The following is a 63,924-nucleotide window of genomic DNA, read 5'->3' as shown; positions in this document are numbered from 1 at the left end:
TCGTAGGACTATTTTCCTTCAGAAATCCTTCTACTTTTTGACGAATAAAAAATTGTCGAAGGAAATAAGAAAGTAATTTCCTACAGAAAAAGGGAAGAGAAAAGAGATGCGTATTTACTTCGAAAATCCTTCGGAAAACAAATTCGAAGGGAAAAGTGAAGGAAAATCGATATAATATTGAAAGTAAAACAGGGGATGGAATTGGGAAGGAAATTTTGCTCTCATTTTCCTACGAGAATCGCTAGGAAGGAAAAGTTGAAAGTATACGGAAGGAATATAGAAGGATTATAGGCCGAAGGAATATAAAAGGGAATATTCCTTCGGGTTTCCTACCAAACTTATTATTTGAAAGAAAATTCGTATAATAGTTGTTTAGATAGACAAGCCAAAACAAAACCAATTAAGTGGGCAATCAATCGGAAAGATTCGAAATTGTTTTTCTATATAAGACAGCCATTGCCTATCTTAAATCCCAGACAACAAAAACATTTATAGCTCTGGAATTTGTACTACAACTGCATAGGGAATTGTACTACAACTGCATAGGGAATTGATACCCTGGGTGAAAATCTTGTTATGAATGGGACCACTAATTGTAGTTTATTTATTATTATTATTATTTATTACTTTATTATTTAAAAAAAATGGGTCGGGTCGTTTCAGTTTGGTATCAGAGCCCTTACGGTTCTAGGTTTGGGTTCACTAGGCTTTGTGCTGTAGATGTTTGGGATTTGCATGCTTTGATTGATTAAGTGAGTTAGTCAATCGTGTGTGGCATGGAGTCCTAGAACATCCTCTTCGAGCATACTGTGTGATTCCATGGTGATTTTATGTTTCTGTGTATGTTTAAATTGTTTGTTTAGTCTTCTGTTCATGGTAGTGCAAATGGCTAGAGATGATGCTGTTGATGGTCGTGGACGCGGTCGTGGTCGTGGACGCGGTCGTGGTCGTGGACGCGGCAGAGGTCCATCAGTTAGTGATACTGTGGACCAGAGTGTGACAGCTGAGGGTGTTGGAGAGTCGCAAGGTGTCCAGGAGGATTCCATCAGTGTGGCTAGAAGGGGAGGTATTGGTGCTCGAGAGGCCGGTGATGCTAGGGTCCCGAGAGTGGGAGTTCCAGCGGGTGGAGTCCCTGGAGTTTACTTTGCGGCTTTATTAGCACATGTGTTGGAGCGGTTACTAGTAGTGATACCGGCTCAGGCTCAGGTAGTGCCGCCAGTGGTGGCGGAGGAGCGGCAGCTAGTGGCTGCGGATGTGGGAGGGCATAGTCGTTATTTATCTATGATCAAGGAGATGCATGGCATCGATACTGCGCGGTTTTCATGTGGTACAGATCCTACTGCTGCAGATGCGTGGAGGACGAGTGTGGAACGTAACTTCCAGACTCTGAGATGTCCTGAGGAGTTTTGGGTGGACATAGGGGAGATGACTTGGGCTGACTTCATGGAGGAGTTCAACCACAAGTACTTTCCGAGAGAGGCATTGGATCGGTTGGAGGTGCAATTCCTTTAGTTATCTCAGGGGACAGGGTCAGTACGGAAGCTGAACTTGGAGTTCAGTAGACTTCTATCTTATGGGGGTCGTGCTTTGGAGTCTGAGGAGACCCAGATCAAGAGTTTTATAAGGGCTCTTCGTGATGACTTGAGGGTCCATTTTATAGGACGGAATTATGCTTCGCGTGTAGAGCTGGTTGAGACTGCAGCAGAGATTGAGGAGGATATCAGGGCACAGGCAGTGAGGGTTAGTCCAGCGGTGCAGCCTAGGAAGGCTCATCATCAGGGAGGTTCTAGCAAGGGCGGCAAGCCTGCACAGGGAACTAAGAGGAGGTGGGAGGCTATGCAGCGACCAATTGGTTCTAGGTGCTTTGGGTGTGGGAGCATGGATCACAAGGTAGATAGCTGTCCTAAGAGGAGTGCTCTGACGGCAGCGGTTCGTGTATGCTATTATTGTAGGGAGCCCGGGCACATCAAGCCCAGGTGTCCTTAGTTTTAGCAGATGGTGGTTGCAGCATTGCAGCATGTGGTGCAGCCTGGAGTGCAGCAGGTGGCACGGATTGAGCAGGTGCCATGGGTGTACACGACGGTCGTGCCTGGTGGAACCAGTGCTGGAGCGATCACAGGTATAATTTCTAGTACTTAAACTTGGTGAATTTCAGTAGTTTCAGATTTATGTTTTCCTGTGATAAAGTGTTAGGTTCTCAACACATGAGGTTTGTGTAGGGACCTTGTTGGTGGGGCGGGTTTAAGTCCTACGTTATGTTTGATTCTGGAGCTTCTCATAGCTTCATTACTCCGGAATGTGCAGAGAGTGCAGATATCAGAGGATATCCCGGGGAGCGTACAGGAGTTGTCAGAGTTGCGGGAGATAAGTTTCTGAGGTTTATTGGACGAGCTAGAGGAGTGGATATTCATCACAGGAGCGACGTGGCCAGCGGATTTGCTTATCAGTCCAGTGGAGTTGTATGATGTTATTCTCAGGATGAATTGGCTGCATCGGCATATGGTACATTTGGATTGCCATCAGGGTAGAGTGGAGTTTGAGTGTCCAGGAGGAAAGTTGGTTTTTCAGGGTATTAGACCGACTTCGGGGAGTCTCGTGATCTCGGCCATTCAGGCTGGGAAGATGATTGAGAAGGACCGTGAGGCTTATTTGGTTATTATATCAATGCTAGAATCAGCGGGAAAGTCTTTGGTTAGCGGTATTCAGGTTGTTGAGGAGTTTGAGGATGTGTTTCAGTCATTGCAGGGATTACCACCATCTCGGTCGGATCCTTTTACTATATGAACTGGAACCGGGGACAACGCCGCTATCCAAGGCTCCTTACAATATGGCTTTAGCAGAGATGGGAGAGCTGAAGAAGCAGTTAGAGGATTTGTTGAGTAAGGGATTCATCCGTCCTAGTGTATCACCGTGGGGAGCGCTGGTGTTATTTGTGAAGAAAAAGGATGAGAATTTTTGGTTGTGTATTGATTATCGGGGTTTGAACGTGGTCACTGTGAAGAACAAGTACCCTCTTCTCAGGATCGATGAGTTGTTGGATCAGTTGAGGGGTGCTACTTGGTTTCCCAAGGTAGATCTGGCGTCGGGTTATCATCAGATACCGATAGATGAAGCAGATGTGAGGAAGACTGTTTTCAGGACGAGGTATGGGCATTATGAGTTTGTAGTGATGCCTTTTGGGTTGACTAACGCGCCAGCAGCGTTTATGAGATTGATGAACAACGTGTTTCAGGGGTTTCTGGACGTGTCTGTCATCATTTTCATCGACGATATCCTGGTATTCTCTAAGAGTCCTGGGTTTGGAGGCGGTTGATAGAGCAGATCTTCTGAGTAGGGTGCGGTTGGCTCAGGGGAAGGATTTGGGGCTGGTGAATGCCTCAAAGGATGTGGATTCAGAGTATCAGGTCTCAGATAATGGTATTATCTTGGTGCGCGGTCGGATTTGTGTGCCTAAGGATGAGGAGTTGAGGCAGGAGATCCTGAGAGAAGCTCATGCAAGCAGGTTTTCTATTCATCCAGGAGCGACTAATATGTACCGTGATCTCAAGAGGTATTATCACTTGGTCGGGATGAAGAAGGATGTAGCTAGTTGGGTCGTGAGGTTTGATGTGTGTCAGCTAGTGAACGCTGAGCATCAGGTTCCAGGCGGGTTACTAAAGAGTCTACCCATTCCTGAGTGGAAGTGGGATATGATCACGATGGACTTTGTGGTAGGATTGCCAATGTCTCGGACTTTTGATGCTATTTGGGTCATTGTGGACCGGTTGACTAAGTCAGCACATTTTCTGGCCATTAAGAAGACTGATGGAGCAGCGGTCTTGGCTAAGAAGTATGTGAAGGAGATAGTCAAGTTGCATGGGGTGCCAGCGAGTATTGTGTCTGATAGGGACTCTAAGTTCACTTCGGTGTTCTGGAAGGCATTTCAGGCAGAGATGGGCACTAAGGTGCATATGAGTACAGCTTATCATCCCCAGACCGATGGACAGTTAGAGAGGACGATCTAGACGCTGGAGGATTTGCTGAGGATGTGTGTGTTGGATTGGAGTGGCCATTGGGCAGATCACCTGAACCTGGTAGAGTTTGCTTACAATAACAGTTATCACGCGAGCATTAAGATGGTTCCTTATGAGGCTTTGTATCGGAGACCATGCCGTACTTCGTTATGCTGGACTCAGGTGGGGGAGAGGAGCATGTTCGGGGTAGATTTTGTTCAGGAAATCTCAGAGAAGATTCGGGTGCTCAAGCTGAACATGAAGGAAGCTCAGGATCGGTAGAGGAGTTATGTTAATAAGAGGAGGAGAGATCTTGAGTTTCAGGTAGGAGACAGAGTGTACCTCAAGATAGCCATGTTGCGGGGTCCGAACAGGTCATTGACAGAGACTAAGTTGAGTCCAAGGTTTATGGGTCCGTTCAGAATGATTGAGCGGGTGGGACCGGTAGCATATAGGCTGGAGTTGCCTGAGGTTATGCGTGCGTTCCACAAGGTTTTCCGTGTGTGTATGTTGCAGAAGTGTCTCCGTGAGGGTGATCGGGTGTTGGCTTAGATTCCTGAAGATCTTCAGCCTAACATGACTTTGGAGGTGAGACCAGTGAGGGTTCTTGGAAGGAGGATCAATAGACTTCGGAAGAAGAAGATTCCTTTGATGAGAGTCATTTGGGACTATGATGGTGTTGAGGAGCAGACTTGGGAGCCTAAGCCAAAGATGAAGGCAAGGTTTAAGAAGTGGTATGAGAAGCAAGCCGCGACTTGAGCTTGTCTAGCCTGGTCTCATCTGTAATCTGGGGCTGGAGCGGGAATGGAGTATTCTAGCCCATCTCTATTGTTTACTTAGTCGCTTAGGGGTGGTTGGTTGTGAGACTAAGTAACAAGATGAGGTGGTGTTCGGGGTACAAAATTTCCGTGAGGCGGGGGTTTTTGAGGGAAAGTTTCCTGAAATAGAAGTTTCGAAAAGTGGAAAGTTCTAAAAATTGAAAGTTTTTATTTGAGTTAGAATTGTCCATTTTTAGTGGTTGTGAGTCTTGGGGGGGGGGGGGGTTGTGTGGCCTTAGTGGCGGACTTATGAGTCATTGTGCCCGTGTGTGGCGGGCTGTTTAGCCAATTGTGTGGCCTATGTGGCGGGCTGTTTAGCCAATTGTGTGGCCTTTGTGGCGGGCTGTTTAGCCAATGTGCCTGTTTAGGCGGTCCTTCGGACGTGTGGCCTGTTGAGGCGATCCTTCGGGATGTGTGGTCTTCGTGATGGTCCTTCGGAACAAGTGGTCTTCGTGACGGTCCTTTGGGACGAGTGGTCTTTTTGATGGTCCTTCGGGACAAGTGGTCTTTGTGACCGTCCTGTTGAGGACATTTGTTTAGCCTTTGTGGTAGTCTTGTTGAGGACATTTGTTTGGCCTTGTTGGCGGTCATGTTTAGGACATTTGTTTGGCCTTGGTGGCGGTCCTGTTTAGAACATTTGTTTGGCCTTCGTGGTGGCCCTTGTGGCATGTATATGATCCATGTGAAGAAAAGAGGTATTCTAGTGAGGGGATATGTGGTTAGTAGGACATTGTGATGTTTTACGCGAGCCACGGGAAGGAAACCTGGATAGGGATAGGACTCACACGTGTTCAGAATTGTTTGCTCGCGACTCTTGGGGGACTTTGGTTCTCCTAGTACTGCCATATTCTGAGACTTTGTGGCTTGGAAGTATGGTTGGTATATCGACTTCGGATGACGATCCGGGGGCGCGCAATAGGGTGGCAACCCAAAAGACGAATATTGGACTTCCTTATATATTATGGCATGCGGGCTTAGGCCCGACGAGGAGCCAACATTATGGCATGCAGCCTTAGGCCTGATGAGGATCCAATAAAAACTCAAGGTTAAGGTCTATGAGTAAAGGAATGTCCAAAAGTCGAGAGCAAATAACGCCTGGAACGTGAGTCTATCGCCTAGAGTTGACCTTCCGTAGATCAGTCGGAGGATTGCAGGACGTGGAGACGATTGCACGGGTGTCCTTGGCTGATGGTTGTTCGATATTCAAGGAAAATTCTATGATGGTGGGGGAGAATTGTAACACCCGTGACCGAAACTCAGCGTTTTGGGGGTGGGTGTTGATCGACACCAAGGTGGTGTCAGTCGACACCATCATTTGTCTAGTCGAACCAGATTGTTATAATTGTCGTTTTTTTGGTCAGTTTGGTTTAAGGAAAACCATTGGACCGGACTATTAAGTGAGAAAAACGACATAGGTCGTGTTTTATTGTTGTCTCGCCGCTGAAACAGAAATAAAAGAAGAGAAAAGTTTGTTCTTGAGTTTTTGGGAGATTTCAAGGCTTTCTGGGTGAGATCTTGCTGTGGGAGTGAGGATCCAAGGCTAGGAACGTGTGAAAAGCTTGCTGGGAGTGTGGGATTCATCATTGTTTGTCAGAATCTTCCTGCAGAGAGGTGAATGCATGACCATGGCTTATCTAAGCCTGAGATTTCCTTTGTCTTGCTTGTTTGGTGTTGTTTGTGGTGTTTTGTTGCTTGGTTGGGTTGCTATAGGGTTCCTACGGATTCATATGGCTATGGGATCGAGTATTGGACGGTTTGGAGAAGTTTGGGAGCGAGATTCGACTCTCAGCTTTGGGCGGAACACGATGGCAGAGGTAGTGTCGATCGACACCAGTGAGTAGTATCGGTCGACACTGTAGGGTAGTATCGGTCGACACTGTGGGGTAGTGTTTGTTGCTTCCTGGTTTGTTTGCTTTGTTTGTTGATTGTTTTAGACATTGGTATCTCAGCTGCTTGTGTGTATAGCCCAGTAGATGGGAGGATTGCCTCACTGAGTGTTTTTAAAATACTCATGCATCTCAATTTGTGTTTGTGGTGCAAGTAAAGACAAAGTGTGATCGTGGAATCAAGGCAATGAAGAGGAGGATGTTCTAGGGACTTGATTGGTTGTTGTCTGGTATTGCTAGGTTGCTAGAGTTGGGTCATTAGAAACATTGCTAGGTTGCTGGTTCTATGTTTCCTGTTGGTTAAATTTTGGATATTGTTTATGTTATAATTATTGGTTTATTATTGGATATTTATTGGATATTGGTATTGGTTATTTCCGCTGTTGATTGTGATTGTGGTTAGGTGGCTAGTGGATATGAGACCACTAGTTGTAATTTATTTATTATTATTATTATTATTATTATTTAGTATTTTATTATTTTTTAAAAGTATGGGTCGGGTCATGATAAACAGGTTTTCACTAGGGTATTAATTCCCTATGCAGTTGTAGTACAAAGGGTTATCAATCCAAATGGTTGTTTATGCGAGCAGGAAGGATGCAATCAGAACAAAGCAAGTCAAGCCACGCAATTAAGGGTTTTGATCTAACAATCCTAAAATAAATAAAAGAAAATAATATAAACAAGAAACCATACGACCTAAGCACTCGATGCAAGCATTCGAGTACAGGATCGGGTGGGGTGATCGAGTAAGCAAATGAAATATGAACAACTCGAGGGGTTACTCGATGCAGGTTATCGTGTACCTGATCGGGTAAGAGATCGAGTAATGAACGAAAATGCAAGCAATTAAAATACGAAAGCTTCTAAGGATGGGGTAATCGAATCCTAAGCATTTCTGACCAGTACAGATGTCTTACATGCCTCAAGCAAATATTTCCTAGACAATGAATCTCTAAAATCTTTTTAAAACACTCTCGTGATAGAAACAATCAACCTTGAATCACTCCCCTACCCAACTCTCATTAGAGTAACATGACCAAGCATGCATTAAGATCCGATTCATTATTGTCAGTAAACTTCTTACTCATCTAATCTCTTAGGCTAAGTGAGTAAACCTCTAGCATTGGTAGATTCAAGCATCTCATCTACACCTCTCGGTGGTAAAACACCTTAGATCTAATCTCACCCTCTCGGTTTGTTGACAGCATTAAGAACACCAATCTAGAAGGAAATCTATTAAACATATACAATCAACTAAGACATCCTAACCAATCAAGAACACAAAATCATCTATCCCATCTCTAGAAACTTTACTACACTACTCGGACATCATAACAAGAAACATAACTGCAAATATGAACGAAAATTGCATTATAATAAACGGTAGAGTAGAGTAGAAAAAATACAAGATAGAAATCTAAAGAAATGATAAAAAGTTATGGAATAAAATCTAAAACAAAAGGGAAAAGTGTTTGAGTCGCTCAGTTCTCTCACAGAAGCTCTCGCTCTCTGGTTTGAGGGTCTGCGGCGTGCTCGTTTGCGAGGAAGGAGAGGAGGGGTTTATATATGGAAACCCCTTTGACCTAGCTTCCCAGACCTGTCTGATGGTCTACTTGATGGGGTACACGAGGATGAAGTCGGGTTACTCCTCGGGTAGATCTTCGGGTTGTTCTTCCGGCTCTTGGATCCTCCTCAATCGTGTTGGGGTTCGGACTTGTTCTTCCAGCTTGATGGCTCCTTCAGGTACATGCTCGGGTTTGTCCTTGGTTTCCCCCATTTTAGGCTCTTAAGCACCTGTTTTCATCCAAAACATGCAAATGCAAAAATGCAACACCCTAAATGGCCTAAAAGTGAATTCCTACAATTAATGACCTAAAAATACTAAGTTAAGGGTATGAACAATGCAAAATATGGACAAAAAAAATGCTTAAAATATGTAAATTAGAGAGTTATCAGGTCGTTTCAATAAGCTTTGTCGGAGCTGTGAAAATCTAAAATCGTGAATTTGATTCTAAAAATAATAATTTTTGCTTCTTAAACTAAATAATAATTTTAATATTCACAAATGCTACTCTTGGAATAATTGAGGGTGTGTGCTAGGTTTGAAAGAAAAACATAGATTAGCGTTATTCAAGAGAATTTCTCTATTATAAAATCATTTGAAAATATATGCTAAATAACATAATTACAAATTATCTCAAAAGAAAAAAAAAATAAGTAGGGCTAAAACTTCATAAATATTAAATATATATAACTGTGATTTTAGAAAACACAACCATCAAAATTAAAACTTATAATAAAAAATAATAAGATAAAAAGTCTCAACGCTAGTTAAAAAATTCTAAATGAAAAGTCATAATGAATCGAGACAACTCTACTTATAACTTGTATATATTATAAGTATAAGATATTGTATGAAAAAATTATTGTAAAGAGTAATAATTATCATAACAGTTATTGATATTTATATTACTAATAAAAAATTATTATGACGAAGTGATCGTAAGTGAGAATATCAAACAAACGATTATAATAAGTAAATGCAATTTTTTGATAACATAATTTTTAAAATAAAATAAATTTCTTCTTGAGTGAAAATTTATCAACTATAATAAAATTACACAACTTCTAAAAATAAAAGATGAAATAGTTAAATTTTTAAAAACACATATTTTACGAAAATGTATGATAAATAAACGCAACTGTAAGTTACGTAATTAAAGTTGTTTAAATTTCTATATTAATATAATAATTTCTAAAATCTTTAGTTGGATTATAGAATAATAATGAATATCAAATATTATAATTTAGATTATTTTTGATTCAGCATGAGACGAAAAATTTGTGTCAGCGAACAATGATTCATTGATTTGTTAGTTATCTTAAAAAAGACATATATATATATATATATATATAATTCAAAAGACATAAACATTTAGATAAACATAACTATTGGAAAGAAAAGTTGTAAATAAGATATGATGAAAAGGCATAACTCTACAATGAAAAAAGCAACTGCATGATTTTCTTTTATGGTAAAAGACACAACTTTATAATGAACAGACGCAACCGTATAATTAAAAACAAAAAAAAAAACTATTTAACAAAAATGTACGACAAAAAATTGCAACTGTTACTAGCATTTATTTAGATTGTTATTCTTATATAGATTTTGATTGTAAAAGACACAACTTTACAATAAACAGACGTAACCGTATAATTTTGTTTTCCGAAATACATATATTATATAGATATTTTATGGTAAAATACACAACTCTATAATGAACAGACGTAACTGTTTTGATTTTTTAAAAATAAATATAAAAGATATTCAACGAAATGGTCCTCCTTTTATATTGAAATGACAAATCAGAATTATTGCTTTTCTTCTAACCGTTAAAATTTTATCTGGAAAAGAATAACAATTAAAATGATTCATGTCACGTCTACTACAATTAAAGCGTCCAACACAAATGAAAAATATACAAGATAACCATATAGTTTGAGGATATCTTTTCAGATCTGGACTTTGTAGTAATGTTAATGCAGCATCCAAATTCTGATGTATGCAACCCATATAAACTGCTTTTATATAGAAAACATCTTTATTACCATATATCAAAAGTTAAATCCAAAAACCACTATATACTACTTGAAAAAAAACTCTAGCTATTTTCATAAAATAGTATATATAAAATTAACTAAAAATTGTAAATTAGATTCATCATTCTAAAAATCTTTTGTTAAATCAAGAATTAGAGGAATTTTTTTATTTTTAAAAAAATGAATGCTAATGAATAGTTTAGAAAACTGTAAAACTGTTGAGTTTGAAATTTTATATTATTTTGTGTCATGATAAAAAACACGAATATTTGAAAACACAAAATTGTTCGTGTACGTCGTCGGTTTGCAATTTTCTTTGGACTTATAATCATTGGTGTAACAAATCTCCGGCTCACCGGATTCTTGACACGCGGTACTACAAGCTACTAGCTTATCTCCCGAGAACGTCTTAAGATCCTCTGGACAAGTCTTGTTTAGGTCATCAACCACACAACTGGCGGGGATACATTTGCTAGTTTTTTTGCGACGGGACCACCACGATCGGAAGATTATAACCGTATTAAACACTTATGGTGTAGCTGTCGAAACCGGCTGTGTTATCGAATCTGAAGTAGGCGTAAGTCACCGGAGACCAACCGTAATCATCAAGAGAACATTCAACCGTAAACAAATGTGAAGCAATGAAGGAAATTAATAGATTCCTCTCACTCATTTGGCCAACTACACTCTGATGATCTATATTGTGTTTATGTTTTGTAGAGAGTATATGGTTACGTTCGTTTAGTGTTAGTTATTTATTCAGATTGCTATTATATATTGATTTGCTAATTTCTCACAAGAGCTTCCAAGTTTCAATGTCACTGAAATAAAGATAACAAGTTTCAGTTTTAACAAATAGCTTTTTCGTTCCTCAAAACATAGAATTCGGTAGTCATCATCGTGTTGTGCTCCTTTTGCCTCTGGTTCCTTCTCCTTTCTCCAACTGGTCAAGAATACGACATTTCATATTATACGCTCAAACATATATGTTTACAGAATATACACTTTCTAGTCTCCAACTTTGGAAAAATAAGCAAAATAAACTCAAACTTTCTATTGACTTAGCCAAATTATAGTATATATGTGTGTGCAGAGGAAGCTGATGAAGACCTAACTCAAGACATTGACCAAACTGTGGATCCAATTTGCCAAAGTTAAGGATTGACATTTTGTTTTTTTTTTTTTTTTTAATTACGTACGCAGATACTACATTATATATGTTTTTAAAAAAAATTATAATTTGCAAATTGATGTTGAATTCCAAAAAAAATCAAAAGGACTGGAACATACCTTGGATACAAGTCAAATCAAACCGAGACAACAAGACAACGAAAGAGCTTACATGATATGGGGACACTGTGCACAACGTCAACCCACTCAACAATTCCCCAAACCTCACCTCCATCACGCTTTTCCAACCCAATTTCCGCACACCAAATCTTCTTCCTGTAATTGGGATTGGAGTTCGTACATTCTTCCCAAAGAAGCAAGAGATTCCCACCAAAGCTAACTACTTTAGCATTACCACGACTCCTCTTGTACTTGTCTTTTAATGATTCTAACCCTTTCACTTCTTTCCACTCATCAGACTTAATGTCATACCACCAGCACCCGTTGTTGCCTTGTAATTGTAGACCATAGGAGTAGGATATATTCTCTATCACACATTTTGACATCGGAAACGTTGCAATCACGCCTTTACCACATTCCCATTTACCTTGCTTTGTGTCATAAGCATACATCGTATTGTCTCTATTATCAAAGTAAATCTTTCCGTCGATCTCTGTGATTCTATAAATGTAACTCTTGCGTACCTCAGTACCCGGATCGGGGAGGCATGCCCAAGTCTGAGTCTTTGTATCAAATACTTCCACCCATGATTCATTCTCTAATACTTGGCGACCTCCCATTACATAGATTTTTTTATCGTGGACACATGTCCTCGGAAACATCCGGGGTACGATCATGTTAGGGGCATCACGCCAAGTGTTACTGCGACAATCGAGGACCCGCACAGCTGAGGACGGTGACCATTGTCCTCCGACAACATAAATCTCTGAACCAACAACTATCGAGGGTGGTAGCGACTGAATATATGGAGACGGAATCGAAACAAACGAGACTCCGACTGTCTTCTTCTTCTTCCTCCTCTTCTTAGTCAAGGAGTCGGGTAGGGTTCGATTAGGGTTAATCCAAAGTCTAAACCATTCTGTAGAGAAACAACCATGATCTAATGCACAGACATAGAGACACTTCTCGGTGCTTCCGAGTTGAGATCGAGCTGCGTAGAGCTCGGTCGAAGAGAGAATTGAACGGAAGCTCTTGGAAACGAGCGAGAGTGTCGGGTAGTACGACCTCGAGATCCTTGCTAAGCAATTCACAACGATTTCATCTGGGAGTGAAGATAAAGACGGAGATGACGAAGACGATGGTGGTGAAGAAGAAGAAGAAGAAGGAGACAAATTCTTAGTCTTCTTCGTCCTCTTCCTCTTCTCCGGTTGTTCGACTTGAATGTTCATAGCTAGCCACAGTAATGATTTTGTGAAAACTGCGATCAGACTAGCGAAACTAAATAAATAAATAGGTTTTGGTTTATTTAATAGCAAAACAGCCCCTTAATTATAATTAGTTTCTAAATTACCCCAAAATATTTAGGAGAGAACTCCAAGTTGCCCTCTACGTTTGTTTTCGATCACAGTAATCCGGTTATGGACTATTGCAGTAAGCCAGTGAAGACAAATGTTTGGTTCGAAGAAGGTTTTGTTCAGACTTCTAACAAACATTATTTTCACTTGGTAAAAGACCTCCATTGTTCTAACTTTCTGAAGACATAACTCCTCACGCGTCAAAGATTATTTAATCTTTGATGAGATATATATTTTTTTTTCATTTGGAGAATCTGTGTCGATCATGTGGAGAAGTGTAATCGATTTTTGGTCTATGAGGTACGATCCCGAAAGGGTTAATCGACGGGTAGCTTCCATGTTCACCGTGCTACTCATTCCAGGGATCTGGAAGATGTCATTCGTGTACTTGAACAGATTCATGAGTTTTTTGTTGCATTTATTGAAGTCGACCGCATCAACCGGCATCAACGTTTCAACATTACGGATTCGTTTGAATAGTTGTGTGTAGGGATGTTAAAATCGGGTAAAACCTAAGTGGGTACCCGAAACCTGTATAAATTGTAGAGTTTTCGGACCTGTTTTTTAGTCAGAAAAAAAAATGGGTAAAAAACGGGCGGGTACCCAAATATAATGGTCTTTCATGGGTTTACCCTATAAGGTTATGGGTACCCATCGGGTTTTTTTTTCTTAAATCTTTTTTAACAAAACTACACCGTATCTCACATAACCATACTCTGCTTCTACTCGATCAGAGAGAGTCTCTCTGAGAGACAAAGACCGTGTTCTCTTCTCGTCGGCGGTCCAACAAAGAGGCGATCAGAGCTTCAGGTCCTCTCTGTCTATGATCAGAGTCAGAGATTCACAATAACCCTCTCTCGTGACCCTCTCATCACCTCCGCATCAAGCCCCTTTCCAGCGTTAAGCTCTGTTTCAACTTGGGTTCTTAGTTCTCATCACCTCCGCGGCTCCGCATCAGGTCCCTTTCCGGCATTAAGGAAGCAGGTACGACTCTGGGTTGGTTTTAAATTACAGCCTTTGATTTTGGGTGGAATCAAGTTTCAATTTTGGCTGGTGCAAAGAGTTAAAAACGAAGATAAAGAGTTACTGAAAATTTTTCCCTGTGTTCGTTAAAAATTTGATTTTTTGATTTCTGTGAGTTTCAATTTTGGCTGGTTCAAAGAGTTAACGAATTGCTGATGATTGTTGTCTTTACACAAAATGGTAATGTCGTTTTTGTTGGTTTTGTTCTGCGAATATACGAGTTTGGTGTTCATGTTTTGGATTGTTTGTTTTGTTGTCTTTCGCATTTTTATATATGATAATGTTATCACCTTGGTCATGTTACATGAACCGCTCTGTTTTTTTACTTCCATTAGTATATTCGCAGACGTTGCTTCTTATCTATTCGCAGAAGTTGCTTCTTATGCTTCTTATCTCCCGTTTTTGTTCTGCTGATTATCTATTCGCTTAAAGTTTGAATAGTGTTTCTATCTTTAACAAAGCTCTTAAACTAGCTCCCTGTGTAGTAGAAGCAATTAGATTGTTTATAGAATGAGAAAAACTTGAAATGCTGAGCATGTTTTTCTTTTCTTTTCTTTATAGATGGATTCACAATCATTAGAGACAATGGCAGCTTTAAATGCTGAGCATGAATATCATGCCATGAATGAAGATGGTCAAGAGGCTGAAACTCAAGGAGGAGCACATAGTGAAACGCAGCCTACTCAAGAGACTAATACTGACCAAACGGTATTTAACTCTAATAAACGCTTAAAGTCTGATTGTTGGAAAGAGTTTATACCAGTAGCAGGACTAGAAACAGATGGTAAACATAGAGGTCGTTGCATTCACTGTAATAAGAAGATGATTGTAGAAACTAGTCAAGGAACATCATCTGTTAAGCGTCATTTAGCTATTTGTCCAAAGAGACCTCCAGAGCTGAGTGGAGCAAGTGAGTATGATCAGAAAGTAGATCGTGAAATGGTTACTGAAATTATTGTGTACCATGATATGCCTTTCCGTTATGTTGAATATGACAACTTGTGTGTTTATTTTTCTTGTTTTGAAAGCAGGGAGCTTGAATCAATTACCTCGTCAAATCTTATAAGGGTGACAATCAATCTGATATTTATTTATTTGTTTATTTATTTTGTATGAATTTTAAATTATATTCACCAAAAAAAAGACTGGTCCAAATAGGTCTACAGCTTAAAGAAACATTGAGCAAAAATAACCAAACAGTTGAAACAATCTGATATCTGTTTCAGTCAAAGTGTTACCACAGATGTACCCATGTTTTCCAAGAATCTCCTCGCATCTGTCTAATGCTTCATACACTTGCTCAACTGCCTACATATAGGAAACATAAAGTTTACATTCTCATGTGATCAATTAACATATACAGTAATATCTATTCATGACTTCCGCAGTTACCTCCTCCTCATAGGTCCCTGTTTCTTCGCAAACCCGCATCGATAGACACCGTTATTTATCCCATTGTAGATCCATTCATTAGTTTCATCGATTTTTGCTTGGAGATGAGAAGGGTAAAGGTCAAGATCAGGATTTCCCCCAATATGATTGAGCTCAGTGTTGAACATCCGGATACTTTCTGCACTCTCGTTGTTTACAACAGTTTTGAGCTTCTTATCCCACAGAACCTGACATAAAAAAAACCTCAACTCACTCCATCTAGTATCTGATAAAATTTTCTTTATATTAATTGTAGACTAGGGCCTAAGAGATGATGCAAATATGCAATCCAAGTTGATGCTGATATTTAATCACCCAAATAAAAGCTTTGTCGGCTACATTTTATAATATGAAGACTAGATAAAAAAATATAGGATATTTTCTTCCACTACAAACGTATCAGCTCATGAGGTGGCTGGGTATATTCAAAAACGATGATATGAATTTGAGAGTCATTATATAAAATTAGGACTCAGGCCGCCCGCAAAATCGCAAGCTTATGATTTTGAAAAGAAAAATTATTTAACCAAAAGATACGATGAAAAATCGCAACTATTACTAGTATTTATTTAAACTGTTATTATTATATACACTAGGTATTAAGTCCCCGCGATATCGCGGGGAAACTCATTTTAATAAAATATTTATTATAAAATTTCTTTAATATATATATTTTTAAATTATGGTATAATAAATTCCAAAAATACAACTCTTAAAAATATTTTGAGAAATATTTTTAAAAAATAAATTTAGTTTAACGTGTAATTAACGAAATTTTTATGTTGACGTATCGTTCTCAGTGAACTTTTAAGTCCATTTAATTAGTGGGTTATCTTTTGGCTAGAATATTTATAGATTTTATCATTGATGTAATTTACACATATTTCACTCAATTATTTTGAGAAAAATTACAATTAAAATATGCAGATAGGGGATACAAATCTTTACAATTAAATAAATAATGATTAGTGCTATAAATATATAATAGGTAGTTGCATATTTAAAATAATTTTTAATGTAATGAAATCTCCATATTTTATTTAATTCTGTTTTTTACTTTAATATTACATAATTATTCGTTGCCTACAATTATACATTTGAAGATAAGTAGATTCTTATATGTATTCCCACATAGTTATATAGTTAAACATATTTATATCTATAAATGCTTATATGTTTACGTATGACATCACCATATATAGTGTTAATTTGAAAGAAATGTAAAATTATTTATTTGGTAATTTTGAACTCTAATGTTTTTTTTCAGATTTATTAGATTTATCAGTTTAAATATCTTTCTTTTTTGTTTTAATTGTTAAAAACATTGTATGAAAACACTATAAATTTCCAAAATAATCTTTTAAAAAGTTGAAAAGACAATAAAAATTAATTGAGACCACTCATAAAATGACATCATTTTAATTCATTCAAATTAAATATTTGAATTCAATTAAATTAATTATTTAAAATGTTTCACAGAACTCAAATATGTTTTTATAAATGAATATGTTTACATATTTATATTTCCGAAATCAATAAATCAAAATTTATCAAATTAATAACCTTATTTCTTTTAGACATAAGCCTTGTTCGTTTGTGAGTCTCAGCGACACCTTATGACGACTGTAATTATAGTGCAATTTTCTCTTTTAATCATTTCCATCAATATCTTCTGTGAATTAGTGCACCGTGTTTCTGTCACTGGTTTTTTCGGTGATGTATTTAAGCGACACAAGTGTCGATTTTCTTCATCACTCTCACTATATTTAGTCGCTGGTTTTTAAAATTATTAAAGAATCAGTGTTAAGAATAAGAAGATTACCAATCAATCTCAAATTTAAATATAAATAAACAAAAATTATCACACATTTCACTTATAACTCAATTATAATATACATTAATAAAAATGAATATAGATACATCTATATTCATAGACGTGGAATTGTAGATGAATATATAATACAAACAACTATCGTTTTGTAGACATAACATATGATATATAAAAAAGTCTAAAGTCATTAAATATTTTGACAATTCTAATAGATTATATAGCTAGTTAATCCAATATTAAATGTACTTACTACGTATTTTTCTTCGTACAAGATGTTGGTTATTTATCTAGTTTTTTGTAAAGGTAAAAACAATTATGAGTGAAAAAAATATAAAGAGATTTATAATCTAAATGACTTCATTCAAAATTTAAAACTTTATTTTTAAGAAAAATCCATAAACCTTTAGTTAAATCAATAATCCTTACAAAAAAAATTCATTCTTATAATAATATATATTTAGTAATTTTAAAAAATACTTGCAAATGGTTGATTATTAAAAATTTGGAACAATTGAAATATTAATATAAATAGATGAAATAAATGAAAACAATGTTTTCTAAGTAACTTACACATAAATAGGATTGCACTTACATGATTAGTAAATGAAAACAGAGTTTATTCGAGTTATGTGATCTTAAATATTAAATTTACCAAATTTTTCAATGCTTCAATTAAACGGTTAGGATAATTTCTTTTAATATGTTTTAATAAATAAAGATAATTTATGAAGAATTATACTTAGTTAAAGATGTGAACATTTGAATAGACACAACTGTTCGAAAAAGTTACAAATGTTCGTAAGACACACAACTTTATAGTAAATATACATTTACAATTTTTCAAAAAGACGCAACAATATAATTCTTTTGTCAAAAAAATAAATTTTTTTTTTATGAAAGTCATAATGAAAAGACGCAATTGTTCTTCGCATTTATTCAGTTTGCTATTATCATATGTTAAAAAGAAAGTTTAAAAATTTCCCAAAAGAAGAACAAATATATATAATCCTAAAGACGTGTACATTTGAACTAAAAGGAAAGTTTGAAATTGTTATAGAAGAAAAAAAATTTATATAGATTACTAAAGATAAGAATATATGAATAGACAGAATTGCTAAAGATGTAAAAATTTAAATAGATACAATTGTTCGTAAAAAACACAACTGTTTGTAAAAGATACAACTCTACATTCAACAGATGCAACTTTCTAAAGAGACGCGACCATATAAACTTTTTGTCAACAAAAAAATAATAATAATTTTTTTTAATAAAAAGTCATGATGAAAAGACGCAACTGTTCTTCGCATTTATTTATATTGCTAATATTATATACACAAGTCATAGCTGTTTGTAAGAGACACATCTCTACATTCAATAGATGCAACTTTCTAAAGAAACGCAACCATATAATTTTTTTGTCAAAAAAATAATTAAATAATAATTTTTTAATGAAAAGTCACGATGAAAAGATGCAAATGATTTTTTTAATGAAAATTCACAATTTTTTGAATAAAAAGTCACGATGAAAAGACGCAATTGTTCTTTGCATTTATTCATATTGCTAATATTATGTACAAAAATCTTAAATGTTTGTAAAAGACACAACTCTACATTCAACAGATGCAACTTTCTAAAGAGACGCAACCATATAATTTTTTTGTCAAAAGAATAATTAAATAATATTTTTTAATAAAAAGTCACCATGAAAAGATGCAACTGAATTTTTTTTAATGAAAAGTCATAATTTTTTAATAAAAGGTCACGATGAAAAGACGCAATTGTTCTTCCCATTTATTAATATTGCTAATATTATATACAAAAGTCTTTGCATTTATTCATATTGCTAATATTATATACAAAAGTCACAACTGTTTGTAAGAGACACAACTCTACATTCAACAGATGCAACTTTCTAAAGAGACGCAACCATATAACTTTTTTGACAAAAGAATAATTAAATAATAATTTTTTAACGAAAAGTCACGATGAAAAGATGCAAATGAATTTTTTTAATGAAAAATTAGGATGAAAAGATGCGACTATTCTTCGCATTTATTCAGATTGTTATTATTATATAGATTTTTTATTGTAAAAGACACAACTCTGCAATAAACAGACGCAATTGTATGATTTTTTTTAAAATAAATATATTATATAGATATTTATGGTAAAAGACACAACTCTACAATGAACAGACGCAACTTATGTTTTTTTAAAAAGAAATATAAAAATTTATTTAATGAAAATATCCTTTTATATTGAAGTGACAAATCAAAATTATCTCTTTTCTTCTAAAAGTTGAAATTTAGAGTCATCATTCCAAAAATCTTTTGTTAAATCAAGAATTGGAGGATTTACTTTTAAAATAATGAATGCTAGAGAATAATTTAGAAAGCTGTAAAAACCGTCGATATTAAATTTTATATTATTTTATGTTATGGCAAAAAAATGAAAACAGTTCAAGCCGACAAATATATATAGATTTTAAAAGATACAAATATTCGAAAAACACAACTCTACAATGAGCACTTGCAACTTTTCAAAAAAAAAAAACGTTACAATGAACAATCGCAACTTTTCGTAAAACATAAAATTAAAATTTTCTGCAAATTTTTTTAGAAAATTATCCAAAAGACACAATTGAAAAAATACAACTTTTGGTGGTATTTATTCATATTGCTATTATATATAGATTAGTATACAAATTAAACACAAAGAAGTAGTACGTTAAGTAAGGTCGTTATTGAGTCACCTCATACGATCGGATGGTTTCATATTCAAAATTACGATTGTTGTATGTGACGATTAGCAACTTACTTATTGTACATTTATCTAAACATATACATTCTAAATATTACTTATTGTACATTTATCTAAACATATACATTCTAGGACATACAAACTATTTGGTTAATCTACTAAACCAGCAATATTCCATAGATGTTTTTATAGAATAAATATATTTGAAGAACATCTATCTTGAACCACAAGTGCCGGCTCAATTGCTTGAAGTAGTACTTACGCACGAATGAATGATGAAGCAACAGCAATATTTAATTATAAAAATTGAGTTCATCAAGAATCCAACAAGAAGATCCCAACATTTTTACAACATTCTTGTTGCCTTTGGTTTACGAGGATCATGAAATACCTTGTTTCTCTTTCACAAAATCTTAAACAGCTTCTTTGGAAACTCCTGGAGTATATTGGCCAGTCGAAGGAGGTTTCCTCTCTAACAAGCTTAGTGTCGAAGACTGCTGACTATCTTCAGCATTTTCCCAATCCGTTACAACTTGTAAACTCAACGGAGCCTTAGGTGGAACCTGTAGAGCATCTAGACTCCCCTCTAACATTTGAACAACTTTTCTCATTGGAGGACGATCATATGGAGTATTCTGTATACACCACAAACCCACTAATGTCATTTTCTTAACTATCTTCTCATCTTCTTCTTCGATTACATGATCTTCTAAAATTCTCATGGTTTCTTTCCTCTCAAGATCGTCATAGACCCAATCTGGAAAGTACACTGAACTTTTATTGGACGTAGAAGTTTCAACTCCTTCTCTTTTTGTTGCCCCGATCATCTCAAGAACCACCATTCCATAACTATACACATCCGACTTATGTGAAACTCCTCCATAGTTTTTGGAAAACATTTCAGGAGCAATATACCCTACGGTCCCTCTTGCATCTAACATGGATATGATACTTTCTTTCCGTTTGCCGAGCTTCGCAAGTCCGAAATCCGAAATCTTTGGACAAAAGTCTTCGTCTATGAGTATATTCTGAGGCTTTATATCAAAATGCACAATCTTGGATACACAACTATTGTGCAAGTACTCTAACCCGCGAGCAACACCTACCGCAATGTTGTATAAAGCTTTCCAGTCTTTCTTCGTTGACATATTCTCGGAAATAAACTTGTCAAGCGATCCATTCGGCATGAACTCATAAATTATAGCTCTGTTGTTCCCTTCATAGCAAAATCCAAAGAGAGAAACGATATTAACATGAGATGCTCTACTCATGCTAACTAGTTCATTGATGAACTCTTCTCCATTACCCTGTGATGACTCTTTCAAGATCTTCAGTGCAATATCTCGACCGCTCTTATCGGGTAATTTTCCTTTATAGACAATGCCAAATCCTCCTTTCCCTAGAACATGAGCAAACGAGTTTGTCATCTTCTTGACTTGTTCAAAACTATATCTCTTCAACATCACAACCGCGTCAATGTTCTCGTCACTTAATTCATTCTTTCTTTTCGCATTCTTTGCTCTCACAACTACCACAATCACAACAATAATGATCAACACAGCTAAAGCTGCTGCGACTCCTGGAAGATAAAACAAGCAAAACTTAGGTGTTATATGTACATGATAGGGTAACAGAGATATGATTGCATTGAATTAGGTGGTACCAAGTATGGTATTTAACATCCCTTGAGAATTATCTGCCAATGTATCAAAAAAAAATTATGATTAGCATTAGTTAAACAAAACCAAAATAAACATCTCATACATTATTATAGGAGGAATAAAAAATAAAAATAAACTTACGTTTTGGTTCCGCTGGTAATGGAGCCATCGAGCTTCTGGTAACATAATTACATGTATTAGCTTATTAAATTGCATCCAAAACAACCAAAAATATAAAGTACTATTTTCTAAATGTAGATCATAAAATTTAGATTTATCATTCTATTAAATCCTGGAATCTTGTTTTGGAACAAATATCCTAGAATTTTTTTTGCCTAAAAAAAAATACTATAATTTTGTTTTGGCTCCAAAACAATAGTTCGTGGTTTGGGCCGGCAATCACATAGTCTTATTTAGACTTTAGACACCAAAACCGCATAATTCTATACTGGTGTCAAAATCACAATATCATGTTTCATTCAATGCCAAAACCGAGGGATCCAATTTGCAGCAAAACCGTGAAATTCCACTTTGATGCCAAAACTCCATAATCTTGTTCGCATCAAACCACCAGATACCAATTGATATCGAAACAGGGGAATTTCACAGAGTTATATAACTGAATTTTGGCGTTAAAATTGCATAATCGAAATTAGACGCCAAAACATGAGTTTTTGAGTTTAATTTTTTTTATAACTCAGTAGTTAAAGGTAAGTGAAGCTAGTAATCAATATTTATATTCTAAGAATAAAGAATTTGAGCCTAGTGGTGTTGTATTTGCTTTGTAGTTTTGAGTTACAAGCTTTATATGTTAAAATCTTTATCTCAACGTTGAACCAAAATCATGACAACTACCATTTAGATTATTTGTAAACGACACTAATACAACTGTAAAAGTGGCATTGGTGGCATTGGTGTCATTGCTTTTTTAAAAGTAGCATTTAGTATTCTATAAAGATACATATGTGTGTGTCATCGGACTATCTAGTTTCTATAATATATTTTTAGAATTTATGTTAAACTTAATTTGAACAAAGAAAGATAAACTATAGTCTTGTTTACATATTTACACTAATAAATTAATTTTAAAAGTATTAAATTCTATTGGAAAGAAAAATAAACTTTCTACGAGTGTTGTGAAAGTTCCGTTGAATTTGAACATTTCTATAATCAATGCGGACCCAGGAAAAAAAGTTTCGCAGGTCATAAAAAAAAAATTAAAAGCTTTTTAGATAGAAAAAAGAGACAATTGGTGTAGTAAGTAGGAGTCAAACCGAGGTTTGGGGATCAACTTATTAAAAAAAGACCAACTATGCTATAGAAAATTTACAACTTTACATGTAAAACAGTTCTATTTCAACATTTACCCGGTCAGTTGACCCACCTAAACTCTACGTGGATCCGCCACTGATAATCATAATAACAATACGAAGGAGATCAGATATCGAGCCCAATATCCAGATTTTTACGAATATATATATCAAATTTGTTGTAGAGTAAAAACTAATCTGGAAAATGTAGAGTGAATCACAAAATACCACAAAATTATCAGGATAATCCAGTTTACGTAGTCCATCCTTATTATTTTTGGGTTGGTGGTTTTCCAAAATTGTCTTTACGTAAACTACAAACGTTATTTTGATTTTTTTGGTCTTCCAACTAACGCACGCACTAATTGCCATATGTGGGGGCGTTTCGATAAGATATTTTATCAGACCAGCGTTTCGATAAGATATATTATCACTAGTCCTAGTTGACTTTATATTATAACCGATAGAAAAAAAAAAAGAAAGAATAATCATATATAGTAAATAGACAAATTGAAATTGTAATAGTTTATTTGCGAAACTATATCTATAGATTGCTTTCATCTGTAAAGTAATCTCAATTCTCAAGTGGGTAGAGTTGCCACGCAAATCTTAATTAAAGTCTTAAACATACTGGTTGATTTATACGATAACACGTCAGTGTACATAATATAATGGTTTTTTTCCTTAAAACAAACGAGGAAAATGGACTACATTATTTGCGTAAATATCATCATCCTTAATTTTCCTACAAATGACTATCTACCTAACCCTATCTACATATTATAATATGTAATCGTATGTGGTGTGATGTTTGAGTTAATTAATAAACCTAAGCAACAGATAACTAATTAGAATTTGATCGGAGTCTAGCAGGGCATGTGAATTTACCTGGTGGTGTTGGGAATGGAGGAGGGACAAAACGTAATCACGTAGTCAGTTGAATTTGTGCATGTGAAGGTGCTGTTATTGTCGTTGAAGGCGTAGCTATAGGCGAATGGGCAAGCGCGGTCGAAGTTCTCCACGTACTGTGTAGGCTTGCAAGTTTGTTTTGAGTTGAAGTAACGAGTGCAACAGTTCTCCTGGGAGTTGTCTTCTCGGCATGCGCTATTGCATGCGACTATATCTCGCCCGACAAATTTCTTAAGATCATTTGGACATGTCTTGCTCAAGTCAACCATGCAACCTGAGCTGATACATGTCGGGATTGATGGAACAACCTTTAGTGGAAGGTTGTAACCGTACTCGAGGCTGATCGTATAGCTGTTGATTCCGCCGTCATCGATCCTAAATAAGAGATAAGTGACCGGAGACCAACTGTATGCGCCGGGACACTCGACCCCGCCGGACTCGCAGTCCCCCGTGGCGCACGTGAAATTTCCTGCTGAGTCGTTGGAGCAGAGGGTCCTAGCCGAGATAAGACCGTACCATGAAGACGGCGCTTGTATGGCACGCGCCTCTCCGCTCTTGAGAGTGAAGCCGGTGGTGGAGACTTGTGACCGCCATGAAAAGATGACTGGCCAAATTGTTTTATTGCATTTGTTCTCTAGGGTTATGATACTAGTGGAAAACACTCCTACAAACGAACTTGAGAAATTAGAAATTTTAAAACAAACAAACAATAAATCAAATAATCATCATAAAAAAAGTCGTACCAGACACGAACAAGTGTAGAGCAAGGAGGAGAATCAATGGCAACCTCTCCGTCATTTGGCTTAAAGAAAAATAGAAAAAGTTCCAAAGAGTGAACTACTAACAATTATATGTTTTCTCTTGCTTCTTCTTTTTTGGTTAGTAGAGACTAGAGATAATTGGTGTCTTAGTTATAAAAAGTTCACAAGCAAGAAATTAGTCAGCAAGTAGGAATAAAAATTGAAAATCGTTTTTTTTCTTATTTTGGTAGAAAAAATTGAAAAGAGTTAACAACTACTTACTTTGAATTAAAAACGAAATATATAATTTCCAAATTGTCCACACTGCGTGGTCGCATTTGTTCTCTTTGGTAAAGATATCACTAACAACTATCATGCATGTTTGTGTCAGATTGCGCACATATTTCATCAATATATCATGCCGACAGATGATAAAATAAGGTCATCGGAGAAAAATGATAATTTTTCACAATTTCATAAAACCACTTGAAACGAAAAAGACAAGATGTGCCATCACATGATAAAACCGTATTCTACTAATTATAAATGATTAAAGAAGCGATTATTTTGTTCACAAATCACATAAACACTTCAGACAAACACTACAAGAAAACATGGTGAAATCCTACCAAATTTCCTTCGAAAATTTTGGTAAGAAAAATTTCCTACCAAAAACTTACGATTATACTACGTAAAACAGTTGTTGTAGGAAATTGGTAGAAAATTTCCTTCAAACTTTAATCGTAAAAAAGTCGTAGGAAACTTTCTACGAAATTCCTTCAAAACGTAAAATCGTAGGAAAATTCGTAGAAAAATAGAAAGAACTAAATAGAAAAAGATGCGGTAGGAATTTGGTAGGAAAATTTCCTTCCAATTTCTTACGAAGGCGGTACTGAAGAAATTTCGTAGGAAACTCGTAGGAACATCTTCCTACCAATTTCTTATAAAATAAATTTCCTTCCAAATTCCTACCAAGTGAGGTATGATTTCTACTAATTTTCTAAGTTATTTTATAAGTAAATCTTTAAACTCATTTACTTATAAGTTTAAAATCAATACATATATATTTACTGTACATTTACAAAATAAAATATTTTAAACTATTTACTTATAAATACAAATCTCTACTATTTACTTATAAATTTGTTTTAGAAAAATCAAGATACTTTTTTAAAACTTGACTATTAAATTTTTAAATAAAGCCATTTTCTTAACCCTAAAACACTAAAACTCTAATCAAGGAGTTTATGTATTATACTCAAAAGCTATAATCCAAAATTATATAATTATTTTAGTAATACATTTTTTCAGGTTAACAAAATTTTTAATGATTTTTACATATTTTATATATCCAAAACCTTTTAATGATTATTACAAAACTTTATAATGATGTTTACATATTTTAAACTATACGATGTTTCAGGTAAATAAAATTTTATTTATTTTTAGTAATCTAGTATATTTCTTTTTCTATTGTTAATTACTTAATTGCATATTTTATGCTTCACCTTGAGAATTTAACCCAAAACCACGTTTCCATCTAAGTAATGTTTTTGATTTTTAAAATATTTTATTCCTTAATCAATAAGGCTCATAACTACTAACATTAATTATGTTAAAGAAATATCTCTCCTTACAATAATCTTTTTTCTGCAACTCTTGTTTACCTTAGACAGCAAAAGAGATACTCTAACTCTTATAACTACAAAAGAGATCTGAAAGAGATACTCTTATACCCAGAAAGTCACAGCTCAGAAACTCCGCCGATTCAACTCTCCCTTCGCCTCCGCCGTCGTTATGCTCACCAATTCCAGCGGCTCCGTTCTCCTCATTGGTACCATTTCAACGCTTCCAGGTTCGACTCTCTCTCCCCTTCTTCTCACTCTAATTTTTTCAAAACCATGAACGAATCTGTCTGAAAATTGAGAATATTCGGTGTTTAACTTATAGTTGATGTAGATCTGGTTTATATTGCAGATCTCGAAATAAGGAGATGAAGTTCCCAAATTCCCAAATTCGATGGATAAGATGATGGTAGAGCCTCTGCGAAGGTGGTGTATGGAGAGGTGCAAAAGAGAGAACGGTGCAGCCTCATCGAAGGTGGAGAGATTGAACAAAATTCTCAGTCTGAATCTGGTGGCGCGTGAAAAAGGGAAAACAGTGGATCTCGAGAAAATAATTTGATTTTTAGTTTATTTGTTTTATAATTTGTAATTCATAATTTATATGATTTGTACAATAATTTTTCAGATTAATCATTAATGATTATTTTATTTTATTTTAATTTATTTTCAGAATTAATATTATTATTGAAAAAAATAATAATTTTGTATATTATTTATTAATTTGGTAGGAAACTCATAGGAGGCTCACAAGAATATTTTGGTAGAAAAATGGAAGGAAACATATATGGTAGGAAAATTGTAAGATAAATTTGGTAGGAAAATAGTAAGAATGTTTTTACCTACCAACATTTTGGAAGGAAAATAGTGAAAAGATTTTCTCCATTTTCCTACGAAATTCCTTCGAAAATGATTTCAAAGGAAATTAGTAGGTATTTCCCTTCGAAATTCCTTCAAAAATTGATTTCCTTCGGGCTATTACCTCCATTATTTTTCGTAGGAAATTGGTAAGAAATAGGTGTTTCCTTTCTTTTTCCTTCGAAATCTATTATAGGAAAATTGATTGTTTTCTTGTAGTGAAAGAAACGAGCTATTGAGATATGACCATTGAAACATCTTATTCTTCATATTCACAGCAATGTCATCTTCGTCCTTTTAATTTATTATTATTATTATTATTATTATTATTATTATTATTATTATTATTATTATTATTATTATTATTATTATTATTATTATTATTATTATTATTATTATTATTATTATTATTATTATTATTATTATTATTATTATTATTATTATTATTATTCAAACAGCAATTAATTACAGTTACAATTAAACCATGATTAATGAAGAAATCTCATGGCTAAAGGAAATATTTCATGGAAACAGAGAAAAAGGAAGATAGAAACAAAAATGAGAATCAAATTTTTTTTTTACCTCAAAAGAGATAATTTATATCAACTCAAATCGCCAAATAGAGAGACCATGATCTCTCTAGATAGATAAACCGCCTAAATTAACCAAAGGGGGTTCGGTTCCGCAATATCCCTCAGTCGGTACCAATATAGTTGTTGAACCCTGGTGGGATTTACTTTTCATAAAGAGTTATTACTGATAAGCTCAAATTAATCCCTAGAGCTACTCTCTCAAACAAGAGATCAGTGTAGTATTTAGGGGTCGAATCCACAGAGACTCAAGATCAAACACAATGGACTATAGAGTTTTGTTATTACGCTAAACAAGTTAATTTAATAATTAAAAAAGCAATGCAAATATTTAAATGAAAGTGTTGTGAATTCAGAAAATCAAAGGAGTTAAGCCTAGGAAATTTTTCAGGTAATTATGAAATATTAAATCAATTAAATAATTAAGGTTCAAGCAATAAAAATCAGATCTAAAACTCTAAACTTTTGATAAAATAAATCAGTTCTCACTGAAAATATTATCTAAATTTAAAACCAGAAAATCCAAATCTCTTTGTAAAATTCTAAGTTAAAAATCAGCTTTAAGAACAGGTTTAGATAAGTTCACAAAATTACTAAATCAAATCTCTTTGCAGAAAGTAATTTTGCTCATCAATGGTTTAATCAGGAAAACAATTATATTCTCATATCAATTTATTTCCCTAAGATAATAATTCTAGGTGATCAATCAAGAATTATTATAAAGAACAACCAAGGATGAAGATCATAAAAGATTAAGAACCCTAAAAATCATAGATCTAATAAATCATAAAAACCCTGTGAAAAACCCTAAACCTAATAAGCAAATTACTCAGACATGTTTAATGAAGAACAAATCATAATTCTGAATAACATGCAATAAATATTGAAAAGTAAAAGAGGGAGTTTATAAATTCTTCTCTGTACAAAGGAGTTCAGATCTCTCTCTCCCAAAGCTCTCAATAATCCTTCTCTCAAAAACTGCTAGAAAATAACTTGATAGAATAAAACTTAAGGGTTTGGAAAACCTAAAAATACTATTTATATGTCCTAAAACACGTCAGGGACTTGTGTTGCAAATATGGAAAACTTCCGGCAACTTTGTAAAACTTCCAAAACTTGGCTCTCTCGTCGGTTTAGACTTGGTGTCGACCGATGCTAAAGAGTGTCGATCGATGCTCCCTTTCTGTTCTGACTCCAAGTTCGTTCCTTCTGAATTGATGCTTCAAAATGATCCAATTTGCTCCATTTTGCACATTTCATGCCAAAATCCTAGAACACTTGTAAAGACTCAAAAACATCCTAGAAAACAGATCAAAAGACTCTAAAATACTCCTTATATCAATTACCACCTTGGTTGGGCCCGAATTGGTAACCTAAGGGCATCTCCACTGGGGAGTGCTCATAAAAAAACTCTCAAAAACTTATCAATAAAAATTAATATAGAGAGGAGAGAGAAGAAGAATAGAAGAGAAGCGATACTCAAATTGCTTGAGGAAGAACCGATACTCAGCAAGAATTGACAGGTGTCATTCAATTAATGGTTACTTATAATAAATATATAAATGCAATTAAAATAATTTTTTTTTTTAAAGTAACCCTCTAACATCACTGCCGCTGGTGATGGTCTAATGTCTCTCTGTTTAGTACTTAATTAGCTTTTAACATTATAACTTATAATTAATTCCCGGTTTAATTCGGTTATAGGTGTTACAATCGAGTTCACTTTCCTTTGGTAATCCATCTGTTTTTTTTCTTTGTCGCCGTGTATTAAACTCTAGTCTCTCTATATATACAGACCAAGTTCACCATTGGAACTTATTAGAAATCCGAATACTTTCAAGAACTTTTTCGATCTTAAAACATTTTCAAGAACGAGAGAAACTAAAAAAGAAGATCGAAGGTCATCATGGTTAGATCAGAATTAGTAACGACGAAGACTCTTATCTGGAAATGAAATGGCGGCGGCGCCGGTGATTTCTCGCCGGACATGTTCACTGTCTCCGACACTAGAGACTATATTTTCGAAGAAAGGTCCGATGATTTTAATCATCATCAAGATCCACATTACAGAGTCGTCGTCATAGGACAACGACATCGTTTGTTTCTTCTTGTTCCGGCGATCATAGACAAGAACGTGTTGTTCGATTTCTTTAAACAAAAGAGTTTTGTAGTTTAATGTATGTATAAGCAGTAAGCAAAAGAGTTCTTTTATATATAATCTTATGTCTTTGGTTCAATTTATTAATTTGGTCATTTGATTCACAAACATCAATTTATAACTTTTTTTATTCTCCTAGTTCTTGGTCAGATGAGACGTTTCTTAACGTGGCACAATTTTTTTTTTTTGACAAATGCATCCCGGAAATCAACAAAACGAGACGATATCAAATTATGCCGACAACTTATGGGTCTTTGGCCAATACTGTATATAACTCTTGGAAAACATGGTTAAAATGGGTGTTTTGACCTATGCAAAACATATTTTCTTGTAAAAAGATAAAATCGGGTCTTTAAAGTCCGAACTCTTTCTTGACATAGAATCATGTATAGATTTTGTTATTAAGAACACAATCAAATTACAAATCAAAGAAAGCAAATAACTGAAAGTGCATCAGAGCTCTGAAAGTGACAGGAGCTTGCGAAGTGTCTCAGAGTGCTGATATGCTGACGTGGCAAATGAGCTGACGTGGATAAAGTTTATCGGATGTCGTGACAGGGAACGTGAGAAGGAAGGAAGAAGAAGATCAAGATATACACGAGGATATTGAGAGTATATTTGATCGAGAGATTAAGGGAGGATATTTCTTAGGATAAGGAATATTTCCTTTTAGTTAGGGATTCACAAAGATCTAGGTTAGAGATCGTTTGTGTAAGGTATAAAGGGACGAGGGCTAGCCGCAAAAAGAGTTAGCACTCGTGGGATAAAAGTTGTGAGATTTGTAAACCTTCAAACAATCAAAAAGAGCTTTGAAGGTGAGTGTGTTCATTTTACTCTTTTGGATCTACACAGGGTGTTGTGATAGATAGACAAGAGAGTAGGCTTAGGTTCATAGCTTGTAACAAACGTAGGTTTTTACAAGATTGAATAAAAGTGTTTGCTTGGCGCGTTTCCAAGCGGTTTGGTAGATCTGCGTTCTCTATACCTTTACAATTGGTATCAGACCAAGCACCTGATAAAAAGTTCTGATATCCTTTTTCAACAGGTGAGATCTTGCGACAAGGGTATGGAGAAATCACTAGATTTTGTTGCGGTTCAATCACCATTGAAACTCGATCCTGAGTGCTTTGGTTTTTGGAAGGTGTCAATCAAGCAAGCCATCTCTAGCATCGACATGGAGGCTTGGTTTGCAGTGGAAGATGGTTGGTCTCATCCAACGGAAAAGGATGAGAAAGGGGAAATGGTTCTTAAGCACATGAAGAAATGGACAGCCGAAGAAAAAGCGGAGTCCAAACATAACTCACAGGCTCTGTCAGTTATCTTCAAGTCTCTACCTAGGGCTATCTTCAATCAAGTTCAAGGATGTGAAGCTGCCAAGGAAACATGGGATATTCTGGTGGTTATGTTTGAGGGTACAAGCAGGGTCAAACGTACAAGGCTGGATAATCTTGCATCGGATTTTGAGAATCTTCACATGACAGAACTGAGTCAGTCGCTGATTACAGCAGCCGCCTGAGTGGAATTGCCCAAGAAGCTGTAGTGTTGGGTAAACGATACAATGACAAGAAGTTGGTCAAGAAATTCCTCAGAAGTCTGCCTGATAAGTTTCAACCACACAGGTCTGCTATAGATGTGTCGTTGAATTCTGATGAGCTCAAGTACAATCAAGTGGTTGGTATGATGCAAGCATTTGAGATACAGCTGAAGAAGAAGAAAAATGTAAATGAGAAATCATTTGCCATTAAAGCCATTGAAGAACAGAAGGTTGCAGAGTCTCAGGAAGTTGCAGATGAAGAAAAAGTGGGCTTGTTGGTTAAGAAGTACTTTCACAAGATGGAAAGGGGTCAGCGGAAGGGAACATCATCACTCCTGAAATCCGATAAGGAGATCAGGAAGGGTGACAAGCAAGAACGTCAGTGTGCTGAATGTAAGGGTTTTGGACAATACAGGTCTGAGTGTCCAAACAATAGACGTAAGAGTTCTCTGCAGTGCTACGGGTGTAAGGGTTATGGTCACACCAAATTTGATTGTCCTTCACGTGAGAACAAGCAGAAGCCTTACATTACTTGGAGCGAAAGTGACTCAGATGAAGAAGTCGGCAAAGGAGAGGTTCTTAACAGCTTCCTTGCATTGCTGGGTGTCATTGAGGAAGATGAAGAAGATGATGTGGTGCTGGAAACCAAGGACGTAGATGAGAAAGTGAATTCTGATTCAGATGGAGAAGAGGTTGATTTGTCAGTAGAAGATCAGATAGAGCTTCTCATCAAGACGGTGGTACAGAAGACTCAAGACAACAAATAGTTAACTTCTGAGAGAGATACTTTACAGCTTCATGTTGCAATGATCTCTAAAGAATTAAGTGAAGAAAAGGCAAAGACTCTGCGACTTGAGAAGCAGTTAGAAGAACAGCTGAAGAATATCAGAATGCTGAATAAAGGAACCAAAGATCTGGATACACTGCTTAGCACTGGAAGATCCAGCAATCTGAAATGGGGTCTGGATTATCAAGGAACAAACACCAACCCAACCACTCAATTTGTCAAAGGCGTGGAGTCTGAGCCCGAGCTGAAGGAGAGGAAGTTCCCTCGAACGACTAGAATGTATGATCAGGTTCCTGTGAAGCAGAATTCAAGAAACCCAAGGATGGTGGTGATTCCCGAGGTGAATACTATGCCGCCATATGCCTCGAGTGGGTTTCGGCAGACGGCTGAAAGACCTGTTCAGCATAGTAGAAGGAGAGGATGTTGGTACTGTGGGCATCTAACTCACTACAAAGCCCAGTGTTATCAGTTCCAGAATCGTGTGTCTAGCCTGATGCAACGCGGTGAGTTTTATCCAGCTGTAAGAAGAAACACACAGGGATATGTAAGGAAAGATGATCTCTACTGTCATGTGGCTTTCACAGTAGAAAAAACAGAGGTTAATCAGGCCAAGTGGTATTTTGACAGTGGATGCTCTAGGCATATGACTGGTGCCCTTGATAATCTATCACATCTAGAAGAAGAGCTACTTTTGGTGATGGAGGAAAGGGTACAATCCGAGGAAAAGGTACAACTGGTGGTGATTCTCAACCACATCTTAAGGATGTCTTCTTGGTCGAAGGGTTGAAGGCAAATCTGATAAGTATCATCCAGTTGTGTGATGAAGGTCTGGATGTCACATTCACCAAGAAGGGGTGCAAGGCTGTTGATCAACAAGGGTCAGTACGACTCAGAGGCAGGAGATCTGGTAACAACTGTTACATGTGGAAATCGTCAATGCAGTGTTTTAACACGACTGCTGAGTTGGACACAGAGCTGTGGCACCAGAAACTTGGTCATCTCAACATCCGCACAATGATGAAATTGGCTAATCAAGAGGTTGTGCGTGGAATTCCTAAGCTGAAAGGTGATCCACATTTCATATGTGGTCCTTGCAACAAAGGCAAGCAAGTCAAGACGTCTCATGGGCTAGTGACAGATATTCGCACTAGTCATGCACTCCAGTTGATACATATGGATCTGATGGGTCCAATTCAAGTTCAGAGCATTTCTGGGCGACGGTTCATCTTTGTCATGGTGGACGATTTCACTCGCTACACCTGGGTGCGATTTCTTTGTGAAAAAGCTGATGCCCTTGAATGCTTTCGCATTCTTGGCCTGCAGATTAAAAGTGAAAAATGTTCCATCCAAGCTATTAGGAGTGATCATGGAGGAGAGTTTCAGAATGACAAGTTTGATCAATTCTGCGGGCATCAGGGCATTGTTCATCAGTACTCTACTCCAAGAACCCCAGAGCAGAACGGTGTTGTCGAACAAATGAACAGAACACTGCAAGAGATGGCGCGAGCTATGCTGCATGGGAATCAAGTGCCACATCGGTTTTGGGATGAAGCTGTCAACACTGCTTGTTACATTATCAACCGTGTGTATGTCCGACCAGGGACCAGCAAGACTCCCTATGAGTTATGGAAAGGAAAGTCTCCAACTGTAAGCTACTTTCATGTGTTTGGCTGTCTATGCTACATTCTGAATGACAAGGATCAGTTGGGTAAATTTGGCTCAAAGAGTGATGAAGGGATCTTTCTTGGTTACTCAGGACACAGCACTGCCTTCCGTGTTTACAACAAACGCACAAGATCAGTTCAGGAAACGGTAAATGTTGTTTTTGATGATACTTCTTTTCAACGAGTTGATATGGTGCCTGTTCTCTCTGACAAGAATCTGGTAACTGATGATGAGAAGTCTGAGCAAGCCTCTGGGAGTCTTAGTGATCATGCCAGCCCTGGACTGTCAACAGACGAGCTTCCTCCATCTTCTCAAGTTCATCGGAATCACTCCTCAGGCGATGTTATCGGTGCGATTCAGGGGGGTAGAGTTACCAGGGGCAAACAGATTGACTTTGCTCAACTGGCTGGAAAGAAACAGAAGACTGTAGTTCCAGACACTGTCTCTCAGGACTCTGAGATCGTTCAATTTGCCTGTTTTGTTTCCACTATGGAACCAAAGAATCACAAAGAGGCTCTTCGGGATGAGTTCTGGGTTGCTGCAATGCAAGATGAGCTAGAACAATTTGAGCGCCACAATGTAGTGGGAACGAAGTGGATCTTCAAGAATAAGAGTGATGCCAGTGGATGCATTGTGAGAAACAAAGCGTGACTTGTGGCTCAAGGTTACTCTCAAGTCGAAGGAGTTGACTTTGATGAGATCTTTGCTTCGGTAGCAAGGCTAGAATCCATCAGGTTCATGTTCGGTATGTCATGTGCTCTCAAGTTCACATTACATCAGATGGATGTTAAAAGTGCATTTCTGAATGGGATTTTACAAGAAGAAGTGTTTGTAGAACAACCAAAAGGCTTTGAGAATCCACAACATCCTGAGCATGTGTACCGTCTGAAGAAAGCGCTATATAGTCTCAAGCAGGCTCCGAGAGCATGGTATGAGAGATTAACTACGTTTCTTTTGGATCAAGGATATGTTCGTGGAAGTGTAGACAAGACCCTGTTTGTTCTCAACAGCAACAATGCATTGATGTTTGTTCAGATCTATGTGGACGACATCATTTTTGGTTCTACCTGACAATCTCTGGTGCAAAGGTTTGTGAAAAACATGTCACAGGAGTTTGAGATGAGTATGGTGGGAGAGCTGAAATACTTCCTGGGTTTGCAAGTAGAACAATCAGCTGATGGGATCTTTGTGTCTCAAAGCACCTATGCCAAAGAATTGGTACAGCGGTTTGGTTTAGGGAAGAGTAAAGAAGCTAAGGTACCTATGGGAGTCAATGACAAGCTTTCAAAGGATGAGGAAGGAGAGGATGTGGATGAACGACTATATAGAGGTATGATTGGAAGCTTGCTCTACCTGACAGCAAGTAGGCCTGACATTTGTCTGTCAGTGGGGATATGTGCACGGTACCAGGCCAAGCCCAAGATGTCCCACTTACTAGCAGTCAAGAAGATCATCAAATACGTCAAGAGGACAGTGAACTTTGGTATTTCCTTCACCAATGATACCAACACCAGTCTGAGCGGATCCTACGATGCTGATTGGGCAGGTTCTGTGGATGATCGTCGAAGTACAAGCGGGGGATGCTTCTTTATGGGCAACAACCTAATTTCATGGCACAGCAAGAAGAAGAACAGTGTCTCACTATCAACCGCTGAGGCTGAATACATTGCTTTGGGCAGCTGTTGTGCACAGCCCCTGTGGATGCGTCAAATGTCCTCTGACTATGGTATGGATTCTGATACTCTGTTAATTCATTGTGATAATTTGAGTGCAATAAACATCTCTAAGAATCCTGTCCAGCATTCTAGAACAAAACACATAGATATTAGACACCACTTTGTTCGTGAACTTGTTGAGGCGAAACTGATTGAGATAGACCATGTGAGCACTGATTTTCAGCTGGCTGATTTGTTTACTAAGGTGTTGACTGGTTCTCCCGCTACCTCCCGCAAACGCTGCGTTTGCGGGTGGTAGCGGTTGGTAGCGATTAGAACCAATCACACAATCGCTCATAATCGCTCCCAACCGCTCCAAACCACTGAATTCCAAAAGCTGCTTCCCGCAAGCGTTTGCGGTTGCGGGTGATTGCGGTTGGAATTTTTTTTTTTGTAAAAAAACTTGAAAGAAATCAATGATAATAATTTTTTTTTGTTATATCTTCTATCTAACCATTTTACTCATTAAGGATGGGAGAAAATGAAGTACGGATACGATTGCTGAGATTATAAAATAAACAATTAGAAGAAAATAATATTCTAATTAACAATAACCCGGAAAACTTGATGTAAATTTAATGGCACCTCGCATATAAGTTCAAAAAAATCTAAATAAATATAATATTTCATCAGAAACTTAAGAAAATAAGATTATTTGTGAAAAATATTAAAACAAATCACCAGTGACTCTTCTCAACTCTTACTTGACCATTCCTACCAATGCAACTATTGACCCACGATCTAAGAGAAAAGAGAAAAGATCTACGATCTAAAGCATATGTTTTGTCATTTATCAAATTACTTGATTAAATTTTTGGTGAAAAGTCAAATGCATAAAGTAATAAGTATTTCAATATGAAATTTATTTGTTTTTTGAAAAATTATTTTTAGTGTTTTTTTAATAAATTTTAATTATAAATCAAGTTTAATAAAAATTTTGATATTTTTAAACATTTATATATTATATATCACATTTATTATGTTCCAACCGCTATTGAACCCGCTGGTCAACCAGTCGTAAAACTCCCGCAAACACACCAGTTTTAAACCGCTAAACCAGTCGTTCAAAACGCTTAATAATGCTTGAAACCGTAATCGCCCACTTCCGCAACCGCAGCGTTTGAACCAGTCACGCCCTAAGCCTTTGGACTTCAACATATTCATAAATCTGAGGAAGTCTATTGGTGTCTGTGAACTCTAACTATTTCTCTGAGTTGTGTTGGTCTAAAGCAGGAACTGGAGCTAGAACAGATCATAGAAATCCTGGAATATATAGAAGATCAACATCTGAAAGAGTGTGGGAAATAGCTGCCTGTCATGCCGGTCTGTCCATCTTGTTAAACGTTGTCATGATTTAAAGAGGTCAAAGAGCTGTGAAGAGACATGCACAGTCATTCTAAGGTTTAATAAGCTAAGGAATGATGAGTTCCGAATCAGTGGCTGACACAATTAAATGCTGTCACTGAAGCTCAAGATGCTGAAGCAGTCATCATAAGGCTGTTTGGAGAAATAAAAAAAAAAAAGAAAAAAAAAAAAATTTGTGTGCTCTTCAAAGAGATGAACTTCAGCTGCCTTAACATGTTGGGATGGACTGAAGGCTAAAGGCATGCCAGTGTGAAAGACTACCCACATGTAACAGTCCTCTGATCTTCGACAATTCAAGAGGTTGTGATAGTTTCTAGTGAAGGTTCTGAACAAGTGGCTGATACGACAAAGGTCTGGTTAGTGTTCTGATTTCTGCATTGTTTAATATTTAAAATAAAAAAATAAAATAATATTGATGCTCATGTGTGTTTAATTCTCGGTCTGGGTCCCTCAGAATCTATCATTAGTGGCTGTGTGTATCCGTGTGTTTGATTCATGAATCTGTTAAATTGGGTTGTAAAAGAGGAAGAATGAGATTTATTAATGCACTGGTATTAGTTGTGATTGAATGAATTAACGATTGAATGCAGTCAAATAAGGAAATAGATGCGGTGTACACTGATGTTTAATTGAGTGGTTTCAGGAAATCTTTAATGCTTTGGGCCGAGTTTGTGCAGCCCATTGAGACTCATGGATGTGTATAAAAAGGAGCGGCTAGGGTTTTGGCGTTTTCCTCATCACCTTTGCGATTTCAATCCTGTGTCGATTAAACTTCTGCTCAAATCTCTCTCTTCTCTTGTCGATCAACTCTCTAACCATCATGAAGTCCATCTTTAGTGGTTTCCACTATGACTCCAGCTCAGATGAGGAGCTCCACACTCCACCATCTTCGTTGTCTCCGCCAACTCCACATGTTCCGATCGATCCCGCGACTGCCATGGTGGTTTACCAGCCTTGCGAGGAGTCTGTCACTGCATCTCCGACTCGGATGGATCAGATTCCCTCGCCTTCTCACGGGAATCAAGAGACCTGCGAATCCTCGTCTTCTCCACCGAGAGAGGTGACTTCTCGATTTCCGGTGGTAGATCTTACTTGTGATGTGCATGTACCTGTCCTGCCATCTCAGGGAGTCTCATCCCGTCTACGCAAAAGACAACCGCCTGCTGATCTCGACAGTCGTGACTCCAAGCGCCCATCTCTTCACAGAGATAAGGGCACATCCACCGCATCTCGAGGAGCTTCGTCAAAGGACTTCGATGCCAAACGGTTCATCTCCTCAAAAGCTGTTCGACGATATGGGTTCTTTGCCTCTCGAACGCTCGCTCCAGAGGTCTGTTATCCACTAGATGCTGCAGACAAGGCTAGGGAGTTCATAGACAAAGCTGGGCTGCTTAAAACCGTTACTCAGATTGGCTCGTACGACTCGAAGGTGGTCTATGAATTTTGGACGAATCTCCCAACGGTCAAGATTGAGGGGGAGTCTGTCGACGTGCTTGTCCGAGACTGGGTCTATGAGTTCTCTCCAAGCCGTATCAATACCCTGTTTGGTCTGAGGTCTGTGGATGTGCGTGAACAGAGATTGCAGACGGCTGCAATTCTGGAGGAGGATGTGGCTCTGTTTCTCTCTGATGGAAGGGTCAAATCCTGCAATCAGCTGGTGTCCACTGCAATCAAGAACCCAGTGATCAAGGATCTGCATCGGATCTGCTGTAGCAACTGGTCTCCCACGGTGAACACGGGGTACATCTCGACGAATAGGGCTCTGGTGATCTACATGATCATGCATGGGATTTCGTTTGATTTTGGACGGATGATCTACGACCAGATCATTCAACTGGGGTTGCAAGCTCAGTCTGGCTTCCGGTTGCCGTTTCCCAGTCTCATCTATCAGTTGCTGACTGCTCAGAGACCTGTCCCTAGTTTTTCATCAAAAGATGCAAAAAAGACAAAGGGGAAGAAGATAGCATTCGTCCCTGTTGAACCTATTTCTCTAAAAGGGTCATCTGCAGAGCGCAAAGCCATCCGGTTGGCAATCAAGATCCTGCAAGATGCCTTGGAAGCTGGTAAGTAGTTTCTCACTTTGAGGTTCGCTCAAATTTCTGGTTTAGTTTCTTGGTATTTTTGACTAAACTGTGCCAAACAAGCAGGGGGAGATGAGTCTGATTCAGAGACCTGAGGGGGAGATTAAGCTATGGGGGAGCAGTTGTTTTTGTTGCTCACAGTTTTTGTTGATTTTATATGTGTTTCTCCCCTGTTAAAACTTGAGACTTGTTTTATTTTATTTCTGTTTTGGTTTTGAACAATTTATTTTAACAAGTCCTTATCGGTTAACCGTCTTGTGTTGATTGCTGGAATATTTTGCTAGTACGGTTGTGTTTTGTCTTGGCTGTGTTGTCTGTGCATTTTCAGATTTGATGTTGCGGTTGCTTGTGTGGCAAGATTCAGTCAAAAAGGGGGAGATTGAAAGTGCATCAGAGCTCTGAAGGTGACAGGAGCTTGCGAAGTGTCTCAGAGTGCTGATATGCTGACGTGGCAGATGAGCTGACGTGGAGAAAGTTTATGGGATGTCGTGACAGGGAACGTGAGAAGGAAGGAAGAAGAAGATCAAGATATACACGAGGATATTTAGAGTATATTTGATCGAGAGATTAAGGGAGGATATTTCTTAGGATAAGGAATATTTCCTTTTAGTTAGGGATTCACAAAGATCTAGGTTAAAGATCGTCTGTGTAAGGTATAAAGGGACGAGGGCTAGCCGCAAAAAGAGTTAGCACTCGTGGGATAAAAGTTGTGAGATTTGTAAACCTTCAAACAATCAAAAAGAGCTTTGAAGGTGAGTGTGTTCATTTTACTCTTTTAGATCTACACAGGATGTTGTGATAGATAGACAAGAAAGTAGGTTTAGGTTCATAGCTTGTAACAAACGTAGGTTTTTACAAGATTAAATAAAAGCGTTTGCTTGGCACGTTTCCAAACGGTTTGGTAGATCTGCGTTCTCTATACCTTTACAATAACAGTCTTTGATAATCTTGTACAAGAAAAAGTACAAAAGCGTTGAGAGTAGAAGAGGAAGAAAAATCACAATCCGTTTAGGGGTCTTGACCGCAAAACTATCACATCCTTCTTCAAATATCGTTTCCAGTTTAGGCTCTCTTATTCAATTCTCCAGTTTGGGCTCTTTTACTTGGGCAGATAATTGGGAATGAGAGAGCCCAAACTATAACAACAACACCTTCATTAACCATCAAAGATTAGTAGATAACAAAGTCATGCTATTCAACGATTTTCTCTTTATCTCCCATTTATTTACAACATTTAACAATTAAATTAGGTTTTAATAGTAGTACAGATTGACCAAAAACATATTTAGAACGACTAGTCGAAAACTTATATCGGGGAGAATAAGTCATCTCCAACCTGGTTTAACTCTAGCGACACGAAGCAGAACGATTCCGTTGTGTCCACCAGGCTTCTAAGCTTATGAAGAGTGACTTTTTAACAGGTGCCAAGATTTGATAACAAACTTTAAAAGGAAGATTAGCTAGTTTAACCTCCTTGAATACTACGGCTCAAGAACGTAAGGTGTAATAACGAGAAGTTCGACATACCCTCCTCCCTCTCTTTCACTCCCCATCAAGCAAATCAAGTAGGGGACAGTATAGCCAAATATTTCCGCACCTTTACTACTTCCGAAGAGATATTGTTATAAATTTATCTATTGTGGACAGAATCCGCCCTCATGTATTAGCTGAAAAGTCAACAACTTGACCTAGTAATGCATTAAGCTTTCTTCTACCGAAAAAGGATTGAATGGTCGATATTGGAGGCATGTAACGTTTGACGTAGTCGTCCCATGCAGGCCCCAACAAAAATAGAGATGGATAGGGACTAGGATGGATTTTACGGAAGTCTTAGTTATGTGAAGGTGTTGTTATATATCTTGTTGTAGACTTGTGGTGGAAACACCATTCACTCTTATTATAAATTTATAATTACTAAAGAAAAAAAATACACATTGACTTGAAAACACATTTTTTCTATTTTGTAGTCGAAGTTGAAAACATGTGATGTTTGTTTGACGTAATCAACCCCTAGCAAAATTGTAATAAAACCAGCTACGGGGTATTTACGTAACTCTACTTGGTCTTGTTTGGATTAGAGGAAGGGCAAAACGTGATGACATAGTCAGTAGAGTTTAGGCATGTAACGGTGCTATTATTATCGTCATAGGCGTAGATATGAGCGAGTGGGCAAGCTCGCTCGAAGTTCTGCGTGTACACCGTCGGCTTGCAGTTTTGCTTTGACTTGAAGTCGCGGGTGCAACAAGTCTCCGGAGTATTAGATTCCATGCACGTGCTACTACATGCGACTGGAGTGCCTCTGGACATTATCATAAGATCTTTTGGACAAGTCTTGTTCAGTTCAACATCACAACCGGCGCTGATACATGTCCGGCTACGCTGTGAAGGGACCACCATTACTGGAAGGTTGTAACCGTATTCAACACTGATGGTGTAGCTGTTGATGCCACCATTATCAATTCTAAAGTAGACATAAGTCACCGGAGCCCAACTGTATGAGCCGGGACACTCGATCTTTCCGGATTCGCAGTCCCCTGTGGCGCAAGAGAATTTTCCTGTTGAGTCGGTGGAGCATAGCGTCCTACCCGAGATAAGACCGTACCATGAGGATGGCGCCTGTATGGCTCGCGCCTCACCTCTCCTGAGAGCGAAGCCTGTTGGGGAGACCTGTGAGTCCACGTTCCATGAGAAGATAACTGGCCAAACTGTGTGATTGCACTTGTTCTCTATGGTAAGTATACTCATGGAAAACACTCCTGCGAGGAACATCAAACTTAGAAATTAAAGAAAGAAACAAACAAGTATAACAACCAAAAATAAAAAAGTACTATCAATCAAGAAAAAATCTTACCCGATACTAACAAATGTAAAGCAAAGAGGAAAATCATTGGCAACCTTTCCGCCATTGGGTGACAGAAAAAAATTGAAACGTTCCAAGGAACTGAATTAGTCAGTCACCCTCTGAGTATAAATTGGAGGAAGAAAACAGATAGTGGAAATAATATAGTACAACCCTTTTTCTAATCGTATTTATGTTTGGGAACTTGCCAAGAAAGAAGAGATATAATTTTTTTAATAATTGCATTTGTAGTGTGAATGGGAATAAGAATTATTTTTCTCTTTTTCAAACCTGTTAAGTGTTCATTTGATCAATTCTCACAACAGAATAATTATGTTACAACCAAAAAAAGTCATGGTTTCTGTAACAGTAAAGTAAGAATTAATACAATAAAAAAACATAATTTTCATTATTATTATTTAATTATTTTCTAAATTTCATCTCTCTAATTCACAATTAAAAAATTGGTTTGACTTGAGGCTAGCAAATAGTCAAATACCAAAATCATGGTTTTTATTTTATTTTTTGACAGCACCCTTTTATTTAATTGATTCACTGAGTTAAATAAATTTTTATAGAACGAGCTAAAGATATTTAGAAAAAATAAGATGGAAACTTGTTGAAGGCTAGATAATATCGAAGTCATTGTCTTCTTTTTGTTTTTGTTCCTTTTTTATTCGCTCTTGTTTTCGATGATTGTCCACTCATTAGCCTTTCACTATTTTCATTGCAGTTTTTTTTTTTTTTGTCAAAATATTTTCATTGCAGTTCCACTGCAAATGCCATTTTCATATATTCATATGGAAGAATGAAGACAATGATGAACTCTCCTCCAATTCCTACAAGGCTACAACCAACTCTTTATCTTAGCATCCAAACCTGATCATGGGTAAAATCTCTTTTGATATGGACTAAAATCTTTCCATTTGCATTGCGAATAACCCGCAAAACACCATACAACGATGATGCCAGGATTCGACCATACAAAACGGGTATTGCATTTGCATTTACTGAAGGGTTTACAACAAGTGGACTACAAAGATGTTTAATGCTCTTCAAAGCAAAGGGGGAAAACAGGTTTTATCAGTGAGACAATAAAACAGGCTGAAGACAATGGACTGGTGGCTCATTTTGAGAAAAAGATATGAAGAACAAGTCTATCCGTTCCTGAAGGACTCGATGATGCTAGACATTATTGCTAGTTTTGGCAAACCATTTGTTATACCAATTTGCAAGAAGCTGTTTAGTCTTAAATCTTATTAAAGTCTGAACAAATAAAAAAACTAAATGACAGCTGTGGGATTTGAACCCACGCCCTTTCGGACCAGAGCCTAAATCTGGCGCCTTAGACCACTCGGCCAAACTGTCTTTTTGTTTTAGTTACATGATTAATATTTATATATCATCCTTAAATGATCAAGTATAAATATGTAATTTTAGTACTCTTTACTACTTACTACTTAGTAGTACTTACATTTGATATGTCTAAGTGGATATAACAACTAGTAAAGAGTTTATAAAGATTTGTTTTAGTGTTGTCTATATATGTTGGTGCGTAGAATCTGTTGATTGATATATAACTTAATAACCCACAGTACATGTATATCGCTTTAAAGAGCATTTAGATAATTACAGCTTCATCCCAGAAGAAGTGTTTGGAATTTCCAATGATGGCTTATATGTTTTTGTTGCAGCCATATCAAACTCAGTTCTGGTTCGGTCAACACAACTCAGTCATTGTCTTCTCTGCGTTCAGGCCACAACTCAAAATCCCAAACCTTGGCCAAGTGAAAAAATCGAAAAAATCAAGATTTTTGCTCTTGTTGTTGTTGTTGTTGTTGAGCCTTTAGTTTCTCGAGCTGTTTCCGTAGATAAGCTTGTTTGAGTTTCTCCCGACGATTTGTTGCCTGCTCTTGTCTCCGTAGCTTCAACTCAGTTGCCTTTTCTCTCTCTTGATTGACTTCCTCATGAACTTCCCTACATAAACAATAGAGATATGTCGATTCACTTCCTAAAACAGAGTAAAATCTACAGCAATGGACTTGTTTCCTTCTTTCTAAGAGCTTTGATGAAACAAATAACTAACAGAGAAAGGAGATAGAAATGGAATTTACCTGACCATGCGCACATGTTGACTTACATCAGTTGTCCCAATTGCTCGTCCAAGTCCAGCAAATTTGGTGCTAAACAGCGAACCGTCGTCTTCACCATCATGTTTTAAATCTTCAGGTGGTGCTGAAATGGAACTGATGTAACTTCTCGATGGTTTTGGATCTTCATGTTCAATGCCTTTCCTGAAGAAATCAACACAGTACTTCTCTTCACCTTCTTCATCAGATAGCTCTCCTCTAACAAGTTTTTCATACAACTGAGCCTTTTTCTCCAATGCTGCATAACTAACAGCTCCGTCTTTTACCGCTTTGTGCTCAATCTTGTCCCTTCATTTTCCAAACATACAATTTTTGATTAATAACTAAATTAGTCCACACGAAAACTGAATCTTAAGTGATTCTGGACCTTAACAAAACACTTAAAAACCAATGGAGATGGTTAAACAAAGTCATATGAAGCAGCCAATATGAGATTCTTCTACAACATAAGATAATCCTGTAGTCTTCGCTTTATCCACATTCAATTTCAAACCAATGATTCTTACTTAGCTACGAATTTTTGATTGATAAACTAAAGATCGAAACCCTAATTCCCAAATAATCTCGTTTCCAAGATACAGAAGCATCCTACTTAACCAAATCATCATCCAATCTAAATTTCCAAACCCTAATTCCCAAATTGAAACCAAATGAAGATTTAAAATATCGATGAATCACCGACTTACTTTAGATTACGACTCTCGACGCCGGAATTTTTCGCGGAGAAAGAGTCTTTCGCGACAATCCTTTCCTTAGCGCGATGGTATTGAGCATCGGATCCGTTCAAATCCTTGTTCAGTTTAGCTTCTTCCTGAGAATTATAGAGCTGAGCTTTAAGCTCCATGATCGAAGAAGGACCTACACCTTCGATAGCGCGCTGCTTCTTTGGCATAATCGAAGATTCCGTTAACCATCCCAGCGATTCGGTGACCACTCTCTTCTTCGTCTCCTCTTCGCCTCCCATCTTCTTCCTTCTCCTCTCTAAATCAGAGCTTTTTGAATCTCTCTGGTTCGATTTTATCCTCAGAGGTTAAACTTCGATTGAAGATTTTGCATACACTCGATTCAAAATTGAAATCGAAGTTTATCAGATCGTAAATATAGTTCGTTCCTCATTATTGGGCCTGTCTTCGTTTAACTAGGCCCATATTTTCTTTTCATATAACTTTATCTCATTTTTTATTATGTGAACTATTAAAATAATACATACGTAACAAAAAAAAAAATTATACTTACAAAAACACAAACACTACAAAAACAAACCAAATCAAAATCCAACGGTATCTATCATTGAAGAAAAAAAAAAAAAGATGGTAAGAATATTATAATTGAACTTAAATTCACACCAATCAAATCAATTTAAACAGATTTACAAGTGCATTACTTTTGCGACAAGGCTGAGGAACCATGACCTTTGGTTCATCATGATCATTTCTTGTTACCACTTGGATGATTTGGTCACTACTTCCATTTGTGTTATTGTTTTGGTGATTTAATCCATTATTAAGAACAGCTCTTTGCTTCTGAAAATGTTCCCATTTGTCTTGAAATAGATAGAAGAAGACAAGACAAGCGATTTGAGCTGTGAACAAGATTGTCCAAAGACTCGAGTCTCTACTTGATGATGTCTTTTTTTGGTAAGCTCTTATGCCAGTGTATATGTTTATTATGCCAACTAGTGACACTGTTGTTCCTAGAATCCAATGTAATAAGAACCATTTCAACCTCCTTTTGCTCCCTCTACAATATACAGCAAAAAAAAAGGAGAAAAAAAACGTGATAAGTGTGAGGCATATATATACCAAAGATGTATATTTCCGTGTACATCACTACATATATCAGTATATATAATACCTAGCGGGCTTGAAGACACCAGTCAAGAATTGTAGCCACATGGCAGCATAAAGAGCCAAGCCAAGTCTTTGATGGTTGTTGTCGAAAGAGTTCTCCAATGTTCTTATGGACATTATAGCTCCTATTGTTGCTAAAACCACTGCCAGTATCTGCTCATAAAAAAAAAAAAAAAAAAAATTGTAATGAGTATCTCAGATGGCTATTTAATGTGTGTATATATTGATTTGATTACTACATCGATTTTGAATGTGCATGTAAGAGTGTAATCATAGTGTGTCCTTAGTTCCTTTCCCTTAATATTCAAGAAATCATGATCAAAGCTATATAGAAAATTCAAGAAGCAATTCCCTTATAAGCTATGTATTTTGAAATTAATTTGAATGCATCTATATCTAGCTGTTGAAAATTGAGTAAATCTAAGACTATGAGTGCTTCTTGTTTTTCACTCTTATTAAAATCGTATACACATATTTCCCCTTAAATAGTATATTCGACAATATATTTATAGTGGAGAAAATGATTAAAGTGAGATCACTGAGATGTCATCATGAGTTCTGAACTAAGATCAATTTGCATTTAAAAATACTTGATCATAAATCGTTTACGTTATTAGATATACTTATGGAGTGGCTAATACTTAATTTATACCTGGAAAATGACATGAAGATAGAAGAACACTTTAAACTTTCTTCCATTTTCATGAGCTTTATTGGCCATTCTAACGAAGAGAATCCCCATTGGCATAAGAAACCCCATGGAAACCCATAAGAGAATGCCATGAAGCTTTATGCTATTTATCATTTGATGACTCATCTGCCATATAAAATTATAGAAATGAGGAAACAAAAAACCAAGTAATTAAAAACCCAAAAAAAGAAAAAGAATACCTTGTCGTGTAGGGATCCTTTATTCGTGAGATTGCTTGGTGAATGGTCATCAATGGTGACTTCAAGAGATGAACATATGACAAATGGTGGAGCAGAAGAAAGATAGAAGATAATAGAAATCAAAACATTCGTGAGATATTTAGAAATTTTCATTCTGATCTCAATCTCAACAGCTAAAAAGAATCTCAAATCACAAAACCCACTCTCTAAAATTTTCCTTTAACTCTGGCCCTCTCTCTAAATCAGTTCATATCACTCTATGAAATTTAGAGCAAGACTCATGAAATATATACACATGCATAAAACATATGAGTACATGTATGACTTTGAAAAGGGGTGTATGTGTGATGGAAGAGGGAGAGAGACAAATAGAGAGAGAGGATGCATGTGATGGCTGGTGCAAAAGAGGCTTTTAATGGAATGCTTTGAGGACTTAGTTAAAGAAATGATATTCAATTTGATCATGGAGGGAGGGATGGGCCAAATTCAAATGATCATTATAATGTTAATTTTCCTTGATGTTATAAATTCACTCACCAAATCCAAGATACCATCCAACATAATCATGATCATAATATAACAAGTCAAAAAGGGATTTACGAAGAAAAGAAAGAAAAAAGTAAATAAATATTATATTTATGCTTGGAAAATTTCAATTGCATATATAGTATCTTCATGTAATTGAATCATGATCACATTCCTGTTCTTCTTGAAAAGTTAATATATGCACCCACATATGTGTGCGTCTGTGTGTATATGCTCATACACACACACACTACTCACATGTGAGAGAGTTTGGACTTTATGTGCTACCAAAGGAAATAAATAAGTACTAATTTAAGCTTTTCAATTTGGTCCCATAAGCAATCAACTAATCCGCTTGTTCTTGGCTCCAATGATGTAATTTACGCTTAATATGCTCATAGATTAATAGGTTTCTTTGCAAATTGTCTTGTTATCAGACTATCAGTTATAAGTTATAAGTTTATAACCAATAATATCTAGAATGAGAGAGTTCATCAATCTCTTCATGTCATCATGAGTCATGACTGTGATATCTATATTTGCATATATAAAAATATAAAAATAAACTTGCAAACAACCTCTAAGCAAATCCATTTTATAATATTTTTATAAATTTGTAATATAAACAAAGAATGTGTAGATTATTATGTAAAATTACTAAATTGACAACTTTTAGTTATTAGTAAATTTTTATGTTCTTTTTAAAAAAATACAAATCATTTTCGTGTAAATATAGATATAATAATCTACACATGTCAATAACTAAAACGGCTACCACGTGTGGAGAGAGTTCATCAATTTCATGTCAATTTGTAGGTGACTGTTCCAAAAATTTTAAGTTAAATAGAATTTTAGACAGATTAAGGTTTGTAAGTGATAATCTCTGTCAGAACTCGAGAATTGCGAAGATTACATAACAACAATTAGATTATGGTTCCTTTTATTAATCCGCATTATCTTTCTTTTTAAAGTCTCGCGGTGACTTAACGATCATCGAAATGATTACAAATGCATGGGTAAAAGTCTCTAATATCATCGACTAAAGCACTAACAAACTATATACTAGTATAATTTTACACCTAATGAAATTTTTGGTAAGCAGTCCATTCATATATACACTTTTCCCCCCTTTATCTCTTTTTTTTTTTTTCTTGATTTACTTCTTATCAGAGTAGTTTTTCAATGACAAAAGTATTACAAATAAATCAAATCATTAACAATTTCTCGATCATTTCTAAGTCCATTCTAAAAACTATTGTTTCTAAAAAGAAAAAATAGCATCAAGCTTTTTTTAGTGTTTGTTTAAAGGCTAAATCATCAAGTTGGTAAGAAATAAATAACATTCATCATTGCATATTACTATATCATTGAGAATATGAATATTTAACATGAAGTTACAAGGGTATGGATTATGGAAGATCAGACTCAACAAAAAAATATGGTTATAGGGACTTTTTAAACCAAAACAAAATAAATAGGTAGTCAATATAATTAATATGACTTTTCATATAAAGAATTTAAGAAAACAAAAATTGAGTAGAGACCAAGCAAAAAGTAATGAAGCTTATGCAGAAATAAGACCTATGTAAGCTGCAGAAAGAGAGAGCAAAGAGGATATAACATATGCCATAGTTACTATCATTGGCTCCTTCAAACCACTGAGTCTAAGGTGATGATGAAACGGTACTGTCTTGAAAAATCGACGCCCTTTCCCCTTTAAACGCTTAGTCGCCGAGTAATACACGACCTGCGGGTCAGAAATGCATATATCTATGATTATTGTGGGGTTAGAGAAAGAGATGCACTTAGTATATCTGTTCTGTTCTTTACCTGAATAATGACAGAAGAAGCTTCTAAAACTGCGACACCAGATGATATGAACAATGGAAAGAACATTCCTGAACAAGCAGCCATTGCAGCCAAAGCTCCACCAAGAGCCAATGATCCTGTATCTCCCATGGAAACTGATGCTCTGTATCGATTATGAAGTAGAAATCCAAAACAAGCTCCAGCCATCGAAGCTCCAAATACAGAAAGATCTGATCAAGAATTACGATTACAGATTAGGAGCAGTGGGCAACACAATCTATCTTCACTTGAAAGTAAGGGACTAACCAGAGCAAATAGGAAGAGCTGCTATTGCCATTGCAACAAAAGCCAAAGCAGCAATACCTCCAGCCAGTCCATCAAGACCATCGGTTGCTTTGACTAAGTTTCCCATAGAAACGAAGTAAAAAGATGTCAACAATAGGTAAAGTTTTCCCAAGCAAACGAGACCTATTGGTGAAGGCAAAGGAATCAACATTTTCCTGGAAAAAATGTACAGAATCAAGAAGACGTTATATAAACTTCTGAATGACAGGCTTTGAGAGAACTCTAGAAAGTAATATGCGGATTGGTATTACTTTATATAATCATGTATTCTCATGTACATTTATATGAAAGTAGATACGCGAGTTACCATCATATATGCGTTGATCAGATTAGTTATAAGAGGCTATACATGCCATAAGGAGATGATATGCTTGCAGTCTCCAACCAAAACGCAAAGCAAGTCCCAACTGCTGCCTGTGATACATACAGATAGATCAAGTTAAGAGGATGAAAACACTTAAAAACATAAGATAGAGAGTGAAACTTAGTTAAATACCTCCAAAAGAAGTTGTGCTTTAGCAGACAAACCAATGTTATTCTCACTGTAGAGGCTTAAGGAGTCATCAATTAGTCCAATCATTGCAAATGCTACAGTTGCAGCAGCTGCTCCACAGACTTCGATGGACGAAAATTTAGTCAAGGCTATTGCAACAGTAACACCAATTGGAACAAAAAACAACCCACCCATTGTTGGGATTGTTGGTCTGCGGTTATGTGGAACTGGACCTAGTGTCCTAATTGGCTCATGCACTTTCAGTCTGTCTAGAAGTGGAACAACAATATAACCGGCTAAGGTGACTAAAACCGCTGATATGAAGAAGGGCAGGCTTAAGAAATATGGAGGCAAAGGCAGTCTAACAATCTTCCAAGCAAAAGAGTCCATCAATATAAGTAGCAGTGACAAAAAAGCCAGAAGCCCCAAATTAATCCCATATCTGATTCTGCATATGACGAAACAAAGCAATATCAAAACATTGGAAGTTCACAAGAGAACAATTTGCTATGATATCCATAAGACTAATCCACCAGAAAGAATCTCTAAAATGAACAAACACCAGATCCTAGATTCATTCACTTGATACTACACCACCTACACACACATTCTAGTGGATTTATCCCCACTCCAAATGGATCAATGGAAACTAACATAGCGGTAAACTGATACTTAAGAGTTAAGAGTAGTACCATGGTTAGTCTGAAACAATATGCTATGATAGTCATAAGACTTAAGAATAGTTAAAACACCAACCAAATCCTAAAATCAAATGACTCATAGCCTCCTTTTAGATTATAGTACTACACTTCACTTACATACAAATTCTAGTGGATTCAATACAAAGTATACATAGCAGTAAGTGATGATTAAGACTAGTGCCATGGTTTAAAATCTGAAAGTAGCAAAACGTGCCTGTGCTTTTTGCGACCTCTTGGAAACTTTCCAAGTTTTTGAGCAGTTGTTTCAGTTACCACATTCAACGCGTAATCCCCATCACTCTCTTCGCCTTCACTCGACGAAATTGAATACGTAGCAGTAAATATGTCACCAGAATAAAAATCAAATGAATCCTTAAAAAGAAGAAGAAGAAAAGTATTAATTTTGATGCTAAGACATAATAGTAGTCAAAAAACCCCACATTCTAATCTGAAATGGATATTGGAAAATTACATCATCAAATGCCTTAACTGAGACAGAGCTATGTCTCATTGTACTACTACTACTACATCCATGTCTCCGTAAGCTCGCTGCAATGAACTGCAACAGAATCAAACAAAACATAATTGTAACAAGAGAAGAAGCAATCAAACATGTCACATTAGAAATAAGCTTTCTTAACCATGAGTACAAAGACTCGATTTTTAAGTTTGTTTTCATAAGTATCAATCAATCAAAATCGGTACCTTGTAAGGAGAGGGAGATCCATATTCGACACGAGGACGTGTAACCGAAAGAGGAGGAATCGATTCGAGAGATCGAAACGGGTTTGGATGGTAGAATCGGTAAGAATTCGGAGTTAACAGGAAAAATCTCATCGCATCGCTTAGAGTCAGAGATGGTACAGAAGGTTGGGGGTAATGAAGAGTAAACGTCAATGGCGTCGTTCTTGAAGAAGAAACGATTTGGGTCGTCAAGTTTTGGTTATGTCATGTGGTTGGGTTGGGTGTGACTGACTCAAAACCTCAGATTTTTTTTTGTGTTGCAGACACAACCAAATACTATTTCTTGTGTTTGGTTTGCTTTGTCCCTTGTGTTTTTTGTTTGGGTCTTCATTACTCATTAGATGTCTTTTTTAGGTCGGCAATGTTTTTAACTTTTAATTAAAGGCTATTTTTGTAATTCTCTATACACAAGTAACCATTATTATTTTTTTTCGGTAGCTCTTGTAACAAAACTGAAGATTTGAATCAAGGAGAATTGTTTGCACAAAAAAAAAAAAAAAAAAATGAAGAATCAGGGAGAATTGAACCGGAATCGGTCGGATAGAGATACACAAGCAATAAGGTACGCATGTCTACAAGTATAGTGCATAGGCAGGCAGGCTCGTAAAAGCCTCTAATCTTTAAAGCTTTGATTTGTTTTGTGAATGTTTAGAGAATGACTTCTCAATCTCATTTTTAATTAGTATCTCAAATTTCTTAATACACACTATTATCAATTTATCATCAAGAGTATAATGCTTCGGCTAGTTTTTGTCCTTGAATTTATCAAGAGGATAACATCAATCTTGACTTCAGTATGTTAAATTTATGTGATGTCTTTCTGAAGTTTCTAACATGTATCTCTATTTATGACAGTAGATAGACCTCTTTACCTAAACATATGCATCATCAAGTTCTGATCTGTAATGAAGGTGTCAATCTTATGATTTTACTGTCTAGTTGCATCTTTGAATCCATAGAGTTTTTTTTTTTTTTTTTTTTTTTTGTAACAAACATACATGATCGCTTTATTGCATATAAATATCTTCTTGTAGAATGCCATGTAAATATATACTATACTGTATAGTCTTTACATCCAACTATTTCAGTTCTATTAAATGAAAGTATAAGGCTGATATAGACATGTTTTAGAACATGGGGGAAAATATCTAATTAATCATAATCAATTCCTTTAACTTGAAAAAAAACTTTTTAGCCACTAACTTATTTTCAAATCTAGGTGCTTCTACACCAGGAGGTAATGGTTTCCTCTCGGAAAATATTATGGAAAAGGACTATTATACTATACAATTTATAAATTCTCAACTATTTATTTTAAAACTAAGAATAACGCATATCACAGTCACAGACCCCCCGTAACACATGAAAAAAGTCTTCGAGGTAGGAATTATCTTAACTGCCAACAACATAATTTTCAATTACTCTCCCAGTGGAAATCTCTAGAGAGATAGCGACAGACCTTTTTAGAATGTGTGAGCTGCCATTTGTCAACAAGTCACGAGAACTGTTTTCTTTCAACTTTCAAGTAGTACACTTCTTTTTTTCAACAATTTATTAAAATTGTCACAGAAAAAGAGAAGAATAATACTCACTCGTTAGAGACAAAATAAAAACATTTAATACACTAAACGCATTGAAAATGATTCTCAAAAACGTTACATGCACAAGTTATATTCACGGAACCGTTTCACATGTTATTATATTACATGCTAATATGCTATAACATTGTTATTGCATTTTCTTTTTATTGAAATGATATAAAGAATACGAAATAAATTTTGACCCAAATAAGGAAAAAGAAAAAAATAAAAATGTCCAAAGAGTTAGTGGGGGTAACAACAAAAATAGCACAAAGCATGAGTGGTGTGACTCATTACTATGGAAGCCTTAAAAAGATATCACATAAACCGACATTTTAATTCTAACCCTAAAATCGGATTCTCACATGTCTGAAAAGAGAGACATCTCACGGATGTCACTAACTTCATCTCCTTTTTACTTAAAAGATTTTTTTTTCTATTGCCATTTACTTAAAGATTCTTTTTTTCATTTAGATTCATCACATAACAATAATAGTTATAATACGTGTCTAATGCGCGTTCTTGTGTTATTGCGTATATAAAGTCTTAACGGGATGAGCCGTAGATGAAGAGCTAAAACTGATATTTATTTCATGAGGAAAATGAAGGGTGAGTTCTTTACATTGGTGGCAATAATGTCTCTACTCTTAGCCTTCTCGTTTGTCCATGGAGGAGGAGAGTCTGAAACACCTGCTAATGCAGCCGCCACCCCAAGTAGTCCAACCGGAGGATCCAGCAGCTCAAGCGGTTCGGCTCATGGACCTAATTGGGGATATAGTTGGGGATGGGGTTCAACCCCAGGAGGTGGTTATGGCTATGGTTCGGGTTCTGGTTCCTCACCAGAAGGAGGAGGCAAAGGGGGTGGATTCGGGTTTGGTTCGGGTTCGGGGTCAGGAACTGGATTTGGGTCTGGTTCCGGAGGAGGAGGAGCCACAGACGGTGGTTCTGGCCATGGAAGTGGAACCGGGCACGCAGGTGAAGGTAGTGGCTCAGGCGATGGAAATGGTGGAGGATCACCAGGTCGGAGAGAGAGGAGCCAACACCGCTAATATGAGCGTTCTTGTTATATTACCTTAACAGAATCATACATGCATAAGATGATAAGACTAAAGAAGGAACAAAGAGAAAATACTATATTGGCAGCTTAATTAATGCATAAATAAGGATCAAAAGAATAAGTAGCTGGGCTTTAATTACCGCTGTCCTTTGTATTATAGTTAAACCTATAATATATATATTGTGTTCTTGCGCCAAACCTGTATGCTCAAATTTAATACTTAAAGATGATGATCATATTACAAACAGTGAGTATGAAGTGTGGCTTTTAAAGTGTGTACTACATGATAAGTAATTTACCAAAATAAAGGGTGGTTAAAATTCTCAGTGCAAACTGATTATAATTGAAAGTCGTTATAAGTCAAGTAGACAGAAAAAAGGAAAAAAGGTCCATCTAATGACAAATTAAACCGAACCGGTTAGGCCCATGACTTTGAGCCCAATAGCTTTCGACTTGGAGAGATGTAGCTAGCGAATTTGATCCAGTATGGTTTACTTCTTTTTTTCACATGAGTTGGAGAGTTTTGACTCTTGGCTGATTGATTGGTTGATTGAAAATGAAAAAGAATGCATCAGTTTGCTTGCTTCCCTACACAAGGAGTATATTGGTGATTAAAGAGATACTAAAACAAATTTATAGAATAGATTATAGAAGAAATAAGCATCGAATATATTGGTGAAAAGTTGGTCCTTACTTCACGAGGCCCCTTTCATTTTTGCTTCCACGCACCAACGGTCACATACTCACATATATACATACATATTCTATCAAACATAACCCTCACCAACCTTTTAGGAGTATATTTTTGGCTTCTATATATCAAGCACACCTAATTGTATTTTCTTCTTCGTTATATATACAAGAAGTGGAAAAAAGGAAAACCTTCTTTTATAGGCTACCAATTAGAGTTTTTAGTTTTAAATGACTTTAAACTTATCAAAAACAACTAAGTTCAGAAAAATAGTAATAATTAGATAAAATTCTCGCAATTGAAGTGGTGAAATAGAATTTCATGGATGGAGAGAGTTTTTTTTCTTTCTTAAAAAAGGCTTGAAAAGCGAATATAACGGGATGAAGAGTTATTTTGAGTTCGAGATAACGGATCAAGCCAGGCTCAGATAAGGAGATTCATTACTTACAATAATTATATATATAAAAGTAGAGTTTTGATCTCTCCTTATTGGTCTATTGCTATTAAATGGGTTTCTAAATTTATTTCCTTGAATTGATAGCTCTCCTTACGTTTTGGTCGACCATCTCCTTAAATGGTATGTTACCGCAACTCATCAATTCCCATATAATTGAAATGATATCTCTCCTTACGTTTTGGTCGACCATCTCCTTAAATGGTATTTTTTCGCAACTCATCAATTCCCATATAATTGAAATTAACACAAAATCATATATTCAAACAACGATATGCTCCACGATCCTTGGTCGATTGATATTAAATGTGTTTATAAATTTATTGCCTTAAATGAGTATTAAACAGAAATAATATAAAATGCTATGATCTCTCCTTACCTTTTCGTCCATCATCTCCTTAAATTCTATGAAATCATAACTGATCAATTCCAAACGATATGTTCCACGATCCTTGGTCGATTGATATTAAATGTGTTACTAAATTTATTGCCTTAAATGACTATTAAACAGAAATAATATGAAATGCTATGATCTATCCTTACGTTTTGGTCCATCATCTCCTTAAATGCTATGAAATTATAACTGATCAATTCTAGATTAACATAAAATCATATATTCAAAAAACGATATGCTCCACGATCCTCTTTATTACTCCACGTCTTTCTCTTTATTACACCATGCGATCTCCTTAAACCTTAAGAAACCGTAAGTCATAAATTTCCATATAAACGAAATCAATACTATAAATTATAAATCAAATCCTATATTCCTAAAATCCAAAATCGGCTCATTCTATATATGATTGAACTTACCATATTCCAATCTAAACATCTTTAAACGCTAATAGCCTCCATTACCAATTATGAGTATTACTCCGTTGAAAGACCTTCAGCCAGGTCGTGATCCTCAAATCGTCTGTGGTCGTCTTCTACGTAAATGGAATGCAAAAGCTTTCCATCAAAATGGCAAGATTATCAGCCTAGATTTCCTCCTACTGGATGAAAAGGTATTCAACTCTCATATATTTCTATACATCCTTCCATCTTTATTTTTATTAGTAACAAAGAAATCTATAATGCAGTCTACCTTGATTCAAGTTTCAATTCCCCAATACCGAGTTTACCGCTTCAGGGATGACCTTCACGAGGGGAGGATCTATAATATTTCTGAATTCCAAGTGGATACTAGCTATCCACAATACAAACTGTAACATCCGCGAACCAATTTTTGTAATTTTGGTGTGGGTGTCGATCGACACCCTTGGGGGCATCGATCGACACCCTTGGGGGCATCGATCGACACCAAGTGTTCCGGTTTGGTCGGGTTCGTTTTAATTGCTGATTGGTTCGGTTTGGGTTAATTAAAATCCCTAAATCGCATTTAAGTGTTAAGGGACGAATTAAGGGTTTTGGGGAGTCTCATTGTTGTCGCCGTTGAGTGAAAAAGAAAGAGAGAAAAGAGAGAAAAACGTTTCTGAGATTTTCTGGGCTTGTTCTTGGAGATTTTGGAGAGATCTGAGGCTGTAGAAGTGATAGCTGTTGCTGGAAACGAAGGGGGAGCTTCTGGAGGTGTTGTTTTCCATGTTTCTCAATCCAATCTTCCTGTTCTTGAGGTGAGTGCTTGACCATGGTTGATCTAAGCATGAGATCTCTTTTGTTTGGCTGTTTCCTTGTCTTTCTGTGGTGTTTGTTGCTTGGGTATGTTGTTTTTGAGTTTCCCATAGGTTTGTGTGTCATTTGGGTGAGTTTGGGGACAAAATCGGGATGATTGGAATCGGGATTCGTCGTTCGTGTTTGTGCGGTTCGCGTCTGCAGGTATGGCATCGATCGACACCATTTGAGCATCGGTCGACACTGTTTATGTCAGCATCGATCGACACCTTTTCAAGCATCGGTCGACACCAAGGTTCACAGCATCGATCGACACCGGTTTAAATGTCGGTCGACACTGGTCTCATCCGAGACTTGTTTTTCCTGGTTTGATATATTGTTGTGTGATGTCTGTTTTGCTTAACTTGAGGGTCTCTGTAGCATCCGCAAACCAAAAATTGGTTTTTGGGGATGGGTGTCGATCGACACCAAGGGGGTGTCGGTCGACACCACTTATTTTTCGGTTCGATCAGAATGAGTTTTTAATCGATTTGGTTCGGTTTGGTTTAAGGAAACCATTGAACCGGGTCTTTAAAGGAAGGAAACGACCTAGGTCGTGTTCCAGAGGTTGTGGTCGCCGTTTTTGTTTGAAAAAGAGGAAAAGAGAGAAAACAAGTGTTCTTGAGATTGTGAGTGAGATTGGGAGATTTCTTGGCTGTTCTTGAGAGATTGGAGGCTGGGAAGGTGCTAGAAGCTTGCTAGGAGTGAGGGATTCGTCCTTATTGGTCAGAAACTTCCTGCAAAGAGGTGAGTGCATGACCATGGCTTATCTAAGCTAAGATCTCTAGATTCTATGTGATTTGGTGCTTATGTGGTTGTTTCTTTGAGTTTCCTATGATATTTCGTTGCTGTCTGGGCTGGGTTTGGCTTCTGGGAGTGCAAGGAGCGGATTGGAGAAGCTTGGAGGCGAGATTCGGAGTTTCTGATCGAGGGAAATCGCTGCTCGCCATCGGTGTCGGTCGACACCAGTTGGGGTGTCAGTCGACACCAACGCGAGGACGGCTCGGGACTTTAGCGAGTGTCGAACGATGCCATGTGGAGGTGTCGGTCGATGCAAACTAGGGTTTTCGGGAGTGTCGGGCAGGGTGTCGGTCGACACCAGTTTGGTGTCGGTCGACACCAGATATTCAGTATCGATCGACACCATCTGGTGTCGGTCGACACCCCTTGTTCAGTTACGATGGACGTTGCATGCTTTGTATATTGCCTGGTTTGTTTTATTGATTGTTGTTTGTGGCATGTAGAGATCTTATTGCTTGTGTGTATAGCCCAGTAGATGAGAGGATTGCCTCACTGAGTGTTTATCAAATACTCATGCATCTCAATTTGTGTTTGTGGTGCAGGTAAAGGCAAAGTGTGATCGTGGAATCAAAGGCAATGAAGAGGAGGATGTTCTAGGGACTCGATTGGATGTTGTCTGGCATTTGCTAGGGTGCTAGAGTTGAGTCATTAGAAACATTGCTAGGTTGCTGGTTTCATGTTTCTTGTTGTTTGGTATTGAGATATTGCCTTGCTATAATATTGGTTTATTATTGGTTTGTTATTGGATATTGATTATGTTATTCCGCTGTTGATTGTGTTGTGGTTAGATGGCTAGTGGGTATGGGACCACTAGCTGTAGTTTATTTTAATATATTATATTTATTATCTATTATTAAAAAAAAAAGGGTCGGTTGTTTCATTTTTGTATCAGAGCCCTTACGGTTCTAGGTTTGGGTTCACTAGGTTTCTGTTGTAGATGTTTGGGATTGCATGTCTTGATTGATTATGTGAGTTAGTCAATTGTGTGTGGCATGAAGTCCTAGAACATCCTCTTCGAGCCGAGTGTGTGATTCCACGGTGAGTTTATGTTTCTGTGTTATAATAGAAATTGTTTGCTTAGCCTTCTGTTCATGGTAGTGCAGATGGTTAGAGAGGATGCTGTGACTGGTCGAGGTCGTGGACGCGGACGTGGTCGCGGACGTGGTCGTGGTAGGGGTAGAGCCCCAGTGGTTAGTGAGACCGAGGACCAGAGTGTGACAGCTGAGGGTGTTGGTGAGTCGCAGGATGTTCCGGGGGATTCCGTGAGTGTGGCAGGAGGGGGCGGTATTGATGCTCCAGTGGCCGGTGATGCTAGGGTCCCGGGTGTGGGGGTCCCAGCGGGTGGAGTCCCTGGTGTTGACATTGCGGCTTTGCTAGCACAGGTGTTGGAGCGGTTACCACCTGTGGTACCGGCTCGGGCTCAGGTAGTGCCACCAGTGGTGGCGGAGGAGCGGCAGCCAGTGGTTGCGGATGTGGGAGAGCATGGACGTTATTTGGCTATGCTCAAGGAGATGAAGGGTCTGTTCACTGAGAGGTTTTTGGGTGGTACAGATCCTACAGCTGCGGATGCTTGGAGGACGAGTGTGGAACGTAACTTCCATACTCTGAGATGTCCTGTGGAGTTTTGGGTGGACATAGGGGTCTACTTTTTGGGTGGTGATGCTGAGTTGTGGTGGAGATCCGTGGTTGCTAGGAGGGTGCAGAGGGAGATGACTTGGGCTGACTAACGTCTTGGAGTTCAACCGCAAGTATTTTCCTAGGGAGGCATTGGACCGGTTGGAGGTGCAGTTCCTTCAGATATCTCAGGGGACGCGGTCAGTGCGGGAGCTGGACTTGGAGTTCAGTCGACTTCTATGTTATGGGGGTCGGGCCATGGAGTCTGAGGAGGCTCAGGTCAGGAGGTTCATGAGAGCTCTACGGGATGATTTGAGAGTTCATTGTAGAGGGAGGTACTATGCTACGCGTGCAGAGCTGGTTGAGACTGCAGCAGAGATTGAGGAGGATATCCGGGCACAGTCAGTGTCGGTTACTCCAGCAGTTCAGCCTAGTAAGGCTCAGCAGCAGGGTGGTTCTAGCAGGGGCGGTAGGCATGCTCAGGGAACCAAGAGGAAGTGGGAGGCTACGTAGAAGCCGAGTGGTGCAGGTTGCTTCGGTTGTGGGAGCAGAGATCACAGGGTTGCTAGTTGTCCCAAGAGGAGTGTTCCGTCGACAGGACCTCGGGTATGTTATCACTGTAGGGAGACAGGGCACATCAGGCCTTTTTGTCCCAAGTTGCAGCCGGCAGCCGTGGCAGCGTTGCAGCAGGTGCAGCCTGGTGGACAGCAGGTGGCACGGATTGAGCAGGGGCCTCGGGTTTACACGACAGCTGAGACTGGTGGAACCAGTGCCGGGGCGATCACAGGTATATTTTTCTGGTACTTAAACTTTGTGAATTTTAGTAGGTTCAGATTGTATATGTTTCCTATGATAAAGTGTTAGGTTCTCAACACATGAGGTTTGTGTAGGGACCTTGTTGGTGGGCGGGTTTAAGTCCCATGTTATGTTTGATTCTGGAGCTTCGCATAGCTTCATTACTCCAGAGTGTGCAGAGTGTGCGGGGATCAGCGGGGATCCTGGAGAGCGTGCAGGAGTTGTCAGGGTTGCGGGAGGCGAGTTCCTGAGAGTGATTGGATGAGCTAGAGGAATTGATATTCAGATCGCAGGAGAGTCGTGGCCAGCAGATTTGCTTATCAGTCCAGTGGAGCTGTATGATGTTATTCTCGGGATGGATTGGTTGCATCGCCATAGGGTGCATTTGGATTGCCATCGGGGTAGAGTGGAGTTTGAGCGTTCAGGAGGGAAGTTGGTCTTTCAGGGTATTAGACCGACTTCGGGGAGTCTCGTGATCTCAGCCATTCAGGCTGGGAAGATGATCGAGAAGGGCCGTGAGGCCTATCTGATTACTATATCTATGCCAGAGTCAGTGGGGAAGTCTACGGTTAGCGGTATTCCAGTAGTGGAAGAGTTTGAGGATGTGTTTCAGTCTTTGCAGGGATTACCACCATCTCGGTCGGATCCCTTTACCATTGAACTGGAACCGGGGACGACACCGTTATCCAAGGCTCCTTACAGAATGGCTCCAGCAGAGTTGGCAGAGCTGAAGAAACAGCTAAAAGATTTGTTGAGTAAGGGATTCATCCGTCCTAGTGTATCACCATGGGGAGCGCCGGTGTTGTTTGTGAAGAAGAAGGATGGGAGTTTCAGGTTGTGTATTGATTATCGGGGTTTGAACCGGGTCACTGTGAAGAACAAGTATCCTCTTCCTAGGATCGATGAGTTGTTGGATCAGTTGAGGGGTGCTACTTGGTTCTCCAAGGTAGATCTGGCGTCGGGTTATCATCAGATACCGATAGATGAGGCAGATGTGAGGAAGACTGCTTTCAGGACGAGATATGGGCACTATGAGTTTGTGGTGATGCCCTTCGGATTGACTAACGCGCCAGCAGCGTTTATGAGATTGATGAACAGTGTGTTTCAGGAGTTTCTGGATGTATCTGTCATCATTTTCATCGACGATATCCTGGTCTATTCTAAGAGTCCTGAGGAACATGCAGTGCATTTGAGGGCAGTTATGGAGAAGCTGCGGGAGCAGAAGTTGTTTGCCAAGTTGAGCAAGTGTAGTTTTTGGCAGCGTGAGATGGGCTTTCTGGGTCACATTGTTTCTGCAGAGGGGGTTTCTGTAGATCCAGAGAAGATTCAGGCTATCAGAGATTGGCCTAGACCGCAGAATGCCACAGAGATCAGGAGTTTCCTTGGATTGGCAGGGTACTACAGGAGATTTGTGCAGGGGTTTGCAAGCAGAGCACGTCCTATGACTAAGTTGACAGGGAAGGATGTTCCTTTTGTCTGGTCAGAAGAGTGTGAGGAAGGCTTTGCAAGCCTGAAGGAGATGTTGACTACTGCGCCAGTGTTGGCTTTGCCTGAGCAGGGAGAACCCTATGTGGTTTATACAGATGCATCTAGAGTTGGGTTGGGTTGTGTTCTGATGCAACATGGGAAGGTGATTGCCTATGCTTCGCGGCAGTTGCGGGTGCATGAAGGCAACTATCCTACCCATGATTTGGAGATGGGTGCTGTAGTTTTTGCCCTGAAGATTTGGAGGTCTTATCTTTACGGTGCAAAAGTACAGGTGTTTACAGATCATAAGAGCCTGAAGTATATATTCACTCAGCCTGAGCTGAATTGGAGACAGAGGCGGTGGATGGAGCTTGTGGCAGATTATGATTTGGAGATAGCCTATCATCCTGGAAAGGCTAACACGGTTGCAGATGCTCTGAGTCGGAAGAGGGTAGCTTCGGCTCAGGAGCAGGAGATGGAGTCACTGGTAGGGGAGATCAGTGCTTTGAGCTTGTGTGCTGTTTCACAGGAACCGTTGGGTTTGGAAGCAGTAGATAGAGCAGATCTTCTGAGTAGGGTGCGGTTGGCACAGGAGAAGGATTTGGGGCTAGTGAATGCCTCTAAGGATGTGGGTTCAGAGTATCAGGTCTCAGATAATGGTACTATCTTGGTGCACGGTCGGGTTTGTGTGCCCAAGGATGGGGAGTTGAGACAGGAGATTCTGAGAGAGGCTCATGCGAGCAAGTTGTCCATTCATCCAGGAGCGACTAAGATGTACCGTGATCTCAAGAGGTACTATCATTGGGTCGGGATGAAGAAGGATGTAGCTAGTTGGGTTTCGAGGTGTGATGTGTGTCAGCTAGTGAAGGCTGAGCATCAGGTTCCTGGCGGGTTACTGAAGAGTTTACCCATTCCTGAGTGGAAGTGGGATATGATCACTATGGATTTTGTGGTGGGATTGCCAGTGTCATGGACCTTTGATGCTATTTGGGTCATTGTGGACCGGTTGACCAAGTCAGCACATTTTCTGGCCATTAAGAAGACTGATGGAGCAGCGGTCTTGGCTAAGAAGTATGTGAGGGAGATAGTCAGGTTGCATGGGGTGCCAGCGAGCATTGTGTCTGATAGGGATTCCAAGTTCACTTCGGTGTTCTGGAAGGCGTTTCAGGCAGAGATGGGCACTAAGGTACATATGAGTACAGCTTATCATCCCCAGACTGATGGACAGTCAGAGAGGACGATCCAGACGCTGGAGGATTTGCTGAGGATGTGTGTGTTGGATTGGGGTGGCTATTGGGCAGATCACCTGAACCTGGTAGAGTTTGCTTACAACAACAGCTATCAGGCGAGTATTAAGATGGCTCCTTATGAGGCTTTGTATGGGAGGCCATGTCGTACACCATTATGCTGGACTCAGGTGGGGGAGAGGAGCATGTTTGGTGCTAGTTTTGTTCAGGAGACCTCAGAGAAGATTCGGGTTCTCAAGCTGAACATGAAGGAGGCTCAGGATAGGCAGAGGAGTTATGCAGATAGGAGGAGGAGAGATCTTGAGTTTCAGGTGGGAGACAGAGTGTACCTCAAGATGGCCATGTTGCGGGGTCCGAACAGGTCATTGTCAGAGACTAAGTTGAGTCCGAGGTATATGGGTCCATTCAGGGTGATTGAGCGGGTTGGACCAGTGGCATATAGATTGGAGTTACCTGAGGTGATGCGTGCATTCCATAAGGTTTTCCATGTGTCTATGTTGCGGAAGTGTCTCCGTGAGGGAGAGGAGGTGTTGGCTAAGATTCCTGAGGATCTTCAGCCTAACATGACTTTGGAGGCGAGACCAGTGAGGGTTCTCGAGAGGAGGATCAAGGAACTTCGGAAGAAGAAGATTCCTTTGATGAGAGTCCTGTGGGACTGTGATGGTGTTAAGGAACAGACTTGGGAGCCTGAGGCAAAGATGAAGGCAAGGTTCAAGAAGTGGTATGAGAAGCAAGCCGCGACTTGAGCTTGTTTAGCCTGGTCCCATCTGTAATCCGTGGCTGGAGCGGGAATGGAGTATTCCAGCCCATCTCTCTTGTTACTCGGTCGCTTGGGGTGGTTGGTTGTGCGACTCAGTAACAAGATGAGGTGGTGTTTGGGGTACAAAGTTTCCGTGAGGCAGGGTTGTGAAGAGGAGTTTCCAAAAATGGAAAGTGTTAAATATGGAAAGTTTTGCGGGAGTCAGAATTTTGTCCATTTTAGCGGTGGGAAGCCTTGGGAGGGGCTTTTGTGCCTTTGTGGCGGACTTTTGAGTCAGAGTGCCTGTGTGTGGCGGTATTGTTAGACATTGTATGGCCTTTGTGGCGGGCTTTTAGCCAATTGTGTGGCCTTTGTGGCGGGCTTTTAGCCAATTGTTGGCCTTTGTGGCGGGCTGTTTAGCCAGAGTGTCTTTGTGACGGTCCTTCGGGACAGATGGTCTTTGTGACGGTCCTTCGGGACAGATGGTCTTTGTGA

At 37.8% G+C, this 63,924-nt stretch overlaps 6 protein-coding genes, 1 long non-coding RNA gene, 1 other non-coding gene and 1 pseudogene across 9 annotated transcripts; 2 read left to right on the top strand and 7 right to left on the bottom strand.

Moving 5' to 3' along the window:
* Window positions 1-11,609: 11,609 nt before the first annotated feature.
* On the bottom strand, window positions 11,610-12,821 carry LOC104731692 (F-box/kelch-repeat protein At4g19870 pseudogene; annotated as a pseudogene).
* A 7,444-nt stretch (window positions 12,822-20,265) lies between these two features.
* On the bottom strand, window positions 20,266-25,408 carry LOC104699370 (PR5-like receptor kinase). Its single transcript, XM_087477596.1, has 5 exons — window positions 24,616-25,408; window positions 23,852-24,536; window positions 21,795-21,829; window positions 21,656-21,688; window positions 20,266-21,571 (listed from the first exon to the last, which is right to left on the bottom strand). The coding sequence occupies exons 1-5, from the start codon at window positions 24,668-24,670 to the stop codon at window positions 20,406-20,408; spliced, it is 1,974 nt and encodes a 657-aa protein (XP_087333722.1). The 5' UTR covers window positions 24,671-25,408; the 3' UTR covers window positions 20,266-20,405.
* Window positions 25,409-25,589: 181 nt separating this feature from the next.
* On the top strand, window positions 25,590-26,896 carry LOC104792989 (uncharacterized). The gene is made up of 2 exons (XR_769147.3): window positions 25,590-26,467; window positions 26,590-26,896. It is a non-coding gene; the product is annotated as an uncharacterized LOC104792989 (long non-coding RNA).
* A 13,964-nt stretch (window positions 26,897-40,860) lies between these two features.
* On the bottom strand, window positions 40,861-42,097 carry LOC104792988 (PR5-like receptor kinase). Its single transcript, XM_010519259.3, has 2 exons — window positions 41,839-42,097; window positions 40,861-41,743 (listed from the first exon to the last, which is right to left on the bottom strand). Exons 1-2 carry the CDS (start codon window positions 41,891-41,893, stop codon window positions 41,043-41,045), a joined length of 756 nt encoding a protein of 251 aa, XP_010517561.1. The 5' UTR covers window positions 41,894-42,097; the 3' UTR covers window positions 40,861-41,042.
* Window positions 42,098-43,114: 1,017 nt separating this feature from the next.
* TRNAL-UAG (transfer RNA leucine (anticodon UAG)) lies at window positions 43,115-43,194 on the bottom strand. The gene has a single exon. It is a non-coding gene; the product is annotated as a tRNA-Leu (tRNA).
* A 180-nt stretch (window positions 43,195-43,374) lies between these two features.
* LOC109125274 (uncharacterized protein At4g18257) lies at window positions 43,375-45,063 on the bottom strand. The gene is made up of 3 exons (XM_019226754.2): window positions 44,663-45,063; window positions 43,941-44,264; window positions 43,375-43,803 (listed from the first exon to the last, which is right to left on the bottom strand). The coding sequence occupies exons 1-3, from the start codon at window positions 44,938-44,940 to the stop codon at window positions 43,632-43,634; spliced, it is 774 nt and encodes a 257-aa protein (XP_019082299.1). The 5' UTR covers window positions 44,941-45,063; the 3' UTR covers window positions 43,375-43,631.
* A 62-nt stretch (window positions 45,064-45,125) lies between these two features.
* Window positions 45,126-47,144, bottom strand: LOC104792987 (cytochrome b561 domain-containing protein At4g18260-like). Its single transcript, XM_019246480.2, has 4 exons — window positions 46,718-47,144; window positions 46,479-46,643; window positions 45,831-45,979; window positions 45,126-45,716 (listed from the first exon to the last, which is right to left on the bottom strand). Exons 1-4 carry the CDS (start codon window positions 46,868-46,870, stop codon window positions 45,326-45,328), a joined length of 858 nt encoding a protein of 285 aa, XP_019102025.1. The 5' UTR covers window positions 46,871-47,144; the 3' UTR covers window positions 45,126-45,325.
* A 1,431-nt stretch (window positions 47,145-48,575) lies between these two features.
* LOC104792986 (phospho-N-acetylmuramoyl-pentapeptide-transferase homolog) lies at window positions 48,576-51,677 on the bottom strand. 2 transcript variants are annotated; one of them, XR_015573878.1, is made up of 8 exons: window positions 51,296-51,670; window positions 51,063-51,149; window positions 50,805-50,962; window positions 49,893-50,337; window positions 49,704-49,810; window positions 49,358-49,551; window positions 49,073-49,281; window positions 48,576-48,989 (listed from the first exon to the last, which is right to left on the bottom strand). XR_015573878.1 is itself a non-coding variant. In XM_010519257.3 (8 exons), exons 1-8 carry the CDS (start codon window positions 51,425-51,427, stop codon window positions 48,807-48,809), a joined length of 1,473 nt encoding a protein of 490 aa, XP_010517559.1. In that variant the 5' UTR covers window positions 51,428-51,677; the 3' UTR covers window positions 48,576-48,806. The 2 variants fall into 2 exon arrangements, 1 of the variants encoding a protein (XP_010517559.1); XM_010519257.3 differs by having other exon boundaries at window positions 49,746-49,810; window positions 51,296-51,677.
* Window positions 51,678-53,424: 1,747 nt separating this feature from the next.
* On the top strand, window positions 53,425-54,218 carry LOC104792985 (uncharacterized). The gene has a single exon (XM_019226752.2). The coding sequence runs from the start codon at window positions 53,508-53,510 to the stop codon at window positions 53,961-53,963; it is 456 nt and encodes a 151-aa protein (XP_019082297.2). The 5' UTR covers window positions 53,425-53,507; the 3' UTR covers window positions 53,964-54,218.
* The last annotated feature ends 9,706 nt before the right edge of the window (window positions 54,219-63,924 follow it).

This window comes from Camelina sativa, chromosome 12, assembly GCF_030686135.1.
Source record: "Camelina sativa cultivar CO46 ecotype springtype chromosome 12, ASM3068613v1".
NCBI lineage: Eukaryota > Viridiplantae > Streptophyta > Magnoliopsida > Brassicales > Brassicaceae > Camelina > Camelina sativa.
Note: the sequence above shows the minus strand (reverse complement) of the source record. Positions and strands in the feature narration are given on the sequence as shown.

Excerpts from the sequence above, each read along its gene's own strand:
- LOC104699370 (XM_087477596.1), bottom strand. The coding sequence starts at position 24,670 with ATGACGGAGAGGTTGCCATTGATTCTCCTCCTTGCTCTACACTTGTTC. Across the intron at positions 21,830-23,851 it reads TCCATTCCCAACACCACCAG|AAGCTCGATGGCTCCATTAC; the intron begins GTAAATTCACAT and ends TTATGTTACCAG. Across the intron at positions 21,572-21,655 it reads GATGTTAAATACCATACTTG|GAGTCGCAGCAGCTTTAGCT; the intron begins GTACCACCTAAT and ends TTTATCTTCCAG.
- LOC104792988 (XM_010519259.3), bottom strand. The coding sequence starts at position 41,893 with ATGGCGGAAAGGTTGCCAATGATTTTCCTCTTTGCTTTACATTTGTTA. Across the intron at positions 41,744-41,838 it reads TTTACATTTGTTAGTATCGG|GAGTGTTTTCCATGAGTATA; the intron begins GTAAGATTTTTT and ends TGTTCCTCGCAG.
- LOC109125274 (XM_019226754.2), bottom strand. The coding sequence starts at position 44,940 with ATGGGAGGCGAAGAGGAGACGAAGAAGAGAGTGGTCACCGAATCGCTG. Across the intron at positions 44,265-44,662 it reads GTCGAGAGTCGTAATCTAAA|GGACAAGATTGAGCACAAAG; the intron begins GTAAGTCGGTGA and ends TGGAAAATGAAG. Across the intron at positions 43,804-43,940 it reads CAACATGTGCGCATGGTCAG|GGAAGTTCATGAGGAAGTCA; the intron begins GTAAATTCCATT and ends TTGTTTATGTAG.
- LOC104792987 (XM_019246480.2), bottom strand. The coding sequence starts at position 46,870 with ATGAAAATTTCTAAATATCTCACGAATGTTTTGATTTCTATTATCTTC. Across the intron at positions 46,644-46,717 it reads AAGGATCCCTACACGACAAG|ATGAGTCATCAAATGATAAA; the intron begins GTATTCTTTTTC and ends TTTATATGGCAG. Across the intron at positions 45,980-46,478 it reads ATCTTCATGTCATTTTCCAG|ATACTGGCAGTGGTTTTAGC; the intron begins GTATAAATTAAG and ends TTTTATGAGCAG.
- LOC104792986 (XM_010519257.3), bottom strand. The coding sequence starts at position 51,427 with ATGAGATTTTTCCTGTTAACTCCGAATTCTTACCGATTCTACCATCCA. Across the intron at positions 51,150-51,295 it reads GATCTCCCTCTCCTTACAAG|TTCATTGCAGCGAGCTTACG; the intron begins GTACCGATTTTG and ends ATTCTGTTGCAG. Across the intron at positions 49,811-49,892 it reads AAGCACAACTTCTTTTGGAG|GCAGCAGTTGGGACTTGCTT; the intron begins GTATTTAACTAA and ends TATGTATCACAG.
- LOC104792985 (XM_019226752.2), top strand. The coding sequence starts at position 53,508 with ATGAGGAAAATGAAGGGTGAGTTCTTTACATTGGTGGCAATAATGTCT.